The following is a 72,089-nucleotide window of genomic DNA, read 5'->3' on the forward strand; positions in this document are numbered from 1 at the left end:
AATGAGGGTGGTTTGCAGTGCTGACACGTACACCCGTTCGTCACACTCTAACCACACGGGCCACCCTTTACCTTACGCCGAGGGGGCGAGATGGAAAGAGAGAGAGAGAGGGGGGGCAGAACGCGATGCTCACCCCCGCCGAATTGCCGGACGCCCGAAATTGAACCGCAGCATCGATGATAATGGCGATGCATACTTTAGATGCAGCAGTCGAAAAGAGGCCACCTCGAGATCCTCGCCGTGTGATCTAACCGGTTCCGAGACGTGAGCGGCTTGAAAGTTTCCGACAGAGAGGCATCGCAACTTGGGGAGTTGCGCCGGTCTCGTTAAAAATGTACGTAACCAGTGCGCCCTAAAACTCGCCTTTTCGTTAGGAGCGCGAGCGCGCACGCGTCTCAAAACTCGCGTCTAAGAGATGAAAGAATGTTGCGTGGCTTTTTATTTCTGCTCTTTGCTCGTGCTGACGGAAACGGTCTGAAATATTTAACGCGACGGAAGACGCCAACGGCGCACCGGGGATTTCGAGAGCTCCCACGCGATTTTGTAATTTCGCTCGATATACGCCAACGTATTTCCGCTCGATTAATATCATTATCTTTCCTTCATATCTTTAGGTCGATCATATTTCTTTCATAAGCAAGAGACGAAGAATAATCTCACGTGGATTTACCCGAGTTATATTTCTATTTCAATGCGACACAATATACATATTTGATTGGATTTAGATTTGCAGAAGAGATACGAGAGATAATTAAAAGTAAAAATTGAAAAAGTTAATTGACAATTGAAACCACGAACTCTATGCAAATCTGCAATCGTAATTTGACATTATCAAAATGCACAATATATTTTTCAAGAAATTTAAAACTTTAACCATTTTTATTAAAGTAACATTCATTGGGTTATATCGTTTCCGTAAAAACTGTTTATCAAAGTTTAAGGTTTACAGATTTATTATTAAAAAAAAGAGAGAATACGTTTTACGCAACAGATAATAAAGATGTCTCTCGTAAAATGCATTATCAAATTGAAGGATTAAGCTAATTTACAATCTTGCATAATAGCGGTATAAATAATGGAGAGGATAACGGGTAATAATGCAGCTCGCATTGCACATAGTACTGGACGGCGATGTTACTCTTAAACCAGCAAATTGCATTTTACAAGTTTGCGAGTTCGGACGCGTCTCGAATTTAAGGTGAGCCGAGCGATATTCACGGTTCGAGAGCCGAGACAATGGCACCGGAAATTTAATCTCAAGTTTGTGACTAGCGCGTTAAACGAAATACGTCAAATGTAATTTAATTTGTGAAATGCTTCTGGCCCATAATAACAAATTCGTTTCTGGCACGGAAGAGATACTCGCAGTATTATAATACGACTACTTTTATGGTAGCCCCACATTAATGAAAGTACTAGATAGAACAATAAATACCTACTCGACATAAAATAAATTTTAAAAATAAAAAAAACGGAAAAATAATTTTGGCGATATATTGAAATAGAAAAAATTTTAATAAAAATGTATCTATTATAGCGTCAATATAAAAACGGTGTTATATATAATATATAAATATTTCAGCTAGCTGAAAGATAAAATCTCGTTTGGAAAAATTGGCGTTTGAACTTAATAAGAAAGTGTACACGAAATCGTGATTAATAAAAACGGAATGATAATTTATATTAGCGGTATATTGGAAGAAAAGATTTTAATAAATTGTGTCTATTATAGCGTCAATAAAAACGTTGTTATAAACGCTTGAGCTGAGAACTATTTCATAAAGTTAAGACTAAAAATATAATAAAATTAGAAATAGATCAATATCTCCAAATTTGCGGAAGTTAGAGCAACTATGGACATTTTTAAAAAAATTCAAAATTTAAGTTTAAAAAAGAACCCCTTGATTATTGATTATTAGCAATTTTTATTAATTCTATTATATTCTTCAGTTTTTTCTACCCCTATTTCATATATATATAATTCGTTAAGATTTGGTTGATTATATACTTCTGGAGTTATAGAAATTTCGGTAAATTTGGCACATACATACACACATACATACATACATACATTACATACATTTTTTTTAATGCAATATTTCGACGTTTTAAAACACTCTGAACATATTGACATCAACTCAAAAAACAATCTTTTCTTTGGTTTCTTCTACCCCTATTTTATATATAATTCTTTTAAATTTGGTTGATTAGAACCAACTTTATATACGCAATCAAATGTTCACGTACAAATTTACGAAAACAAAGCTTTCTCTATGAGGAAGCAAAATGTGATAATATAGAAAATAAAATAATAGAGAAAGATGACGGGAATCGGCTTTGATTTACGATACTTTCCATGCATTATCGTCGATGAGAGCACCGTCTCTCGTAAATGGCAACCTGTCCCTAACGCCTCGCGAAAGATCGGAAGCTGAAGCGAACGGCGAACTTCGAAGTTGTCGAGGTTTCCGAATTTAGTAGCCGCGTGTCTGTCGCGATATTACGTACGGAATTATGTGCGGAGGTATAGTACATGCCCCCGCAAAGCAGCGGAGCGTTATCGACCGCTAACGGTGTATCGGACATTCGGCTGAAACGACATGTCCGAGTTGGTTTTCTTCCGCGAAAGCTCTCGGCAACTTTAGCGGCCACCTAATATCTGACGCATGGCCAACTTGAAACCGATAGTATCCCATATCTCGCCGTGGGTACCGCGAGGAAGCCGGCTCGCGGGTAATGTTGCGAGAGCGTGAGGGGTAAAATCGCGTTCCCGCGCGCCCCCGTCGTTACCACATTTTGTACTTAACTGTATCTAGAGCCGAGCGGCCCCGATTCTAAGCTCGTGCGACGAGCTTCGGAGTAGCGGCGGCAGGCAGGTAGAGCTCGCTTTCGTGTTTCAACGGTGTTCCAGAAAAGGAGGGAAAAAAAAAGAGGGGAAAGAGGTTGAAACGCGGAAAGAAGATAAAGTCCACGCTAATCGATTTGTGGCACTTAAGCCGTGGCCCTTGGCCACATAAATAAGGCGTCTCTCGCGCGTCCGCCTTTCTCTCACCCTCTCGCCGGCGCGACGCAATATTATCTGGAAGTTACTTCGGTCTTTTCGGGGGGGGGGGGGCGCCGGTGCCACCGCATGCGTGTACCCGCGGTGGAAAAAGATTGCGGCCCGTAAACGGAACTTCATATCCGACAATATCAATTTCGAAGTTTGCAAACTTCGTCCCCGTGCACCTCGCGGCGCGAGACGCCCGCCGCCGCCGCCGCCGCGCGCGGGATCGCGAGATTCGCGAGTTTGCTCGGGTTAAAACTGGATAGCTTCATATCCCATCGGCGCGGTGGCGGCGTGCGGATGCGATAAGGGGACTGGCAAAAGGGTCGCGGCGGTGGTCGCCGCCGTCGCTTTTGAACGTCTCGCACGCTCGATATTAATGCGCCCGTTTCCACGACTGCGGCGTTATACCCGCCGGCGAGATCGCCATAATTTCGCAAAATTGGTCGCCGCGGGACGTTTATAATGCGAAGCGGCACGTAACCCGAGCCACCCCGTGTATCTTCACGTTACGTACCGCGGCGCGATAAAGTTATAATGATTAAAAGGTGACGACTTGATAGCGCGCGCCCTCGGCATAATGCCCCGCTTGCCCGCGAATAAATTACGGAATCTGCGTATACGCGTTTTCTCATGTACGCTCGTGCATCACGATCTTACTTTATTTTTATCCTCGTTTATTCAATCGTGATTTTCTCATGCAGCAATATGTGAGCGTGCTATTGGCGAATATTCACAGATTATTGTATACGTTGCATGCATAAAGGATATATTAACGGTTATACGCGATATGGTTACGTGGATATAAGGTGCTTCTTCGCAACACTATGCCACGCGCATTGACAACGATGTCGATATCTGATTCCTAAGGTAATGTTCAATTAAAAGTCATATATCTCAGACCTAATTTTGAATACTTACATAGTTAATTATTATTGTGCATTTATTATTATATAATATGTATATTATATAAGTTATAGATTTTGTAATTTAATTACATGTATATGAGTTTATAATATGTAAAATCGCAAAACTTTAACCGTTAGTAGGTATACTTTTTATCCAACCGTTTTTGGATTTATGTATTTCTACAAAAGTCTTTATAATTTTTAAAATAAATTTAGAAGTAACAATATAAAATTTCTTGAGATTTTCGTATCTTTAAGCAAAATAAATATACTAGTGTATCCTTCTTTATTTTCTTCTATTTAAAATTTATGGAAATGTACTCCAGAGCAACACAAATCACACTTAAAATATATTTTATGTAAGATACTCGAGTTACAATAAATTATACTTAATTCTTATTAAGTATAACAAGAAATTATGCAAACTCTGTGGCTAAAAGAGCACGATTATATGATTTCTTTAAAATAATTTATACAACTTTTATATCGATCTTTATAAAATTAACTTAACTGGATTTGTACAATTATGGAATTTACGTTATACTTTATACTTTCTTATTAAATTCCAACTCTAGGGTTAACCGCACAGTTATTTCCGTAAGTATAACCAACGCGCAACGAGGGAATTACCTCTGGTGCTACAATAAACGTTGCGTATATTTTTCTATCGGGAGAAAAAAGAAAAGAAGTCTACGCTGACCGATACATCATGTTTCGCTCGAGGTAATACGTCTGGTATATTTTCTTACATCGCAAACTCGAAAGTCACTTTTAAATATCGCTCTCGACCTTCTAACGCTTTTTAGCGTGGCCTGCACGGCGCTATTATCAGCGCTAACAGCGGAGTTATGAATACGGACCTCGGTTTCTAAGTGCATTAAGTATGCAGCTCTGATAAGGGCACAAAAGAGATTAAGGGGGTATACAGAGAGCCGTAGGGATGTGATACCGCGTTTTATGGGCCGACACTAACGATTTTAAATGAAGCGAAATACACGAGAAGACCACGTGTAAGTAGAAGCGTATACGATGCACGCGCAATATTGTCTCTCGCGAGTGTATACACGGCGGATTAAACGGTACATACCCCTACCGTGGAAACTTCTAATTTATGAAGCATATGACGCAGGAAACACTATTGCCTATAGCATATAGAAAGAGTCACGTACGCAAGACGTTACTTCACCGGATTATGTCGCCGGGAGAAACATCGCTTTATTACGGACAACGACAGCGTTCATTGAAGCGAAATGTTTTTAGGAGATGTGTGGATGAAACGTCGTTAATAAAAATTGATGCAAAGAGAAAAAATAAATTGACTCATCGCGAGACTTCGTTCTTTCTCAGCGACAACGAGGTCCAATCAACTCGATAATCCGCACGTTCACCCTTTTATCGATCGTTCCTTGGGAAGATAGACGCCACTTGCAATTATAATCGACGGGAATACTTCTTATTGTCATCACGCAGAATATCCGTGACAACGATGAAATAGAGAATTAGAATGCAAAACAAATGTACACTTTCTTCAAGAAAAATTATTCGTATACATTTAGTAATTATTATTTTCAATAAAATAAACGTTGTTCTCTTCTCGCATAAAAATGTATAGCTCTATTTCTATACGATATCTTTAAATTTGTATATTGTTATCTAATAAACAAATTAAAATTAATCTGTGTTATTTTTTATTACAATTTTAAGAAACTGTGTTTCTCTGAAAAGATTAATACAATCATAGTAAAGGAGTTGAAAACAAATTCCTTGCACGAGCGCGATTGCTTGTTCACGGCGAAAAAACACATAAATATCCGTCAACGACTTATTCGCGTGACGAATATTTAAGCGAGATACTTTTCTGAACTTTCCGTTTTCGCAGTGCCGGAAGCGGAGGTTTCCGCCATACTGCGATGATGAAACGAACCACCCCTTCCGGGGAAAGTTACGGTGGTGTCGGCGAAAAGTAAAAGTAGCAAATTGGCCGTTTGATTCTCGATCAATCAGGCAGCGGCGCTATTTGCGGCAATAACCAACGTCAATGTTCCTTATTCCTATCACGCACCACGAGCGCTACAACGACGAAATGGAAATCCGTGTGCTGAATTCGCACGGGATCACGTCAGAAACTAAAAGCTGAGGCAGCGGCAGCGATATTACTATGCGTAGCGTAGACGGATTGTTGCCAAGATGTTTGAGAATTGATCGAGTACATTTTCGCCGATATGCCTCGAATCAACATTTGATTCCTAGAGTTACATCTTGCCTTTAGTAACTAATGTACATATTTTTACTAACAGACAGTATAATTGTTTTCATTAGAAGCTAGGTAACTATTATAAAAGTAAATGTAAAAAATATATAAAGCTCTGGTTAAAATCTTTTTAGTTAAAATAACTCAATATTGGCGTGCATAAAATAGCTGCTTGTTTGTTGATTTACCGATTTGCCTGGAATGTTGAAAAAATTTGATAAAACTAATTAAGCTGTGTAAAATTTTATTAAGTAAAATTATGTTGGGAAAATTATCTCTCCGTCATTAAACGGAATACATTTTTAATCTTTAGTTTTTTATTCTAAAAGATGTTCCTCGAGGTATTTTTATAGACATGGAGAGGGGCCTTTGAAAAGACTGAAAGGGTTAAACACACAAAAAAAATTTAATACAATCCACCGATTCAATAACTTTCATCTTGCTTCAGACGGCGCAACGTCTGGTTAACCAAAACGACCTCAAAAGACCAAAGAGGGTGAGAAAAATCGCGGAATCTTACGACGAGAGCTTTTTGGAAAAACCAGAGTCAGCATGTAGGACACTTTTGTCTGGTCGGGGAAGTCCTTGAACCGCCTAGTGTCCACAGGAGTCGTAAAGTGCCGCGCGCGCTTCTCGAGAATGCGGAGAAGTTAAGATGGTACAACGTAGAGATAAAACATGTACTTCTGACCGTCGTCCGACATGTCTTTTGATCTCGACGGGCTACAGTCACCGTCAAAGAACCTCGTTCCGCTTGCCAAATGATTCTTTCACGTGAATATATTCTACTACATGCTCTCCGTTCCCGATACCAAAGCATCGCCTATGTAATTAAATTTATTGATTTGCGGCATCCTTTAACCATCCTCTCATATATTTCGCGTGGTTGCTTTAGACCCTTTCGGCAATTAGACTTAAAAGAGAGAGAGAGAGAGAGAGAGAGAGAGAGAGAAAGAAAGAAAAAAAAATAAATGCGTATATCTCTAATAATAAAATTGAACCATGCAATCGGTTTGAATTTTGCATCATAAACACTTTTTTGTGCACTAATAAAGTTATTTTCTATTTAACTTTACGTTGGTACGTAAAACATACTACGTAAAACGATATGTTATTCATCGCGTTCATATACCTGTTAAATTAATACTGTTAGATTTTTGTGGAAAATGCATTTAATATCAGATCATGATTCTTCTTTCAGCGAGCATATTTAAATGCATATGTCGTTTAGCGATATCGAATGAACACAAATGATTACGAATACGAGATTCGCATTGCGTCTACGCGAATAAATCCATTTCGTAAATTGCATAAACGCGAAACTGTGGAAACTCGCATTAGCAGAGCGCATATTCGATCGTTAGCGAACGAAACTTTGAGGCCATATAATCGCAGACGTATCTCTACGCGTATCTGTACGTTTATCTCTACGTGTATCTCTACGTTGACTCTCGCTCGCCGAAGGCGCTAATTTCAAGACGCGTTCCTCCCGCACGCGGCTGCTGATGTGAAGAAGACGTCACGAAGCGGGTTCGCGCGCGAGGAGAGCGTGTGCCGCGAAGGCTCTTATTCTGCGCACGCGTCGCATCACAATGGATGGAGAAACGAGGAAATCCTCGTTGCTTTAGAGGCCACCGCGCCGCGCCGGGGCGCAACGGCGAGAGAGAATAAAGAAGGGGCTCGCGCTCCAGCGCGGCGGCCGCGGGCCGCGGGCCGCGGACCCCGGTCGTTAAAGACTCTAAAGCGTTTACGGCGCCGTGTTTCACCGGGCAGCGATGTGAAACAGTTACACAATTATCGAAAAACCATTACGCCGACGTCGGCCGAGCGCTAACGGTATGTATGTACCGCGCGCGGGCGAGCGTGCGCGGGGCCATCGGTCCACGTACACGTTCCGCTCCGTGCGACCGTGTACGTAATACGTATACGCGCACGTCCGTGTCCGTCCCGGGCCGGACTCGGGACTCGCGTAAGCAGACGAACCCGTGATTTATAACTCCCGCTCCTCGTAAATATACGCGCGACAATATATCTCCCGGACCTGTCGTGGAGAGAGAGAGAGCAGGCGCACTCTTTTCGCGCGAACGAGAGTTCCTTTTCCTTTCTCCCGCGCCACTTCACTCTCAAACTCCCCCGTTCTTTCCTGCTATTATACTGTTCTTTTTTTTTCCCCTTTACTCTCCCCTTTTCTCTCCTTCTTTATTTCCTCGCCGCCGAGCGATCGCGAGCGAAGTGACGAACGGAGCGCGAGCGGGTTCATCGACGAACGAGTCGGCCATCGGCGAGAGGACCGATCGAGTTTACGATCCTCGTAAAATAAATCAATAAGCGCTGTTTTAAGGGCCTACCGAACGTTATGGTGCCCGGCCTCGGCCTCTGCCTCTGATGCCTTTGCCTGCCTCTGCGCTGCCTACCTAGCCTACCTACCTACCTATACCAACCTCGGAAAATTATTTCTTTTTCTGCCCTTGCGGCGTCGATGCCTCCGCGGGGACACCCGATTTTTAAGAAGGCGAATCGTAACTTGTTTCCTATACTGTCGCCGGTACGTCGTAACGATATCCTCTTGGACGTATATAACATCCTACGCCGCGGATTTCGCCTTGATCGTGAAATCCGCCGCCAGCGAGGTGGAATTTTTACAGCCGTCGTTATGATTACGATTGCGTAGAATGTTTCATGTGACGGAACGGGAGTTTAATTAAGTATACGCGGGCTCGCGAGGGCCCCTTATTTCCGTGCGTGGTTCGAACGCGCGATGGACCAGCGGGGGCCTCATTACATCGGAATTCGCGCAAGGAATTAAAATGGACAGCTAAGTGACCGGCTTATTTACAGCGCACGGCCGTAAATCGAGACACGCCTGCAACGCGCACCGAGCGCACCGAGTAAATAAAACACTCGAGATGCTCGCGCGCGCTACGTATAACTCCTCGATAAATATTTATAACCGCGTAAGAGCCAACAAGGTATATTATGTTTAGTCGCGAGTCGCGAGTCGAAAAAAGGCGCCCACCTCGAAGCCGCCTCCTCCCGACCTTAGTTACATACATATTTTGAGCGCGACGGCAATGCCCCGTGCTACAATGGTTATACAACTGCGGCTGTAAATCTTAATTCTCGTTGCATTTCTCGGGCGTACGTCATCTCTAGAGATCCCTTTCGACTTATCTTTACTGCCGTGGCGTAAAGAGCGTAAAGAGTTTCTACGAAGGTGTTCCCTTTAGGTAGAAGCGAGCCCTTCGAACTTTAACTAGGTTTCCCTTTGTCACCATCCTCTTTTTTCCGATCTCGGGACAATAATTCATCCGAACGTACCTACGCCTGCAGTCGCAGGTACATAAATTCTACATAAATTCTTGTGACGAGGCCTTTTCAATGTAAATACAAAATGTAACCGAGAACATATTTGGAAGAACATAAATTCTTCTTAATAAAGAGAAAAACTCCGGGCAGTGGCATTTAACGGGCAGTGGTTTTACACACCTTGATTATTAATTTCAGAACGTAATAGTTATTATACAGGACCTCGATTATGACCAATGTTCTTGTATTAATGTTCGTGTTCTCTGTGAATCTCTATTTCTCTGTAGAGCCAACTGTGTAACAATCAGTGTTTTGAATCGCATCTGAAGCGCAACTGTCGCTCGCGTTAAGGAAATCTATCTCGCGGAGCTCGCATCCTGTCAGACGCAATTTACAACGGCGCGCACCACCGCCACGGTAAAATAACAGCATCCAATTATAGCACCTCGTTTGAGACAAGTGTTAACGCTTGCATAAAATATGCGAGACTGATAACCGCGGCCCGGTAACGGGGAAGAGTTATAGCGACGGAGACGAGCGGCGGTGCTAAGGACTTCGCCACTCGGGAACAAAGCGATCCCTTGTCTTGTCGGGCAACAACGTATATGTAATGATCCGAGGGCTCTGCGCGCATTGCACGCTCATCTATCTGTATAAAACGATAATCGACCGGTACTTGTTGCGCTAATATTTTAAGAACCCGCGAATTAAACCCGATACTACAAGCGTTAAAGACGACTGTGACAGATTTTTAGGAAACGCGCCTACTCCCCGTCTCGGAGAAACGAGTTGCCGCTCGACCGCGTCATTTTATATCCGTTCTATTAACACATCTCGAGCAACGGCTGCGCAAGTCGTGCTAATTTATGCCGTGTCTCCTTGGCGCGCTACTGCAACGTAGAAATTTAATTAAAAGTGCAAAACGTAATTAATAGAGCGAAACCATATTTATGATACGCCCTCTCGCGCGCACTACCTTTGCAACGCAACGCTGTTATTAATTAATATTACATTCGATACGTTCAATTTTAATACTTTTGATTCAATCATAACTGTAATATTATAAGAATATTCGTGGCCATGTGCTCATAGCGCATTAAATTCAAAATTAATATCCTTATACGGGATACGTAAACATCTGATTGATTAGGATTTAATTATTTTGACACAGTGGTCTCAAAGTCCTACGAAAGACTGAAAGAAGATTAATGATATCAAAATCGATACCAGCCTTCGAATCTTAAAACATATATATATATATATTATATTAAAAAATATAAAAGAAATAAAAATTTCAAATTTAAATTAAACTTGTTTTTTTTTGGCAAAATCGAGCGGCGCTTGCTTGATAAAAATTTCAATTTCTCAATTATCAAAATATTTGAATGATTAATGCAACGCATAGTTAAATATATTTGTAAGAAATGTTCTTACAAATTTGTAAGAAATTTGTAAGAAACGCATTATCAAACGTTGATTTGCCAAACAGAGACTATTTATTATTATAACTTATATAGCATTTATAACAATATTTATTTAATATTTATCATATTAAAATAATTAATTTTGTCAATATTATATGAATAAACGTAACTATGCATATTTAATGAAATAACCTATCACATTTCAATGGTATAAACGTTAAATACTAAAATATATTTCGGAATATAACAGTATTTTAGTGACAATATTTTTGATCAATTTGGAATAAAATGTAAAAAAAATTTTCTAAAATTTTAAAAATACAAATAAATAACAAGCAATTAAATATGAGTAGAGTTTTTCGCGAATTAAGCGTAAAAGTCGCACTTAGATAACTTTATTCTCCATGTAATTCCAAGTAGACGAGATTATGGCATAAATATTTAATTTAAAAGTCGCTAAGAGGACATTCCTATCTTGAAAATTAGTAAGTTGTGATGAATAATATTATTTTATAAAACTGCACTAACAAAAGAAAAAGTTAATTAAAGTTGATCATATATAATCTGTCATTAATACTTTATTTCAGTATACTCTATATATTTCTGTCCATTTTTTTAAATACAATCTAAAGCCATGTTAAATTATTGATTTTTTGTTACTCGACATGCCCCCACTTAAATTTTATCATTCATATCTTATCCGCTTGAAAATAATATAACTGTCTTATGTCACTTTAATCGTCACGACGCCCCTATCGCCAGACCTTGCCGTCGAGATCGCCCCCAGAGCTCTTAATCGACCGACCAAAAAAGTAGCGGGCAGATATGACGGGAGAGCCGACGAGGGAACGCTAATATGAACCATCCACACGACCGGCGCGGCGGTTTCGTCGCATTATCGACGCGACGTTATATTTTTCGCCGCGTCGTTAACCTTGAAGATCAGGGGCTCGCAGGCTTTCAACTTCGATAGTAGGTGACTGCTTACGTATCTTATACCGTTTTGTCACGGAACGAGATAATAGCGTATGGCGTGAAGAGAATGGACGAGGCGGTATCGAGCACATATGCAACGAAGCAGGGGCTCTCAGCTAAAATTTCGGAGGAGCCTGACGCAATTGTTGATTGTTGGCAATTGTAAGTTTATTGTGATCACTTCGTGAATGATTTTTTATTGCGTTTTTAGTCATATCAGCCGTTTTAGCCGTTTTTTAAATGTATAATTAGTACAGTTTTTAGAGATTGAAGTCTTGCGATACCGGCCGTGAAGTTCTGCAAACCAGTATAACTTTCAATTTTATTTATACTCCTGTAGAAATATACAATCATATTTTTTTTAAATAATGTTTTTATATATATTTTATATCTCTCTTGACGCATTTTTACACATGCAAGAAAAAAAAAGATTTTGAATAATTGCATAACAGTTTAATAGAATTCTTTGGATATGAGATAGACCTATAGATATATAAATTCGACAATAATATTGTAATATTATTCAAACGATGGAAAACGAAGACTTTTGATGAAACTCGAGAGTTTGAAGCGTTTCGATGCGAAACAGATTTTTAGACGTTTCCGGCTACTGCATGACGAATACGAAGATTAACTTAATGAAACCGGAATTAATAACGTCCATTCTGATAATCGGCGGGTTAAAGATCATTTCCGTCTATCGCGGCGTTAAAAATTCGCTTTGTCGGGATCAAGTCCGATCAGAGTCAGAGATGAGAGATGCATGCAAACGCAGGGGTATCCGTACTCCTGGCAGGGTGGGCTGTGAGTGCGACGACGGGTCGGAACGAGGTGCTCGGGGATGCGAGCAAGAAAAAAAGGTTATTTGCTGCAAGCCGCCCGGTGCAACGCGACCTCCGCGATATTAAACCCGCCTGTGATTTACAAACGTGAAATTTGATTCGGCCTGCGAGGGAAACAACGACCGATAATCAATTTCTTTTAGCGACGAAAGATATGGCGTTTCGTTACGAATTGTTGAGACACATAAAACAGCGACAGTTATGTGAAACAATATTCGGATCTAATAGGAAAGCCTCACATCGTCTTGCGCACGCCGTCGAGCAGTCGAGTTGCGTAGCGCTTTCAGCTTAGCTACGCTTCATGAATGTTCAGCTCGATTTAACCCTTAATTGGTTTGATTAGTGAAGGTTTAGCAAACCTCGAAGAGCAAACAATCGCGTGTATAAACGTCATTTAGTAAGCACGCATACGTGTGACATGTAGCAAGTCTCTATGGCAAAATTCGTGCTCAATAAGATATGGATACCTTATATGAGACACATGTTATTATATAGGATTATAATTGTATATTAAAAAACAACTTTATTTTAGCTATATCTTTGACAAGTTTGAGATCGCGCTATAATTATAAGAATTATTCATTATACGAACTTATGTATGGAATTAACGACGGTGAGAAATTGAAGGCTACAAAACTTTGCGACGCAATTATTCTCGCACGAACATTTTAAAACAAGGCAAAAACTTCCGTAAAAATTCTAAACTAAACCTGCAGTTGGTATATAAGTATCGCTATTCAGTTAATTGTGAAAACTTTTTGCGAAAATGAAGCTATTCGCGCTGTACATGTGAACTCATCTCGTACGTTCGCATATAAAAGAAAAAGGCAATCTATTGAATAAAATGCAACTTTAAAACTAACGTAGAACAAATAAAAGGAATCGTTACTGGATTCAGTAAATTTTTGGATTTTAAAAGTTGTAAAAATCATATATATACAAATCGGAAAATACATTCAGATAAATTCAGATTGTTGAACAGAGTGGCAGAGTTTCATCTTTCGCATGAAATTAAACGAAAATGTGTCGGAGACTGAATTTGCGTTACATTAGCTCGCCTTTAAACGATTTATCGTCGTCTCGCCGTTGCGCGAAAACGTCCAATGAGTTTAGTTAACTACCGACACTGCTAATTATTGCGCAAGCCATAATTAGGATCTAGATCGTACGCTTGATAGAGCGCGATCGATCGTTCGTGATTTTTGCACTTGCATGTCCTGCGTAAGCCCATTTGTATTTATAGCGGCTGGCACGCTCCGGTGAACATTATTGTCGCGAACAATGAAACCAGTTCGGATAGACGTTGGAAAGGAACATAAATGCCTTTCTACGGATAACAATATCTTTAGCTGATATACCTAAATAACCTAAAAGAGATTTCGGAGAGAAAAGTAAGGAAACTTGCGTCCACACAAGTATTTTAGAATATCAATAAACTGAAAAAAAAAATCGTCGTGACGATCGATACGCATCATGGAATATATAATCGATGTATTATATTCACGCAACAGTCACGTATGGTATTATAATTGGTGGAATAGGCACCTGACAAATGGTTTTTAATATACGTATTTGTGTACCGTAATTTATGTATTCTCGTTATGCGGAACGACGCTCGCTGCAACGCGAGCTAATAGAATGAGCTGAAAAAATATTATACTTTTCGCTCGGCACGATTGCCATAATTTATTCCGCACCGCCGTGAGGGCCATAAATTTAAATTTAAATGCACGGCATCATCCTAATGCTGATTCGCACAGACTTCTAATCGTCGCATTTAAATCACGACAAATCGTTTATGGAGAGGAATTGAGAGATAAGCTGAATACATAATACTCGCATCGCATGCGCAAATATAATGCTAAACTGTAATTATAATATATATCATTTCTAACTTAAAAATTCTACTATTATACTCTATTATATTTTATTTTAATATATCTACAAGAATTGTAGCAATTGTTTCGAGTATTTTCTTAGAAAATTCATGGATTTCTTGTAAGTAGAAAAAAGATCATACTAGAAACAATATCCCAGTAATTATTATTTCTATAAACATTATTACCTCTGAGAAATGTAATGGCTTAAATGCTTCGTTTCATCTCATAGGTACTGTGATTTTAAAAAGTTGAGAAAGGACAACTGTTCCGTAACCCCGATGGATGAGTCGGCGTGTTAAAAGAACCGGGCAGGCTCAATGAACGGTTGACGATTTTCAACAGCTCTCCGAATGCGAGTGTCAGAATCACTCTCTACCAAATGCTCGCCGCGAGCAACAGGGGAACGGGTGCTGACTGCGCGTTTGATACGATGAATGTAGTCATTGTTGTTCTCTGCCATTCACGATACAGATACGCGAGAGCTTGCTCGTTCGGGGAACCGTGTTTCTCTGTTCGGCAAATCAACGTCCGATAACGCGTTAATTGCGCGCCGATGACGATTATTGCCAGATTCACGACGACGCTTCGTTATAATCAACATTACTTCAGAGAAGTACGTATCATAATTCAGATTTTAGTATCGTTAATAACTAAGTAACTACTTTAATACAAGATTTTTTTATGTTTATGTAATTGAACTGATTAATTTGCGTGCTTTTTCTTTGTGATTAACACAAAAAGACAAATGGCAATTTACTATTTATAGTTCTGCCGTACAAACTAATTCTGGAATCTATAATATATATATATATATATGTAATTATCAAAATGCTTCGACCATTCAATCAGAATTTTAATCTTGAAAATTACAAAAGTTTACAAAAAATTCGATTTCTTGCATGTGTTATCTCTTTATAGAAAAAATAATATATTTAAAAATATACTCAAAAACACACACACACACACACACACACACACACACATAATTAAAAATTAAATTTAATTAAAGCAGATAAAAACCATATATTTTAAAAACTTATATTTTCAGAATAAAAAAAATAATATACTTTTCCTTTACCTTTACCTTTCTTTATCAATTAGTATTGAAAATTAATATTAATATCAAAAGTTAAAATTCAAAAATATATGATCATATACATGTGTTATTTTATATTTATCAGTAATACATATTATCTTTCTTTTTACTTATAATAAATGTGGATAAAATAAACACTGATAATTATTACAGTAAATATAAGATCAATATTAGAGATCTGTTGTAATTCCAAAGATTGAACGTTGATCCGAAAGTACATTCTTGTTGTATCTTTACGTGCAGGGTTACAGAGATGTCATGCTATAATTAGAATTGCAGTGCTTTTCACGAGTGATAATTGCGCTTCCGACGGAAATAACGTGCCTTCGCGTAATTTCACGGATGCAATTTTCCGAGATTAACGTCGATCTGACGCGGCGCGACGCTAAATATCGTAAGCGGCTCGAGATATCGCTTAATGTCCCAATAACGACGATCGTCCAACTAAACACGCCATCCATCTCCATTGGACCATTACTCAAACCCTTATTAATATTCCAATTTCCACATACACACGCAATCCTCATTACTCGTTAGCGTATCTCGCGCGTCTATCCCGTTACGCAATCGCGATGTATCCTTGGCACGACGAGACGGGTCTGACTGATGATCCTCGCGACCTCGATCGACAAACGAAATCGGCAAGCAAAACACGGTTTACCTCACAACGATCACACGGGTGGCACCGGCAATCGCGGGCGGATAATTGCGCGCAAATTGCCTTTTACGATCTCTCGCGCCGATCCGTCGCGATAATCGGCCGTGGCGACCGACGCGGACGGCGGCTATAATAAAACGACGATTTTAATGCCGGTCGATAAATCGCGAATCGTAATTGATAGCGGACGGGTTTATAGTACCTGGCGACAATGCTTACGGAAAGCAGTCGCCACTCGCCGGTCGAAAGGCCCGCGTACGGGATGGCGCACATTCAGCCGCACGCAGGAAGTCTGCATTGATGCAAGGACGCGGAAACACAAGGATGTAGTTTCCAGGACTGTTCCGCGAGCGGCCAACAATAGCCATATGTACGCCGCCGTCTGCAACAATGCCTCTGCCTCAACGGAGCCACTTCGGTTAATTAATTGCCCGGCTCTCTTTGTTGACGAGCGTGTGTTGGCCGCGGATCCCCATATTCGGCTTTCTGCCTGAATTAATTAATGGCGATCCGGCCGCGAGAGATCGGTGCGCGAAAAATCTCTAATTTCGACGTGCAGATGAGAGAAACGATATAAAAGGCGCGTCGAACTATAATGATTAAATTTAAAATATCATATATATATATATATATAGAATATACACGCCTCTGTAATTTGATCATCCTTTCGTTTTAAACGTTGAGATTTTTTAAAAGAACCCAAACATAAATTCTTGAAATACGCCACGCTGAGTAATGAACGAACAAATCGTGATGTACGATATAATTGCGGCAGTACGGGTCGCGCTTGCGATGAAAAGTTAAAATATGTAATGCGTTTGTTTGTTTTCCGCAGCGATGCGTAACTGCATCGGCATCGAATTGCGTTATGACCGCATCGCGATGATACGAGCGAACTTTGCGAGCAAAAAATGGCTATTACGAGCAACGATATAATGCTTCGCGATGTCGTTTATCTGGGAAAATCCAGAATAATAACACTTAAATATACATGTCATCAAAAAGTTTGTCGCGTCCGGAAGGTAGAATTTTTCCGCGGCCAATCCGCGCGCACGTTACTCTTCGGACGTGTCCATTTTCCGCGAAGGCGATTCCAAACGGTGCGTTCACTCGGCAAATACTCATCGTCGCATCGAGAGACAAGCGTTGCGAACGTGTGGACAGACGTACGTTGACGTGACAAAATGTAATTGTATGCGACAACGCAGTTAAGCGCGTGTCGAATGCCGCGCATTTTGGATTTGTTGAATATTTGATGAGCGAACGAACGCACCGTTGCGTTGTCTGGTGCCGGTTTTTAGTCACGGCACAATACCGAGCAGCCGTTTGCCCAGACTTTATAAACAATGCTCGTCCACTCCTTCAAATTGCATAGCGGAAAGTGCATCCCTCGAGCGAGCAAGAATATGGAAACTCAGTTTCGTAACTGCCTTGGGGTTAACTTCGAACATGCTCTTATCCTCGAAGAGAACTAGAGTACAGTCAAAATCAAATTGCGTGAGAAATAGTACTGTTTATTGCCTTGACTAGCACAAACATTTTCCTCCCAGTTACTTTGGTGGACTATATGATAGACCCTGTATATATGTATATATAAATATGAGCTATTGTAATTCGTTACAGAAATAGTTTACGTTAATGTAATGTTTCGTACGTTAGTTTTTTACGTTATATACACTGCCTGGGGCATGCACATGTGTTAACAGAAAAAGTTTACATCAGAGAATATTCCTGATATTTATATCATATTACAGAATTGTTTTGAGATATGTGTAATCCAATAACGTATTTCCGATAAATGGCTTTTTAATAAAGTTATTGCAAAAGAATTAAAATATAACTAGAAAACAAGTATAGATTATATACGTCTACCAATATTTTCATTCCGAAAAATCATACATATCATATATTCATACAATTACTATAAAACAAATACGAAATTATTGATAAAAGATAAAGCCATTTATTTAATATTTGACAAATAGAGTATGGTGTGTGCGACGGACCGACAGCTTTAATATTTTATACGAGACTATAAAAAGAGAAGTACAAAGTATAAGATATGTTACGGGCAGCCCATGAAAATGAATGAAAATCCATGAAACGTCAACCAAATTGTAGAATAAGCCAAATGTATCGATATTTTTTCCGTTCTCCGCATTCCCAGATTTAGCTCGGACTCCAGTTGCGTGTTCGCGATTGGACAATAAATAATTTCACACCGTTCGTATTGTATACAATAAATAATGGTGTGTATAGTAGCACATCGAAATCCGCGCCTGTGGCAGAAACGCGTAGGTATCTAAAAAATATAAAGTTCGCGCCATTAATAATCTGAGAACTGAATGTATTGTATACAGCGGATTTATGGATTCTGCTGTCATAAATATCGGTAAAAAAAAATGTATTCCGCATAACCAAGCGTTTGTTGTAATGATTACACTCGATTAATATATTAATGGATTAGATTCATTATAGATAATATGATTGCCAATTTTAGTTCTCGCCTATTTATCGTCGAATACTGTCAAGAAAATAATATTTTTTTGTACACGATATTTAAACAGATTTTCTTTTTTAATTAAATTTTTAAAACAGTATAAAATTATTTAAAAATAAAAAATTATGTGATAAAATTAATAATCATTATCCAAAAGTATTTTTAAAAACTGCCTTTATACCTATAGTATAAAAAGAATAATTTACTCAAGAATCTTTATATATATATCTACTAAATAATAATACATAAATTAATTTTATATGACACGTATATCTGACCGTTTGATGGAGAAGAATGTCTATCGAAACAGCAAGTCAATGTGTTATTGCTAATATGACAGATATTTTCATGATGACTATTATTGTTGTATATTTTTGTGCCTCTTTTACAACATGACTGCCAAGTTATAAGAATGGCGAAAGAATTGGTGAAAGAATTTAATACCGTGGCCGATATATAAGCGCAATCAACGTGAATGGATCCGTGCCAGAACAAAGATCGCATTCATGGAATTAGAAAAGGCTTCTTTTGCATGCCAAATGATATACAAAAGTCTGAAGAAAGATACGTGATGCTATTTTGCTTTAATTACGTATTTTGTTGCGCTATCTATGACTACAATACACTGATCGGAGCATTGAAACGCAAAAGATCGTTCTTCTTCTTTTCTCGCAGAGTAATTACGAGCCACTTAATGATTACAAAACAGACTGTATGCTAATTTCATTGATCGCATTCACGAGATACACTAAGATAACATCTTAGAAACTACGAGACTACTACAATCAAACTACAAATAAATGAAACAAAATGTCATATAATGATGTAATTATGTGAGATATAATTAATGCCTAATACGTATATATTTTCAAGTGAAAACATCCCAGGATAGAAGCCGTAATTTATTTATCTTTCATATCAGAAAAGGAGGAGTTCGGCGAGGAACTTTGAAAAGTAACTTTGAACCAACTTCTATAATACATAGAAATAGGTATATCAAATAATGCGTATCTTTTTTAATTACAGATGCCTGGCAAATTTAAAGTTGATTTTTCGTTAGCGTAAAACATTTAATCTTTTTCCCAACTTTTTAATTTTTATTAAACATTGAAGAATCTCGTGCAAAATCTGAAATTAAAAATCTGTATCTTTAAAATTCAACACTTTTCAACTTGAATAATTTCATGTTTTTCAACGTCTACCAACGAGAATGATGCAAAATTCCTATTCCTATAGTAATTAAGAGCAAGCGTGCGTTTTTTTTATGTGTGTGCGTCCCGTATACATAAAATTTTCAGCTTCCCTTAACGGTGGATTAGAAGGGAAACATGAGATGTGAAGAGCGACAATCTGAATGCACATAGATACCTAACGTCAGCAATTTAATCAGCGATATTGTACAACCTCTCGACAACGTGTAGCACGAATACGGATCCGACGAATTACGCCGACGGGATAATTTGAAAAGTCCATCGAATCTCCAAAAGCAAATGTGAAAAAAGCAGACTCGAGGGGAAGAGCCCTCGGTAGCTCTCAAGAAATTCACCCTCCCGTTCGATCAAGCGCGCGCGCGAACACTGGCCGGGCAAAAAGTTTCGAGCGCGCGAAAGAAAAGCTCGAAATCGAAATGGAAAATTCGGAATTCGAATGAGACGGAATAACGCTCGGAAGGAACGATTCTCCTCTCATCCGTTCGCCTTTTTTCCATCGAAATGAGATCTCGCTAATGCAACCGGCGAGAAACGCGCACGCCTGCCAAGAGAGAGAGACGACGAGTGCGCGGGGGCGTGAGAAGGTGGGCGGGGGTGAAAAAAATGTAATTACAGCGGGGAATGATAATGAAGTTTACATTTTAATAACCCGCCGTGTCGCCAGATGGTCCCGAATGCAATATTAATACCTCCCCTCGCTGCGTTTACAGCTACTCTGAAGGCCCGTCCGGCGCGAGAGAGCACGAAAAGCGCGCGAGAGCGTGCAGGTGCGTGCATACTTACACAAGCTTTCGCGAAGGAAACGAAGGAGCGAGCATTACAACGGGCACAGAGGGACAGAGGAGAACAGAAAGAGGGACGAGGAGGTGTTATTGCGTTTCGCAAAGAATGCAGACCGCGGCGTCATAATATATATTTGCCGGGCCGCGCGCGGACCCCAGGCTATACGTCGACACGTCGACTCACAGGCGCGCGCTTCCCGCCGACGACATGAATCTAATTTATAAGTTATGAGTCTGTCCGGGGCCGACGATTGTCCCTCCGCATTTTTTTTTCCTGCCTCCCGACCCGTCGGGAGGGTCGCTGGCCAACATTCTCTCTCTGCTCTCTTTCTCTCTCTCGGCCGAGTTTCAATTTGCAACTGTATCCTGCGCTACGAGTCGTTGCCTCGTAGTAACGAGGCAGCCGACAGGCCAAGCTCGCCCGTTCCTCGCGCCAATCAGTTTTCAAGCCTTCCAGGTATTGCGCTATCTACCTTAACAAAATTATTATATCACAAAATTATGTTACCTTATATATATATTCTCTTTGCAATTGGCGCAATTTGAAGATTTTACATCTTTTTGTGAAATACATGTCACTTTGTTTTGACATTATATTGTTTATCTAGGACTTCTCTAACTTTTCACTGTTGCTGACTTTATGGATTATATTTCTTAGAGACACAAAACGGAAGGCTCTTGGTTCGTGCAATCTTTATGCCGAGAATTGAATAAAAATGGCACAAAATTTGATTTGTTAACCCTACTAACATTCGTCTGTCGACGAGTTGCGCATGATTATGAGTCAACAAGTTTAGACTAAATCTGATATTTTCTTTCAGCTTTAAAGATCAACTTTGTAATATTGAAAAACTACGGACGTTCATATTTGTAACCTTTTGTATATTGAAATATATTGGAAAGAAAATTTTGATTCGACTTACTATTAACGGTATGACAGCCGCAGATGAAATAAAAGAGTACTGCGAGATATTATTATAATGACGAATGTCTGCATGGTATATCCAACAAGTATACTCTGTGGAATTTCTTCACGGCGGACAAATGTCCAAGCTCAGCGGAAAAACCAAAAATATTTTTCATTCAAGCAAGAATTAAATGACAACGGAACCAGATATGATATGTTGACTTTATTAACAATGGTAGTCCAACGCGTGGTCATTGATTATGAGGCAAACATACCACCTAAGAACATTTTTCGACACAAACAAATTCCTTACGTAACATTTACGCTAACGCAAATACTCCAATTTACACAAAATGCTGGAGAAAACTTGTACGATTTTTAAACAATCATATAGGCAAAGCAATAAGAATTTATTGCGTATAATTTGTGAAGAATGGAATAAGTTGCGCTCCTTCGAAATCGTATATGACTTATTGTTAGTACACATTATATCGCATATCTTATCATAGCCCGGGAGGTAGCGACACAAAAGTGTCAGCGATTTGATTAGTCTTGAAACAAAGTAATTTCTCTTGTTTTAATAGTGTTGTTGATGAAATGCAGAGTCTGGCTGCGCTGTCTCGCTGGAATGGGCGTTGCGGCGCCTTTGATCTTGTCGAAAAAACACTTATGTTGGAAGAATTTGATTAGTGCTGAGCTTTTATATATTTATTGTTTTTTGTATAAAAAAATGTTTTAGAAGAGTCTGGCATGCAACTGACACTGGAAAATGAGTCTGGCATCCTCCCAAAGTCGTTGTAAAAAGTCGATTTGTAGAATCATTTGATTAGAGCTGTAACTTGTCAAGATGGTAGTTTAAATATATAAAATTATAAAAAAATAAGTCTGGCTACTTGTACTGGCTGGAAAATTGGTCTGGCACCTCCTTTAAAGTCGTCTGCACGAGCGCGCCGCGCGCCGGTAGCTCGTTGCCCGCATATCTTTGGATATTATTTAACACTTTATTCATGAAAAATAAATTTGTTAGAGCTAAAATATAATAAGATAGCAGTTTCAATGCACAAAATTATAAATGCATTAGTGTGACTGTTGATCGGAAAAGCAATTTGGCAGTCTCCTTAAATATTGTCTACCTGAGTACACCGGCTGTTTGTAGCCCGCCGAAAAACAGAGAAAGTTTTACTCTCTCTGTTTTTCTGCCTCTCTCTCTCTCTCTCTCTCTCTCTTTCTGTCTGTTTTTCTATTTCTTTCCTTGCTTACATTTTGTTTTTCGAAGTTTCCTGTGAGATGTATCGATCAGTAGAGACTGAGTACTGTATCGTGTAATACGCCGTGTTATTATTTGCGAATAATGGCTTCAGTTAACAAGTTTTGCGTGATTTGCAAGTCAGCAAAAGGTAAAATCAATGTGTTTACGGATGCAACGTTGACAAAATGCAAGGAAATTTTGGATATTCGGAAAGCAAACAAATTGAAGTTTGCAGATGTTGTATTACCAACGATCGTCACGGACATTCATTGCTATCATTTGCAATGCTACAGAAATTTTACTGCTTTAATGAGCAAGTACAGAGAAAAGACATCTACATCACAGCCAAGTCCATGTACATCTATGGACATAGTAAGTATAGACTGAGTATTAAGGAGTGGAGGTATAAGTGCACGTAGAAAATAGAAAAGAGACACTCTTTTTCGAGACCGTTCGTTCTCTCTCTTTCCACGGAAACGTTTCTCTCTATTGCGTGCGAACGAGAGAGAAGGAACGGTCACGCGACTTCTACGTGAACCTATACCCCCACTCCTCAAATAAAGGCATACGCTCGATCTAAATATATTATGTCTATGTGTACATTACAGACACCAGAAACAAGTGAATCTGTAAAATCTATAAAATTATATATAATCTATAAAAAATGATAATATTAAAATCTGGATTGAACTTGGTGTGTCAAATACGCAAAGATTTATAAATGTAACTGAATTATATAAGTCACTTGGTAAAAACATTTGTAAAGCTCTGCCTGGATTCCATGCATTCACTGGGTGTGACTACAATCCTGCTTTCTTTAGAAAAGGAAAAAAGCGTCCTTTAAGTTTTTTATGCAGCTCTGATATATATCAAAAAGCCTTTGCTAATTTAGGAGATCTTGAAAACAACGATTCAACAAGTGTATTTAAAATTTTAGAAGAATTCACTTGCAGAGTTTACGGAATGAACAAAATCAACACCGTTAATGAATCGAGATACACAATGTTTATCAAAGCTTATTCATGTAAAGATTCAAATGAAGTATTGAAAATCTGCACCAAAAACTTTGATGCGTCAACTATACCTCCATGTCAATCCGAATTAAAGCAACAACTTTTGAGAGCGTCATACATCGCAACCATTTGGAGAAATGCTTATTTGCAGCATATGACAAATTTGTCTCCTATTGAGAATGGCTGGAAAGAGGTTGACGAAAAGTACGAGTTTACTTGGTTCGAAGGAATGCAACTGCCCCCGTTCGTGAGCGATATATTACTTGAATCAAATGAGGAAGAAAATGAAGGTATATTTCATAAAATTATTTTATTTTAAAAATAAATGCAAAATTAATTTTGAATAAATAAACTAATAATAAAGTTATAATAATGAGATGCAACAAATAATTTGAAATTAATAAAGATACTTATTATTATATTAACTAATTATTCATTTATAATATTATAATATTTTAATTTATAAAAATATAAACAATTTTGGTTTAAATACTGTTAATAAATCTTTAATCACGACTTTAGAAATATGATTTTAAGATAATAATTATTTTTTTGCAAATAAAACGAGTTAATTAGTTTAGTTCGTAAAAGTTTGTTTTTATCGCAGCTTATTAAAATCGTGTAATTTTAATATTATAATAAATTCAACTGAATCATTTTCAGATCATGAATGTACTCAATCAAAGGAAATCGAAGAAGAATCCAATGACGATACCGACAACACCGAGCTCACCAATGACAATGAAAGTTCATCAGAAATTGAAAGTTTAATTACCGATTATCCATGAATAAATTAATAATTTTAATAAATAAAATTAATTATTTTTTTATACTTGCATAATGTTGACTACTTTAAAATATAGTTTTATTTTTAAATTACTTTATTTCTGATTATTACATAATTAATTACACATCATTCCACTACTAATAAGCATGAAATCGTTTACGTTTTTCCTTTTGAACAAGTAAAATTTTTTTCAATGAGTAATGCGTTAATAATATTTAGAGATATGGCGGGCAACGAGCTACCGGCGCACGGCGCGCTCGTGCAGACGACTTTAAAGGGGGTGCCAGACCAATTTTCCAGCCAGTACAAGTAGCCAGACTTATTTTTTTATAATTTTATATATTTAAACTACCATCTTGACAAGTTACAGCTCTAATCAAATGATTCTACAAATCGACTTTTTACAACGACTTTGGGAGGATGCCAGACTCATTTTCCAGTGTCAGTTGCATGCCAGACTCTTCTAAAACATTTTTTTATACAAAAAACAATAAATATATAAAAGCTCAGCACTAATCAAATTCTTCCAACATAAGTGTTTTTTCGACAAGATCAAAGGCGCCGCAACGCCCATTCCAGCGAGACAGCGCAGCCAGACTCTGCATTTCATCAACAACACTATTAAAACAAGAGAAATTACTTTGTTCCAAGACTAATCAAATCGCTGACACTTTTGTGTCGCTACCTCCCGGGCTATCAGTCGTTATGCAAGGAGTTAAACAACAATGGAACACGATTTGATATGTTGACTATATTAACAATAGTAGCCCAACGCGTGGCCATTAATTATGAGACAAATCCAATTAAAAACATTTATCGCAATAAACAAATACCTTATATAACATTTACGCTAACGCGAATACTACGATTTACTGAGCTAGTAATTTGTTTGCTGAATACCATGCAGACTTAATGAAAAGGTCGTTCATGAATTATGAAATAATGTTGCATTTTGCCGAAGAATGAATGACTTCCATCGGCGCAGTATTGAAATACAGTAAATATAAGTATCACAATTAAATTGTGACATTTTAAATTTACCAAAACTCCCAAGCTCCCCAAGCTTGACAACCAATTTCAAATTTAATTTCTCCTACAAAAAATAGAAATATCCTAAAAATCGTTGGGGTGGTGTACTTAAAATAGAATTGCCAGAATTAGGATAATCAAGCTCCTCACAAGCTTGACGACGAATTTCAAATTTAATGTCTCCTACGAAAGATAGCCCAGTTTCTCCGCACGAGCCCCACTCGTGCGGGGGGTGCAGTTTGGAATATAAAAATTCCTGTAATCAGGTGGACTCGAACCCGGTTCCTCGGAGTTACGAGTCTGGCGCTTTACCACAAGACCACACTGCCAAATCGCAGAAAACCCGCAAATGCACCAAAAAAATTTGGAATTTCAAAAAACGCTCTATAAAAATTTAAAGAAATAAAATAAGTATAGTTCTTCGCGTTTTTACGATAATTCGAAAAATCCACTGCTAAATCAGTTTCATCTGCTTCCTCACCCCAAAAAGATCTTTTTTGTTTTATTTCAGGAAAACAAAAATAAAAAATTCAAATATAACCAATACAAATAAACCGCAAAGCCCGCGGTTAAGCCCCAATAGAATCCCTATAAAGGAGAATAACTGAATTTATATTTATAAACTCAAGAATAACTCATAACTGATTAAATATTTATTAGGGTATAACTGATGAAAGAGGAAAAACTAAAAAATTCAAATAACACTTTGACTAACACGAGACTAACAGACTCGAAGACGACAACAAAGATCACGAGCAAAGAGTCCGGAAGTACGACATCTTCCATCACCACTCTTGGATCCAGAAGGCTTAGACGGGCTTAGAAGCCTAGGTACGGCTGCTGATGATGAGAGACTAGCCACAACTCTTACAAATCTTGGTTTCCAAGTCGAAGTATTTCGTGATTCGACTTATGAAAGAATAAAAGAAATATTGAGTATAGGTAAAATATAATTGAAATATGTGTAACAAACAGATGCAGATTATTACTTTCAGCTGCCAAAACTGATCACTCACACCACGATTGCTTGGTCGTAGCGGTATTGACTCACGGCAACCTGGGGCGGCTCGCGGCTTCTGACACGGAATATCCAACAGATACTCTCTGGAATTATTTTACGGCGGACAAATGTCCGACCTTGACTAACAAACCCAAAATAATTTTTATCCAATTGCGAGATAGCCTGTCAAGGCTATAAATCTGAGCTTGATTTCAACCTGGAGTGCACAGAACCAGATTCATGCTCAGTTGAACCTGAAACAGCGGATCCCGATTTATGCGGACTTTGTAATTTGTTATTGTTTTTGCATGCGCGAGAGAGACGATACGTCGGATGCTTGTAATTTAGTTCGTTCCCGAGGTGCGACTTCACCTCACGTTGGTAGTGGGCCTTTTTTTTCTCAGAGATGTGTTGACTCGAGCTTAGAATTAACAATTTATTGAAATTGTTGATAAGATAATTTAATATTTCATACACATTATATATACCTCTATTAATTCCGTTTTCGCGACAGTGAGAAAGTTGTAATTAACACAAATATGTGTTAACACAAAATCACTAAATAACAATACGTAAACATAATATTCTTTCCTAAAAGTAATGTTATATTGAACTTACTCGAACTGATATAAACAATTTTCTGAATTGTTGATAAAACTGGTATAAAATAATAAATCTTTTATAGAAACATAGAGTACATCTTTCAATGTGATATAATCTCCTATCGTTTATAGAAAGATTGCGCAATAAAATAACCGCGCAAATTATTTTTATAACTTCTTTCTTTCCAAGAAAAATATTAGGTTAAACCCGATCGCAATATTCTGGGCTTAATTGGAGGGTACAAAGAGGCAATAGAAGGGAAGAATATAGAATGGAACCAATTAAAGCCTCCTTTTAAAAGAAAATTTATTCTACCTAATTATCGTTCTTTCAGTTATTATTTAATATTAATTATATTTACATTTTAAATCGATATAATGCCAACGTGTACATTGTAATTTCCACTTCCTCTCTCGGGAAACGAATATTTTTTATAATATTTCAGCGAATCTCTTCTTATTGCTATACGATATAATATTATCGACAAATGTTAATTCGCAAAGATCCTAAAGTATTAAGTACTCAGGATTCAGAGGTTGCGTCGAAGAATAATGTAATATTAAAGGGCATTAACTTTTTAAATAACCCTCGGTCAGCGTCCTCTCTTCGAGCGAATGATATCGGCCCGAAACCTCGACCAAGTCGAAACGTACGCGGATTTGCAAATCCTCTTTTAAAACCGCTCGCGATCGCCACTCAGCGTCGAGTCCACAGCGGCATTAGAGATCTCTTCGAGATCAACCCTATCGTAACAAGCACGCGGGGAGAGAGGAAAGGGAAACGATCGGTGGTAGGTCGGGTGCTGAGCTGGAAAAAGGCAGCTGCACGCGATCCAGATGCATCGAAGCGGAGGTGTTCTCCACGTTGGTGTTCCCTCGCTCGGATTTTCCCGTAATTATCGAATCTCGTCAGTGGACCGGGAGAAAAAGGATCGGTGGCGGACTGGCGAGGGGAATGAGGAACGGCAAGAAGCGCTAGTTGCGAAAGTAAATGACTGACGGCAAGAAGTAAGTGCCCGGAATGATTAGAGAGCCCGAGTGGAAGATACCGTTCATTAAGTCATTTTGCACAGTCGAACCTCCGCCCACTCCGGGGCGGAGGGTCGCCGTGCCGAGGCCGCGGAGGTAGGCGAGCAAAGCAAACTGGCTGCCAACTCCCTTTAGTAAAAAAGCAACATTAGCCTCGTCGGGCCTAGCCCGACTCGGGGGTATGGAGACTCCTCGCGTGCACTCCGCCCTCGTCGCCCTCCGTACCCGGCACGGCCCCCGTGGGGCCCATAGAAGAAAAAATATCTCCGTATCGCGTAGACTATCTAGGAAAGAGCGAAACACGGCGCGTATCGCGTGTGAGCCTTTAAATCACACTACGTCAACAAGCCAAAGCTGCATGGTGGAGTTATGCGTTATAGCATCTGCTGCTGGATATCCAGTATTTAAATTATTTCGCAAATAATAGAACTTGTGTATGACCAGAGAATAAAAAATAATTTTTTTGAGAGAATTTATGGCACGTATATTTATTAGAGTGCATTCAGATAATTAGAACAATATGTTTATAACATAAATATTTACACAAAGAAAACTACGAGAATAAAACCTTGTGCGTACGATGCTAGAAATCGCTCCAAGAACTCGGACGGAGGAAGAATTGACCAATCGCATTTAAACAATTCGGCCAATTGACCAATGCAATTGGTTAAGTCTTTCTCCGTCCGAGATCTCGGAGTGATTTCTAGCATCGTGGACACAAGACTTAACAGTGAAGATAAACATAAATGTATTAATACAGTAATAACGTTAATTACTGAAAATGTTTATTTTTGCGCTGATGTGGCGTAGAAAATTAAATTATTTTATGTTCTAATTATATGATGAAAGAGATTAATATATAGAGACCTAAACCACAAAAGTATATGTGAGCAAGAGTAATGTATGTGTGAGTTCCTGAAATAATTGATTGCCACAATTATGCGTCATAACAATTATGATCATAAAATGCGACACTGTTTATCGCAAAATGCAAAGGGAAGAAATGCCGCAAATCGTTCTATTCCTCTTCCTCTTTCTCTGTGCTTTTACCTCGCTTTTTACGTAGATGAGACAATATACGACCAGAGCCCGAAATTCTCTATGGTTTTCATTTTATTTATATAGTTCGTATAAAGGACCCCGGAGACCTTAAAATATATTTTTTGTTATGGTCTATTTTTATTGTTTTATATCAGGAAAACAAAAATCAACAAGTAAAATATAAGGGATACAAAAATTATAGCCCCAAAGACATAAGACGGGCTCTTAAATCAGTAAAAAAAATCGCAGAAAACCCGCAGATGCGGCAAAAAAATTTGGAATTTTATATAAAACGCTTTATAAGAATTTAAAGAAATAAAATAAGTAGAGTTCTTCGCGTTTTTACGATAATTCGAAAAATCCACGGCTAAATCAGTTTCATCTGCTTCCTCACCAAGGAGATGGCCCTCCACCTCGTCAAATAGCCCCGAAAACCTGAGACGGGCAAAGAAAGCAGTAAAAAAAGAATCCATCTATCACCCGCAGATGCGGCAAGCGAATTTAAAATACCACCTTCAACGCTGTATAAGCATTTAAATACATAAGGTAAGTATACGAATTCCTTGATCAATTTAAAATCGATTTTTCTATAACAGAAATTTGATTAAAGAATGTTTTTGACGCCACTTTACAATCTCTTTTTTATCTGCAAAAATTTTTGTAAATAATTCTTGAACTGTTAAAATTAAATTCCATTTGAGATTAAATAAAAGGTTTATAATATTTTATTTATTAGCGCAATTTTAAAAACTTTTTACTTGCAAACTCCATATTTTAAATTTTAAATTGTTTATAATTCAGAAAATATTAATGCCATTCTCTTTTTGGATACTTGCAACATTTAATATAAAAGTTACTCTCTTTATGCAAGAAGAATTCATGTATGAAAAAAATATGGGAATATTTGGGACCACCATATATTTTCGCTTCGTTTACATTTGCTGCTCACTCCGCTTTTTCCACTCCAAGTCACATAAAACCTATTTTAGATCTTACGAAGAACCCTTTCTATCGGTGAACCATATTGACGTTAATTAAACGGGCACTCAAAAGTTGACTAACCGTCAATTGCAGCTCAGCGTATTGAGAGCGACTCCCCTTTGCGATTTCTGGCTAAATGCGGATTAACATCGTTCAGAGTTTATAACTAACATTTGAAATAAAAACGGCACCACGCATTAGTATATCAAAGGTCTTAAATTTTTATAATTCTGCGATCAGTATGGAGGGCTTTTCAGATTAAAGATCAAAGCTTAATTTTTACAAAGTGAAAATAAAAATTTATAACTTTGTAAAATGATAAAAACTAGATGATTTAACGTAAATTTCGAATAAAAAAAGATACAAATGTTTGTATGAGGATGTTTAAAATTCATATTCTGGGAAATCCTGTACAGTGGTGAAAGGGTTAAGGAGCCATAATTTATGCGTTAAGTGACATATGTCTTCGAAGAAATCCGCATGCGAATCAAAGAGTGAGATGCTGCCACATGTGCTGCTAAATTTACTTAATGCCTCTGCGAAAGTATAGGGTAAGAGAAAGTAAATTGGGAAAGAGAATTGCTGGGTAGACGGTTTATAAAAATCCCATTAAAAAATCATTACTACTGTATCTTAACTTGTTTTTGGGTTCACAAATAACGTAAGAAACATGAAGAAAGATGCAAGTATTCCGACACAAATAATAATCCATTTCAAGATATCAATTTATATAACTGTATACATCATAAATATAAAAAAAAAGTTGAAAAAATATTGCCCCTATAATGCTTAACGCACGGTATCTTCAAAAATCATTCTTATGGAAATATAAGATAATATGAAATTATTTATTCATGTACAATCAGAAAATATTTTTAAGCCAAGAAATTAAAAAAAAATTACAAATAAACCACTAATTGTGAGCAAAATCAGGATAGCCAGCATTACACGGGTTCACACATGTAATATCCACTCTAATTTCTACTAATATCTTTATCTTGTACGCCGAAACTTCCGAGCGGTGAATCTCTTTCGGGGCAGAGTGTACCTTTGCATATTAGGATGCAACCGAGGCACGCAGGGAAGGAGACATTCGGCAATTTCGCAAAGTTGATAGCCATTATCATATTCCGCACATATCATATCAAATTTATGGCTAATAAAGGCCGATCGGGTAACAGGCCCCTGGGCGTGCCATGAGCCCGCAGGTAGACCCGGGATCTCTTTTCCTCATTCCCTTCCTCGTTCGATCCCGTAGCGTTCGCCACAATCGACGTAGCTGGTTTGGCTTTATAGTCATGGCAGTTGGCAGTAGTAGCAATTGATATGCGTGCCATTGATATATGGGAGCATATTTCACAAGGTTGGCAGATCTTCGAGGTCTCCGGGTTTGTTATCTGACGCCGCTCTCTCTCTCTCCTTCGTTTTCTCTCTCCTTCTTTTCTTTCCCTCTCGTCCGAACCTCTTTTCTCTTCTACCGACTATTTCTTTCCTTCTCCCTCTCTTCTTCCTTCTCTCGCTCTTCTTCCTTTCTCTCGTTCTTCTCTCGACCAGCCCGGAGATCGGGCTACCAATATGAGCGGTGAATTATGCTTACCCTTTGTTAAAATACTTGACGTGTCTTTGATTGGAACGAGCGGGAGCAGCCACGCTCAACGGGGAAAAAAAGTCGCCAGGCGTGCAAGAAGATACGGGGAACCTTTGACCACGGCACCCAACCCTCACGGCATAATGACTACGGCTGGACAAAATTTACTTTCTAAGCGGTCGTAAGCCGTGAGCAGTGGCGCGGACTCTGGCGTATGATACATTGAGACTTTATCGGTTTGTTAGTTCAGCGTCGACGTGCCTCTACCGCCGCGTCATCGTATAACCGGAAGAGTTACGGCACCGGGGCCTCGGAATATCTGTTTGCATTGTTTTCCGCAGCGACAGCTGAGGCTCGGGGCGAGAGAGTGAGAGCTACCTTGACCTCTGACCCGTGTAAATAGATCTCAACTTTCTCGGACGTATAATAATCTGGAGAGAGAAAAAGAAAGAGAGAGTTTAAAACGTCCATCGTGTATACGAACTTCTTCTTATGTAACCATGACACAAAAGCGGTGCGAACCGTGATACGCCCAGCGTCAGCTCTCTGCTGGACCGGCTTCGTTCTCTTTTATCTCTTTCATCACGGGGCACGTTTATATATTTACCACGCTTATGTAAGTTTCTACACGAAAGCCACAAACAAGCTGAGTATACGATGAGGGTATTATTGCGCAATAATTTATACTGTTGATACATTTTATAAATTTGAAGAAAATTACTGAAAAATAATTTGGAAAAAACTCATTAATAAATCTGAACAATTTCTTAACGAATTTCTTTTTCGCTAACTATAAGTTTCAAGATTAATCAAAGTAAAATCAAGGTAGTAAGTAACATTAATTATTTACATTTTCAAAACAATTCGAAACAAAACATTTATTTTTAATATGGGATTATCTTCATAATTATAAGTTCATAATTATTCTCTAAATTATTATCAAAAATATATTTACGAGAAGTCTGTATCTGAAATATTGTATTCGTAGATTCTGTATTGTGCTAATGATATTTACCGTGCATTTACGCGCTGTTCAAGAGAGATAGAAAAATTTTGACTGTCAATACGTACAATATTGGAGAAATTTCTGTACACGCGAGAGACACCGACGCGATTATTTTAAATTGGGAACAGCACACGGCCTCGTTCGCAATGTCGCCGAATGATTCCGCGTGCCTGATATATCACCGCGTTTCAATGCGGAGAAGATAATTCGATCAAAATGAGATACGGGAAACGTTTTATCGGAATTGCTAACCTACCGAAATGTCGCTGCGCGCTCGCGCGGACCACGTTGAATAAATTCATGAGTTATACACAACCGCCGATAAATTATGTTTTCACTTCGTTGAAGCCTGTGACGTATGTTTGAGCAAAACGGCCGAAAGGTGTCCATTGTTTGATGAAAAATTACCGATCGCGATTTTATCGACGGCTCACATTGCGACCGCCGATGGTAGTTCGATTTAAAACGGACAATAGAGATGGTTCGGCTAAAAACGTCTATTATATAACGCCCAGTCAGCGGCTGACATTTATTTTCTTTTCCAACTGTAATTTTCACAGATGCCGACAACGAAGTGAAACCTTCAATCGCGTGATAGATCAAATAGCGAACCGATATTAATAGCTAAATTTACTAATTAGACGTCGGGGGCTATCTCATATCATTCGACGCAAAACCGGCGGTTCCCTATCGCCTCACACGAATTCGTGGAAAGCATATTCGAGATCTTTTTCGTGCCACATTGCGTCCGCTAACGGTCGCGTCCGTGTACACGGGTAAAATGTCAACAACTATATCGAGCGTGTCACGCATTCACGGAAGGCTTATCACTAGTCCCGACTTAATTGTAATTGCCATTCTGTGTTTGCAGAAGCCATGATAACACATTCCCGTATTCCATATCGCCGGTAAACGCGAGCCAAGCTTAGATAACTCCATGGAAAAAAAACGTATTATTCTAGCTGGATGTAAAGTTGTAAAGTTTGGTGTGTGAAGTTGGCACACCTACTTTAAAATTCGATAGTTTTAATTAGAGTTCCAGCTTCTTTTCGAAGAGTATAAGAGTATTTTTATGTTTATAAAAAGAGTTCCGGCGATTAACATTATGAAAAAGATAATTAAAAAATGGGGTGCTAACTTCACACCCAACTTCAAGACCGAATAGCTCATCTGGAAGCATTTTGACAAATACTAGAGTTTCTGATAAAAAAAATTTTCTTAATTTTTTCAAAAAAAAAAAACAAAAACAAAAACAAAAACAAAAAATAGAAAAGTTCGATTTAAAGTCAGAATAGTTCTAAGTAGCTCATTTGATTCCTTTCAAAAAATTCTAGATTTCCTAATAAGTAAAAAATTGCAAAATCTTAGAATTGTTTTTAAAAATCATCAAAACGCAAATAACATTCACGGCAAACCTTCGAAGTCGAATATCTTCTTAAAACTCCCATCAAAACGCCTGCAACTCCACCACTAACTAGTGGCGATCCACTATAATAGTTAAGAAGATATTCGAAGATGCAACGGATGACATTCGACTAAGCCCCGTTTCACACGTAACCGACACTGGACTACTGACGCCGGGTATCCGATCGCGAAATGTATGGAATTAATATGGAAGCATTTACACGTTTGTCCGATAGCCGATTTGTGAAAACAAACAAAATCGATCGGATACCCGGCATCGGTAGTCCAGTGCCGGATACCTACGTGTGACACGAGTCTAAATCTTTCTCTGTCCGTAAACGGTACGGGCACGGTACGGTTATGTCTAAATCGATCTTAAATCGGAAATATATTCACGGAGGAAATTCGTTATACGAGTAAGGGCCAAAGCACATATGACAGTCGTAGTCGCGGACGTAAGTAACGCACAAGCTTTGGCGTATCCTGATTTGTCAGGTCGAGAACTACGACCGTCATATATCGCTACGCCATGTTATGTGCTTTGGGCCTAATATTGATATAAATCTCGCAGCATCGATATATACGCGTATAATCGATTAAAGATCCAACGATAAAATTATCGTAAACAATATCAACGAGTAAAACGCATAATTTAATGCATCGAGTAGACATTCATGGCGTATTAAAAAATTGAAAAAAGTTACGTGCAACGCGTGCGTAACTTTCTTTCATTTAAAAAAGAAATGTATAATTTTATAAAATAATGACAAATTCTTTTTCTATACGGCTAATTCACTGCAAATCCAAGTGTGTTATTTTAACTAAAGCTCTTCTTACACATTTCTTGTCGTTTTGAATGATGCCATTTAACACGGTTGAACATATTAATACGATTAAACGTGTTGATTTAACAAGCAATAAAACATGTAAAACGAGCTTCAGTCAAATGTTCCATTTTTAAACGTTTATACGTGTAGAAATAACACACTTGGATTTGCAGTGTATGATAAAACGGCTTGCAGTTACGATTAATTACTAAATATTCTATACATATATAATCATTAGTCTATAAACTCTATATAAATAAAAAATAGTATAGTTACTATAATTGTCCCTGCTCCGCTATTAAATATCAAAAGATAAAATTTAAACCAATACCTTGAGTTAAATAACATTTTGTTCTTTTAATACCATGTGTCGAAATTTATTATTTTAACAGAAATAATGTTATTTTAACTCCAATGACTAATCAAATTAATAATTAAATTAACATTGTTTTAGTTAAATTAACCCTTTAGAAGCCACACATCGATCCCGTTGGAGTAAAATGTTATAATTTATAAGATAGTCTTAAAAGACGTCCCTGATGAAAGTTTTTTAATTTTTTTGTTTTTTTTTGTTTTTTTTTTGTTTTTTTTCTTTTTGTTCTTATTTTTTTATTTATTTATTTATTTATTTATTTACATAATTATGTACACAGGCCCCTAAGGGGTTAACGACATATTGAGTAGCAGAGATGGTCTTACTTCGCGTGGCCCTAATACTAGAAGCAAGTTCACGCCGGCGAAACTGGAAACGATCAGTTAAATTACGTGATCGGAGGCACTGTTGGCCGTGTACCAAACCCGCGGCCAACCGACCGGTCGTTCACAGAATCCGCGTTAAGTACGCGATCGCGTATACACGTACTCGTTCTCTCGGACCTACTATCACGCTGGCCACGGCGGCCTCGCTCCCGTCCGCGTTGCGAACAACGACAAGACTACTACCTTTTGTAAATTGTGGCAGAAAGGAACGCGAAAAAAGTGGCGAATCCGTGTTAGAATCCAAAAATTCAAGTGGCCTGAAAACTACGGTGGTGCGAGCACTGTCGTTTTGTATCGGAGGAGTCAGGCTGTTCTTAAGCCATTGACTCTCTGCACGAGTCTCATTGGGCCTGGAGTCAGAGTCAGTTTCTGGTCTGGTGATCCGAATATATAGCCTCTCCCAGTCAAGTCATGCGCTGCAACACCTCCCAGTGGTCTCGCTGAACCGCTGCAATGGGACTGTTCCGATGCAGTATGGCTCGGTCGCAAGATCTGATGTCGGCTGGCCAACGCGTTCTGCAGTAACCAAGTAGCGTCAATGGCGATCTGACTGCGCCTCTAAGAGCCTGTAGTGATACGGGCCCAAGTATCGCTGGTGAGTTGCGGAGCCAAGGAGAAGCACGGTTATCTGGGAATCTCTCGGCTGTCAATCCGTTTGCTCCACAACACGCAGTAAATATGAAGAAATTAAGAATGAATCTTCACGCCCGGGTTCTCGGATGGCCCGGGACTGCACGCACGATGCGAGATTGATGACTCGGTTAGTGCGGAGACACCCAGTGACTCCGTAGCTGACTCCTCGAGAGTATAATAGGCACTAGTTATCGGGTATAAAAACGATTACGCCTCTTGACGCACGAGACTCATGCCACGAGTAGCCGTGGCCCCCAATAGCCTTCTTCTTCTTTGTAAATTTTATGGCACCTAATCCTTCTCAAGATCACATAACGGCCAAGAACAAGTCGAACATAATAAATACAGACTCGAAAGATTCAATCCAAACTCGGCGCTAATTGGTTCAGCAATCTTCAAAAATTATTTAAGACAAAACACGTCCGAACATGTCCACGGCCTCGACGAGACTTGCCCCCGGTAGCCGTGTGTCAAGTTAAAATAGAAATAAATAGTAATAAGTTATTTCGTGAATGGATATCCATCTGTGTCAAACGCAGTGCACGGACACTGCGTTTCAAGCACGCCCGGCGCCGGGGATCGACTCGCAGCGGTGGCGGGATTCGCGTCCGCTTCTCCCACGTTGCAAGGTCGGCCAACTTCGACTCCCCGGCGAAGAGTGGCAATGCCAGTTGCATATTCAGTTCCAAGAGCATCAGTGCATTGTTTGGATCTTGAAGAAACATCTCCGATGATCGACGTTTCTTCTCCGATACCGTCGGTGTAAGGTATAAGGCAAACACGGAAATGGCCAGAACAAATGTCCAAATCACGTGCAGTTGTAGAATGGAACTGATTGTGAGACAACCGGTTCTAGCCTACCAGTGACCTACCACAAAACGAGATCAGTGCAATCCGCCGAAACTAGGCGAACTATATGTGTCGTCGTCGTTCGGCGCCAACACATGAGACAACTGTGCCCATAAACCCTTTCTCCTTTCTGCCGCGATTTACAAAAGGTAATATATAAAATAACGTTCACATGATAAGTTTAAATGCCATAATCACACTAATCTACTGAGCCAGTTAAAATAAATATTAACTCATTACGCGTTGTTAATCTATTTGTCGTAACTTTCTCTTTCTTTAATCCTTTAGGGGCCACACATCAATCCCGTTGGAGTAAAATGTTATAATTTATAAGATAGTCTTAAAAGACGTCCCTAATGAAAGGTTTTTTTTTTTTTTTTTTTTAGGTACATAATTATGTACACAGGCCCCTAAAGAATTAAAAATGTTCAGATACTGTCTGTTCCTTTTCCGAGTAATCTCAGTAGAAACATCCTGCACTTCTTCAAGCTTCTCATATATTTTACATATTATACATATTATACATATTTGCCTTTCCGCTAAATCTCAATCAGTCGAACTCAAGATATTAAGATTCTTTAATAATTCGATAATATTCCAACAACGTTCGGACGAAGAAATTATTAGATTAATGTGTGTACAAATGGCAACGACTGGTTTCTTTTATGTACATTTTATATTAGTGATATATATTAGCGATATTTAGACCCTGATAAAAATATGTGCACGGAAAGAAAGGTTTTGCTAAAGTATCCAAAAATTTAGCTAAATATACATCTATCTAAAAATAATTTTGTTACACCATTAAAATAATTATAGTAAGTCGCTAAAATACGATTCTGTAAAAAAAATTGACATTTTAGCAATCAGTTTAAGTTCTACAATTATTTTGATGGACCAACAAAATTATTTTTAGCGCTGTATCTAGCTAAGTTTTTAGATACTACGGGTACAAAATTCGGTTTTGTGAAGCGCAAACGAAAGCCAGAGACTTGCAGAGTTTCTTATTCACGCATCATGGAAATGCACGCCTTTAATCTACACACACGGAAAGAACGGTTTTCTGTTTAAAAATAATTTTGTTGCACCATTAAAATAATTATAGTAGGTCGCTGAAGTATGATGATAATGCTATAAAAATTTTGATATTTTAGTAATCAGTTTGATTGTTTTACACAATTATTTTGATGATGCAACAAAATTATTTTCAGATCTGTATCTAACTAAGTTTTTTGATACTTCAGCAAAACCATTCTTTCCGTGCACCATTCTTCTGTATACTCTTTACAAATATAGAAAGAGAATATCGAAAAATAAAAATGCGTTAAGTCATTACAATGTTAAATTTACGTAAAAATCCATGTATACGGAGAATCTCGAGATTTTTCTCTTTTTTCTCTCTCTCTCTCTCTCTCTCTCTCTCTCTCTCTCTCTCTCTCTGCGGTAACAAAATCTCACGTTTTCACGCCAAATCGCGTGTTACAATATCGTATTAAAACTTATAATAAACGACTGTTTCGGCCGAACTTCAACCGATGACATAATGTGCGCCTTTATAAATATAAAAAATAAATACATAATTATACTCAATGTATACAAAATAGAAAACAATAGACGTTTAGCTTGTACACGTAAGTGAATCTCGCGTATCATTAATGTATATATTATATACTTGGCGCCTTTTTTTGCCTTTTTTTTTTAAATTATATTTACGTGGTATCATTAACAAAACGATATTTTCACAAGTTCGGACTATTCAGTATATCCGTTGTAATCTACTTTTCATTAAAAAGTACTCTTTTTTGACCTATTCATCATCATATACTGTAGGTACCAATATAAATTCTAGATTTAGTAAAAACACAAGATAAATGAAAAACATTTATCAAAACTCATTTAACCGATAAACTTAAAGATGCAATTATTTATATGGATTTAATTTTAATTGTCATATACAAATTATCGAATTCTTTAATAAAAATTCGAACAAATTTAGATTTTGTATTAGACATAATGATTAAATGTCTAATACAAAATCTAAATTTGTAGAATATAAAGTTTATCTTTATTTTGCATATAATAAAAAAAAAATATCTTATTAATTATTTCGGCTCGTGTGGAGGAAAATTACTACGGACACTTATAAGAGTAGGTAAATGTACCAATGCCTGGACACGTATCTATGTCTAGATACCTTTAAAAAAATATAAATTTATGGAAATAAACGTTTGGATACCATAACTGAAGTTTCAAACTACAAAAAAAATTTTTTTATCTTTGATTTTAATTCGCGTTATACTTATAAATAATAAAGGTGTCCAGATGTACACATGTCCAGGTATTGGTACTTTTAACTTAATTTCTAAATGTTGAGCAAGGCATAATAGTTGATTTCCACTTACATCAAAATTCAGATAATTCTCACCTTTGATGTCATTCTGTCTTTATTATTCATTAATTGCCAAAAAGGATAGAACGACGTCACAAGTGAGAATTATCTGAGTTTTGATGTAAATGGAAAGCACCTAATATATTAACTTATTAATGGCTGGTTAAAAAGATATTCGACTTCGAGGATGCAACGCGTAAAATTCGACTAAGTCCGCATAAAAATTATTTTAGAAGTTCTAGACGTTCTGATAAGAGTTCCGTTTTTTAGTAGAACTCTAAGAATTCTGAAAGGAATTTCTAGGATCGATAACGATCCAGTCACTAGTTAAGAAGATATTCGACTTCGAAGATCTGCCGTAAACGTCATTTGCGTAAGTTTTGATGGTGATTTTTTAAAACAATTCTAAGGTTTTGGAATTTTTACTTATCAAGAACTCTAGAACTTTTCGAAAAGAATCAAATGAGCTACTTAGATAACTATTCTGGCTTAAAATCAAACTTTCATTCTTTTATTTTTTGAAAAAAATCAAAAAATGTTTACTTTTATCAGAAACTCTAGTCGTCAAAATTCTTCAGATAAGTTATTCAGAAGTATTCGGTCTTGAGGTTGCAATGGGTATGAAGTTAGCACCCCATTTTTTAATTACCTTTTTCATAGTGTTAATCGCCGGAACTCTTTTTATAAACATAAAAATACTCCTATACTCTTCGAAAAGAAGCTGGAACACTCTAATCAAAACTATCGAATAAGTAGGGATGCCAACTTCACACACTCGTAAATAAGTTTCGCGTTTCATTTTACTTCCCTACACACATGCATAAACTCCCACATATGTGTGTATGTCAATCGATAATTGTGCGCTCATAAGGGACGTCGTACAAAATAATGAGGCACATATATTTTCTCGGAAATTTAACTAATAAAAAAGGTCAGAGTATATGCGCGCGATGATAAAATGTAAATTTGTTAAAAATCAGTGAAATCTATGATTTTGTTGTCACGTGCAATTTGAAGTGCTTTTATACCACAATTGCTTTCACGTAGAAAAATAATACTGCCAAAAAATTCTTGTATCTGTGCGACAGTTTAAAAAATAATTATTAAATGGATAAATTGTTATTTTATAATATCTCTTTGTATTTTTATCAGTTTAACGCAATACTTTTTGAACTGTTTCATATAGGAGTAAATTCGTAATTAAAATATATTTTGTAATAAAAATGCGCTTCAAAGTTATGTAAAAAAATATAATTATTATATAAAATTTATATTTATTTTAATATTGTAGTTTATTATCTGTATTTTTGGCGTTAATAATTTCCTTCTTCAGGAAAACAATTCTCCTATTTACTAGAATTGTGTTTACAAAATTTTTTAATAAATAAGTAATCAAAAACAAATCCGAAAAGACCGTAGTAATACGCAAAAATTTATATTAATTACGGATTAAGATTTCAATACCTTGCATACTACAGCTAATTATTCGCAGTTATTCGAAGTTATAACAAACAGCCTCAACAATCACGGAGTTGAAGAGTGTCTTGATAAAAGAATTTACGAGTCCGTAACTCATGATTCGAGTAATCGAGATAACAATGTGCAATGCAGTAGCATAGGAACCACACGGAGGTCGGCCGCGGTAGTGGCATGTGCAAAGATATCTCGGCCTCGGCGCCTCACTTAAAACTTTGACGTGGTTTTCGAGAGAGAAACGAGCTCTTATGAGGACCGGCAGCGGAGCGATAGCACTCGTGCGGGAACGTTAGCGCGCGCGTAAGGGTCATTTATGGGATGAAGTCAGTTCGAAGTTAGCGAAGGGAAGAGGATCGGGAGAAAGCGGAAGGAAGGGCGGTTTGATGTGGCGTTTAAACCGCGGCACCGGAGGTGCACCCATTAAATCAATGGACGGCCCCTCCGGCACCCTTCGTAGCGAAGAAACTTCAAAAGACGCTTTTTGCCGTTCGCGCGATACACGAGATACTCGAGAAATGTTCTATTCGTATCGATTGCTCTTTATGAATCGAAATCACTCGCACCGTCTACGAATCCGGCTGCCTCATTCGGTGATTGCCTTCCACGATTTAAGAGTAAACGCGGAAAAGAGAACGCGAAAGGTCTGAGGAAGAAACCGGAGCGCTGCGCGGAAAAAGGGACATGGATGAAGGTAGACAGCGGTCGCGCACTCGAACGGGTCGACATTGCGGAAAGCCGGCACGAAGAACCAGGAACGGAGAGAGATGAGAGAGAAAGAGACGGAAAGAGGATCGAGAGCGAAAGCAGCGGCCGTGCGGAAACCTGTTAGTTCCGCTCTCCCATCGGATGAGATTGTCGGAAACAGAGATTTCCCGGTGTGTCGACGCGTCACGGACTGTCGATTCGAAGTAGTCAGTCGCCTCCCACGGAAAATCGGTCAACGAGCGCAGAGGAACGAGATGGGAGGACAGCAACGACAACGACGATAACAAAACGACGAGACCTCTCCTCTCATCGCGGAGATCCCTCTCATTCAAATTGATTAATTCGGCTGTTATTACGCGCGTACTGATCGTGCCTCGCGACGATCGCGGCGCACGGGTGGTTGCGCGATGCTTGATAAATCATCCGAACGAGTTGCTGCCAGGGCCCGGCAATTTGCCACCAAGACTGTCATTACATCCGCCGCATGAAAGTATGAATCACTCGCGCGCAACTCTCTTTCTCTCTTTCCTTCTTCTTCTCTGTCCGCGCGGTACGCAACTCTGTACGAATGTGTATCGGCTTGTCACGCAGCCGACAAAAAAGGAAGAAATGACGGGGGGGGGGAGGGAAAGAAGAACAGATGAGAAAAGAGGGAAACGAAAGAAAGAGGAAGATTTAAAGTTTTGCCGAGCGGCGGTGGGTCGGTCGATCAGCTGAGCAACAATTTGTCGTGACGTGGGCGGTTGGAATCTTACATATCCCTCGAATGCCGGCTATCCCTGTGCCGCGCGAACATTGGCCGGCGACGAGACGCGTGCGAATACAGCTACGTGCACGAGAGTGCGTGTGCTGGCGTGTCTCGTGTGCGTGCGACACGAGACACGAATACAAACTATGAGGCGAGCACGAATACCGAGAACGCGAATGGACGACGTCGCATACAGTCCGATTTGTCTGGTGGCATCAGGGGAGAAAACGAAGTGGCTGTCTGGCGCTGGCTTTTCGCCATACGCCCACGCACTCTCCCCCCGTCGCCCAAACCGTGTCCCGAACGTAGAACAACGTCGCCACACTAATCCCCCACGGATATCCAGGCAGACGCGCCGGGGAGTGATTCTTTCCTTCGCTTTTCGCCGTTTCCTCTCTGTGTCCCCCCCCCCCTATTTCCTGCACGCCTGCTTCTTCCCGCCGTACATAACGTAGATTAAAAGGCGTCGAAAAGGGACCGTTGTTTTCTTGGAAGCGCGTTTTATATGTATATCGTTTTGCGCAGAACTCTCTATGCATATATTTAGCGAGAAATGCGTTAAATCAATAAAGCAATACAGACTAGTGACAGATTAATTGCTCTCGTGATATCATTCAACGTTTACAAAAATAAATCACATTATCGTTTTCTTTTTATAACAACTAAACATGTAAAAATAAAGAAATAAATAAATATCACAATATTAATAGAAATAAAACCTGATAAAGTGTCAAGTAAATTTACAAGCAAGCTGGCAGTATTAGAAATCTGATTTAAAAAAACATAAAAAGTAACAAATTAAGTTAAATTAATGCAGCTTAAACTAATAATTTTTTGAATTACGATAATAACAGTCTATTTTGTTTTCTGACACGATGAAAATCATGGATAAGAGTTACAATAAACTCTTACATCTAAACATGGAAAGCAGTGAATCAGCTTCTAAATGTTTCAGCTACCATGATTTAAGAAGATTAAAATAATCTCTCTCAACGAAACAGCAGAATGCTTTATGACTTCCAGTTCACTAAATATAATGGGGTAAGTTACGTGTATTTCCGTCAGACTTGCGCAGGTCGTATGAGAGCTAAAATTACAAGGGGCGATGAAAGGAAATATAATTTCTTCTTTTTTTTATAAATCTCGCACCGTATTTTATCAGAATAAAAACTTGTCGAGGGCATGAGTTCCCACTTTTTTATACGAATATTTATTCACTTTTTCCGCTCATGTCAAAGAAAATAGTTGTTCGTTCCTCGATTTGTCAAACTGAATAGAACAAAGCTGCTGCACGCCGGGGAACGTTTTATCGCGATGCCCAACGAATTCGAGAAATTCATTGGGAACGAAGAACAACGTCGCCATGCTAATCTCGGATCTCAAGAAGTGCGCGCCAGCAGGATGATTTTTTATGGTTTAACGCGAGCGTTCTTACTGGGTGGATTAAGGAGTGGTAATTTATGCCATAGAGAAGAGAGAAAGAGGCCGCGAATATACGGTTCGGAAGCGAGCAACTGGCGCGTGGAGATAATCCATAGAGCTTAAGACGGCTGCCTCGCTGCCTGGGAAGAGGAGAAGACGTTTTATGACTCTTGCGTCAACTTTGACACGGCTGACGCACTTATGAACACGGTCTGCGTTATATTTGTTATTCTCTAAAGGTTTATTTTTTCTTTTAACAGCCTGCCCGAATATTCTCGAGGCTCGAATTAGTCGTGAGGAATAGCGATTCAAGGACGCAACATGATAAATGAACACGGTATAGATCCGTTCACATTTTCCAAACGATTACACAATTATCTCTGCACTGATAATTGCGAGGGAGAGCGAGACGTCATAAATAAGGTCTTCCTCTGTGTAATTGTGCTGCGTGTGCAAAGGGGGTGTTTCCGAAGCCCCCTTAAAAATCATATAGTTTATCGCTATAATCATAGATCGTTTTAACGGCTGAGAATTAAAGCGAGAACTGAACGCGCATCTGGCTTACGATACTTGACATTTTTCATCTATTATAAATGTCTTAATAGGTATAAGGTGTACATTCATCACTTAGTAAATTTTTATAGTAAATTTTTACGGTATACATATCTCTTATCCTAATAACAAATTTAAATTAATAAATTTATTAATTTTTAAATTTGATTATATAAATAATTTATATAATCTTAAATTTAATTAAAACATTGGAAAGTGCGTAAAGGGAGAGAAGAAAAAAGTCTCTCAAGAGTCTCTTAACAATAATTCTTCAAATCGAGAAGCCTAATTTACAATTCTTTCGCGACCGACGTCAAAGACGACGTCTTTTTAAGTAAATTTTACTCTAATCCCGTAAGGGCGGCTCGCTCTAAGAGAAAATAAAACAGAAAAATGGCAAGGTGCGTTTCGACATCAAAAGCATACCATAAGTAATGGCGGGGAGAAGAAACGGATGAGAATTCGCGTATTTCTGTGGCCTAGTATGTCGTAGGGTGTCCTCTCGCGGGTGTCCGGATGACGGCACGTTGGCTTGCACCCCGTGAATTACAACCCCGAGCGACGCGTCAGCGCCTCGTTAAAGCGCGCGTCCGTGCAACGCCGCGCGTTAACGTGACGCTGCTTCGACCGGACGATCAACGTCGTCCACGCACGAAAAGAGCGACCTACATACGTGCCGTTCGTTCTTAGAGAACGGCAGGACCGGAAGAGAAAAATAAAAAAGAGAACGAAGAGGAGAATATTGAGCGCTCGGCTCGCACGATAAACGATCGCGACGTATACTCGACGCCGACACGTTTCGATTCCTTAACTCGCGACAGTATATTGAATTAAGCGGTCCTAGAGACAGCCAACATCTTAGTCATCCCACGAATCTTAATTAGTAAAACACAACAATTCAATTTCACTTTTGTATTCGTGCATTTTGTTATTTTGTTCTCTATAAAACGTTCATTATACCTCTACAAATGATTGTACATAATTATTGATGTAATTACTTATATTAAATATACATCAACGAATTGAATTTGTTAAATAAAACATACTTATTACTAGAGATTGAATATATTATAGATCAAGTTGAGAGTAATGGTTTTTCGTGTGTGTTATTAAGCAACTGATTTGTTACAAAAATATTTCAATTAGTGCAATTTTAGTACAGTCATCTATTCCTTTTTCTAACTCATATAAATTTATATTTACCATGAAAATTGAGTAAATAATGAGTCTGGTTGGAACACGCAGTAATTCCTTCAAAATTATTGCAATCAAGTCGTATTCTTTGCATCCTATTTTTCAACAGTCTTCAACACTAATATAAAGCCAGTATTAGCACAAACCGATAATTTCCTCATTTAAACTGTCGACATTGTAATCCGCCAGTTTTTTTATATTCCGTGAGGCACGAAACCAACGAAATGGGCGAACGGGAACCGAAATATTATCCTATTTTGCTAATGGGTTACACGGGCCCTGGATAAGGTTCGAGCTAGCCAACTGCTGAAAAGAGTAAGGAGGAATGGAACGGAGAAGGATGAAGAATAAGGGGCGCGGATGAAAATGCAGGAGAATCTTAATTTGATTTAATGTAATCGACTCAGTGCGCGGTCGATTCGAGAGAAGGCTTTTAAGAAATAATTTAGTCGTTCGTTCATATTCATTCCCGGAGTAATGGTTTATTTTAATATCGTCTTGGCTAGCGTCGGTCCATAAATTCGGAGAAATAGCTTGCATTAAAATTATTGCGAGATTAAACGTTTCGATGAGTGTGCCTACTTCGATGAGAACGGCCAAATAAAAATTACTCAGCGAACGCATTCTCTTTTTTTTTACACGTATATAACCAAAATGTACCACAACGTATTTTTATCATAGCTATATTTATGCTGGCAAAACTTTCAAGCAGAGGCAACACAGTGGCCTGGGAACAATCTCGTAAAAATTTCATGACCAAGAGATAAACGGTTTCCCGCAATTTCGGCGTTGCACCGAGTCACATAAAACGATAGACATCCGCAAGTAATTGAGTCTTGTTACTTCCACCATATCGCGTTCATATTACTCGCTATTTTGTAGGAAGGTCGGAACTTAATGTTTACCTACTCGTGACTTGCCGACGAATATATTCCGGCAATGCACAGCGGACCTATTTATATCTAGACATAAGTGAATTCGCCTGAAACGTTTAAGATCCAATTTTTTATGCTAACGCTGCCCGAATCCTCGTTAGTTCGCCGCGTATAAATCACGAAATTATTTTCGAGTGAGATCTTTCGGAAAAGTCGCGCACGCGCGCTTTCAGGAATCTCATTTTCGTTCTATTTCACGTTCGAGCTCTCGGATACTCGCGGAGTGCACTTTTCTATAACAGCCACACCGAAGGCAAGAGTTGCTCCCAAGCCTCCTGATTCGCTCGCGAATGATCCATCGCGGGCATTATAGGGGAGAGGCACACAGACGGAACAATGCAAATAAGCCAATTACGTCAATCCTGAGAAATCGTCGAGCGAGGCAGCGAAGGGGCAGCGAGGGGGTGCGAGAGGGACGCGGGAAGGAAGGGTTTTACTCCCGGCGGAGGAGAGAAAGAGGAAGGGGACGAACGGGGAGCATATCGTGAGGCCGAGAGCAGCCACGGGCAGCGGGCAGCGGGCACGGGCAACATGCAGCACGAATGCATGCGCGGTGCATTAGGTAATGATATCGGCATTATGGCCGAGCACGGAACGAACGAAATGACGAACGGGCCGACGGATTGGAACCGGGGCCTCGAGATCGGGGCCCCATCGAAGGAGGGCCACGGGGTAATTATACAAGCAAACAAGGGGCGGTCCCACCAAGATTATAGGGTTCCTTGCGCTGCGCCCCACCCCGTCGCCCCTGGCCCTCTCCTTCTCTGCCTCCGCTTCCCCCCTGTTTGTCCGTAATTACAGGGCCAAACTGCTTTCCGTGGCATCCCCTTCTATCTCCCGGGCCTCTCCCGTTCGAGGAGATGCCACCCGCTAGTCTCCTTTACGTTTCCTTCGTCTCCTTTTACGATAGCGCTCCACCTTTTAAATTTTAATGTTATACGATTTGCATTATCCTGTCGAGAAATATTTTAGAAATAGATCCTTTCATCAATTTAAAGTCGATTATTTTATATTTTTCGCATATGGATTCATATATCATGTGTAGCAGACAAGAATTCATTCGCGATAAAAACAAATTTTACGAGATGAAATACGAAATTAACATGTTGTCCAGTATAACGGAGGGCCGAAGATGATGATAAAAACGTGTGGAATTATTTGCCAATGTAAAAGTAATTACCACCGGCTGTAACACACGGGCATACAACTTTGTCACGCGGCCAATCCGGTTTTCATAATCGCAGCACGCTTCCTCGTAAATTTACCGGCACTATATCATCAGAAAATATCGCTCCCTTGCTACGTTGTGTTCGGCCAGAGTGGATACTTTTTTAAATTTTACGAGGGAGTAACGTCGGGTACGATCGACACGCGTCGAGAGGCAAAGGAAATCAAGCGCCAAGGAGAAAATACGAAAACCTATGGGAGACGACCGGAAAGAAAAACAAGACCCGGTAAAAAGCCATCAAAAGTTTCACTTTGCAATTACCGGACGCGAAAAGCAAGCGAAATCACGGATGGTTCGTGAACTGCATTTTCCGTGGACTTACTTTTTTTTATTGCTTAATATAACATTCGCATGAAAATGGGATTATGATTATCGTCCTCGCGGTCCGTCGATTCGTCAAAATTTGTGATACAATCTTGGCTGTAAGAGCGCGCACGATAAATGCAAATAGAATCGTTAAGCGGTAATGACAATAATATTACATCCAGCAGGTGAAATTCATCCGTCTTGATTACTTCGCGGTATACTGAGTTTATCTTTCCATAATTTGAACGGAGTCAAATAAGAGTAGTGAAAAAAGAAAAGGTAATACTGAGAAAAGACCGGAAGAGTACCGTGAAGAATCTCATAACGAGAGAAATCTGAGATGCGAAAAGGTTCCTCTGTAATTTTATTACCGAGTAAATAAATTATGATTCTTTACATTGGTGCATCCTATATAATAGTAATTTTAATCGCGTGCGGATTAATCTTGCGTGACAAATCGGGGTAACGCAAGTATGGATTATTAAAACTGGAAAGTTAGCTAGATTATGTGTAAGTGAGTGCTATACGGTGTCTTAGAACCGTCAACTTCAATTTTAATAATAATTTCTTTAACGAATATGGAAGTAATTTTTGCTTAATTAAAATTTTCAGGCTTAATCTTTCTCAATTAAAAATGAAGATTTATCGTAAGCTAAGTTTCTAGCACACAATTGTCCATATACGACCACGAATAATCCATATACGAAAAATATAAAATAATCGACTTTAAATTGATGAAAGGACCTATTCCTAAAATATTTCTCGACAGGATAATGCAAATCGTATAACATTAAAATTTAAAAATGATCAGTTTTTGCTGACCTGCGTCTCATAATTTCGTAATTAAAATAAATTGAACAGAACAAGTCGCAGATCAAGGTATTATACCCACGGAATTATGTGCCTAATGCAAACAATATATATCGGCTGGCATGCAATATCAATGTCAACTATAACTGAAATTTAACGAAACGAGTAGGACAAACTTCGTTGGAGCCCTACATCATCTTGACGGTTTCTGTTAAGACTTCCACCTCGTTCACTTTGCGGTCTACTTCGACCTACTTTCAACAGTAGTTCTTACTTGAGTGCCACGATAGTCACGAAACCGATGGCGAAATTTTAATATTTTATATGCTAACCAAACGTACTTAAGAAATGCGTTGATTCGACAAACTCGGGCTATTTGCTAGAGTGCTCAAGAAAAATACTAATTATATCCGAGAGAAAATAATAGAAACGTAAAGTAATGCGAACTTTTCAAAAAAAGCTCCGCGTTATAATACTATACCTAACTTACTAAATATCTTGGCAGTTTGCTTTGAATATTTCGCTTGGCACAGTTAGCTGGCAAGTAACTAAGCCAGGGGACGTTTATTTTTGCACTTCATAGTGCAATAACTCACGGCCAGCATAGCGCCACGGTGCAATTTAACCCGCATAAGCGCAAACGGCGCCGGAATCACTGTTGCGATCTTCCTTGCTCGCGGAATAAATCGTAACGCGCTTATCCGTTTCGAGCCGAAAACGAACCTAACGAACGAAAAAGCGCGATTTATTCGCGAAACTGCAATACCGCGCGCCGTCCGTTGTCTAGTCGACGCTCTCTCACGCTGAGAAAATCAATCCCGCGGGAGGAATAGTACCGGGGACTGAGAAATTAAAAATTTATATGCCCAGAGAACATCCGAGAGTTTTTCGTTAAAGAAAAATTCGCATCTACGATGAGAAAATGGGGCACTAAATTCACGTAGGTGCGGCGCGTGAGATTAGACGCGGATGGCAATGACAAGAAGTGAAGAGATATTGCAAACTTCTAGTTGAAAATATTAACAATCAAAATTAAACATTAATTTTACAAAAAATATCATAAAACACTTTTTACAATATGTTTTAATAATAATACAACAATAAGCCACATTTTTCAATTCAAATGTCTATTAATATTCGGTTCGGAAGCAACCACAGAATTTTCCTTAATTCACAAAAAGAGGTCGACATAAAATACCTTTCTAAATTCTGTAAATTTTTTACTAAAGAAAATTTAAGTTGTTAATTCAATTTATAAGTCCTTCAAAAGATCTATCCCTAAAAACGTTTGAATTTAACAGTATGTTTCCAATATTTGTGAACGTTAAAGACAATATTTGGCCAAGATATTTAAATATTGTAACATATAGAAAGTACAATTAATTTTCAGGGAAGACTTATTTATGATTTCTCGATCGTAACAGAGCGGATGAGCAAAAAGAGCCGAGTTCTAGGATAGAATTCCTGGACGCATAACACGAAACGTCATGCATGCGACTACACACATGTGCGCGGCGAGTCAGGCGGTGAATTGCCGAATTACATGTCTCTCATTTGAATAAACATAGCGCGCGACAGAGGGTCGTGGAGGAAAAAAATAACGCCGACGTAACCGGCTGACAGCTAGAGGGAGGTGCTAGACGTTGTAAAAGGTTACGCATAAACAAAAAAGCGTACGTACGCACGCGCGTACCAGAGATATACGAACGATAAATAATGCATGTATAATATCGTGAAAGCGGGTAAGAACGCTTGTTGCAAAGCTACAAATCTTGATTAAAAATATTAATTATTGGAGGTACCATATGATACTATTAAAATATCTGCTTACACAGAAAAAAAATATTCTTGATTTAAAAATAAGAAGAACGCCATGTTTACCAAAAATAGCTTTAGTTTCAACGTGAAAATCTTGAAAAGCGTTAAATGAAGAAAATTGCTTGAATGAAGTCATTTTATATAGTTCAACCAAGAAAAAAAGTTGAAATTACAGATTGTTTTATGTAATATACAAGTATAAGTTTTGATTTCACACTTCTTTTTTTCTGTGTAGGCTGAATAATAAATTATACCTGTGAAAAGTACTTGAGTTTATTATACGTACTCAGTATAACTAATACTTAACATTGCTTGCTTTGTTTTGCTTTTTGATACTGAATATCTTTAGTAGTTTTCGATATTAAGTGACAGACATTGCCAGGTGTTTGTAGCTTTGAAGGAACCGCGACAATTGGTATCAGATAAGTATCGGTATCCTATCAAATTTAAGCATTCCTTCGCGCGACGATAGCGATGACGAAACAGCGAACCGAACCCGCGTCAAGTACGTACTTGAGTGAGACGGACGGACGAACCGCGAATACTTTCGTCGCTGGTGGCACGTGAAAAGCACTGTTGTTCCGGCATTGCCGGCAAACGTCGACGGTGTAATAAACCGCGTATAGGCGAAATGCACGGCGGCCGGCAAGGGGGGGGGGAGAAACGTCTTCCGCAACATAAGACTCCGGCTCCGACGCTGGTGTCAATTCGTGTAAAGTCGTCGATATCCGGCCCCGGACTGGTTTGATGTTCTCGCATAAACCCAGCCACGGTCGTATGGCTCCGGTATATGGCAGACGCGGGACAGACTCGAGGGGAAAAACCGGAAGACATCGATCTCTTTCCTATACGGCCGTGCCTCAAAGATGGAAGAAAACTTTGCGTTTATCCCCCACCGGCACGTTCGGTCGCCCCTTGAATAATCTAGTCATTCGTAAATTTGAAAATGACTCGAAACGTATGGCGGTTTCCGGTTTCCAAGCATGCAGAAAAAGATATTATCATATATAAAATATGATTTATTATTATCTAATCTGCACAGAATCTTCCTCAGTCTCTCTCTCAATACATAATAATATCAAAAAAATAAAGTTATAAATATTAAAATAAATAAAAATAAATAACGGTGAAACTGTTAGTCCTCACCATACAAAAGAGAAATAAAATATAATACATGGGTATATCTTAAGGGGACTAGGCAAGGTTAAAATTTTGAAAAAATCGATTTTCGGTTTTTTGCATATTCCGATACTGTGATTCTTTAGAAATATCTTCCCGTTTGTTTTGTTGAAAAATTCGCAAAATTGAGGTCAGGAGAGCGTAAAACGTAATGTGGCGCGCGGCCGGCCGAACGCAGATATTCGCGCGGTCGGTCCCGACCGAACGGTCTGAGCATTATTCTAATTTCTAACGTTCTCTATGCAATATATAGAATTAAGTTTTAATTTGTAACGACACATTAAAGACGACCTAATAATAAAGTCGAAACGTTTCTGTTTCTAATTGTATATATTGCGGTTGACACAAAGAATAATAAACACGCACATCTAGCTCGGCTTACATGCTCTATTCTGTTTATTATTTTGTTTTTAATTTTTACCTCGTTTAAAGTTTATACATAATCGACTCCCAGAGAGGTTGTGCTAATGTATTGAAAGTTTGTCGTATTACAATCGCTTTATTACAAAAATGTCTTCGTCAGAGAGCGGAAAAAAGAAATCGGCGCCGTATGTCCGTCCAGGGCGACCGCGTAAAAAACGCTTCCAAGGCAATCAGATAGTGAATAAAAATTACGAGAAATTGGACGATAATCCGGGGCCATTCACTGCGTCGAAGAGAAAATTTTTGAACCGCGTGAGTACGACCGTTCTAACATAAATATTGTACCGAAACTTTGAATGCGATTTTCTCGAAACTACATTTTTTGATGATTTTACCACGATATCTCGAGAACCGATAGAGATATCAACTTGAAATTTATACAGGAATTGTAAAACACTATGACGCATGAATTATACCTAAAATCAGATTGAAAAAAAAATATTGCTACAATTTTATAATAACAAATAACTCGAATTTTTACAAATTTTTTGTTTTTTGGACGCCATTTTGTTAATTTTATTTTTATTTTTAATTTTTTAGGTATAATCGATAGAGGGAAGCCTAAGGAGAAGAAATATTCTTAGAATTTGCCAAAATCTTTATTCGTTCGACTGGAATCGTGGTAAAACCGTGGATTCGACAGTTTTCCTTATTACATTGGGACGCCGATATTATTGATCTGGGAACGACTTTCCATGGATTTTTTTATTTTATAATGTTATAATTAATACCCTAAACAATAAAAAAGTTTTATATTTATTCGCGGCCTTGTTATAAACCATTAAACACGAGCCAATTTTTGCATTTTCAACCTTGCCTAGTCCCCTTAATATATAAAACAAAGTCGGGTCGGTTACACCACTTATAACTCAAGAACGGCTAGACCGAATTTTTATCACAAGTATATGAAATAATTTTCCGGAATAGCAGAATAACTATTAAGAAAAACGTTTTCACGTAAAAAAAAATTAATTCTAGAAAGATATCCAAACACATACAAAAAATATCCTGTGCGCGTGGACAATAATGAGTGAAGACCTAATATGGGATTATTACGAAGACGTCCGCGACAATCTCGCGAAGTGCCGAACGTGCGAAAAAAATATTGAGACGGAAAGCCAATTAAAGGTTGATTCACACTATACGGCACGGACCGTCACGTTCCGACAACGACACGTACCGGCACCGGCACGACAAAACATTAAACAATGCATTTTAACGAGACTGTCCACACTAACCGGCACCGACCTGCACGTTCCGTCAACGGAACGTACCGACATTGACAGACATTATCGCAAAGAATGTTTTGATGGTCCGTGTCGGAACGTGACGGTCCGTGCCGTATAGTGTGAATCAACCTAACACGGAAAAAACCCTCAGCCGCCTGCCGAATTATATCACACTAGGCCGTATAATGTATCACGTCCTTTATCATCAATATCATTTATATCATCATCACCATCGTCACCGTCAATGTCAACTATACCAGCATCTCCTTCATCTTTAAGAGCTCCAACTTCATCGCCATCATATTACGATATGTCAATTCCAATGCCACATCTCAGTGAACAAACAGATTATACACAGAAAATGTAAATTTAATAACAAATGTTTACCTTAAACAAACTGCAAGTTTTTCTGTCGGTGAAATTGCCTCACGAAACGACGTATTTTCTTTTTGTATCGCAGGCTCAATTAATTTTAATAATTCAAAAAACTTGCATTGCGGCATTCTAAAATATTGGTAAAATTTGTCTTCATATTTTAATAAATTTTGAAATAATGTCCAATGCTCTCCTTCAAGTTTTCTTTCTTTTAATATAGGATGTACCCATTTTCGATTCTTTTTCTTCATTTTTTTCACTTTGCCTTCATCTTCGTCTAAAAGTAAGGCCAGAAGGGCCAATTCATCATCGCTATAGATGATCTATCCATTTTGTGGTTATAAAACTGATGACGGTTATAAAACTGACGGTCGAGTGCCGAAGCAATCTGAATATACGTAAAATTTGTCGTGCCGGTGCCGGTACGTGTCGTTGCCGGAACGTGACGGTCCGTGCCGTATAGTGTGAATCAACCTTATAATGCTGCGAAAAATGCAGTCCCACTTAAGATCGGAACACCATACCAATATGTCTGCGTACCTGCGTATCTTATGAGGTACGCAGGTGTTATGAGGTCACAGGTCGCAGAAGATCACAAAATGCACGACGACGACGCGCAATCTGTCGATTGTGTGAAAAACGTCTTCAACATGAAAGTTATATATTGAAGAGACACATAACTCGACAACATCCCAATTGGAGGAATGAGTAAGTATTATGTACATATTTAAAAAAACGAGCCGAACGCGAGCCGAACCGAATGAGCACGCGTATGCTTTGGTGTGGACGGCATCTGAACGAACTCGCACGATATTTGCTCAAGGATCTATTCGGAAGTATTCGAGAGTGATCCAGACGTTCGGCAGGTAGTAAACATGGCGGACGAAGATTTGGAAGATGCATTTGTCAGTTTCGCTCTTCTAATGATTTTATTGAAACGGAAAAAAGAAAATTAAAAGTACAAAACAGGATGGAGTGATGTGGTCAGCAATGTCGCATCCTGCCTGGCCGATTAACTATCGGAAAATTTAAGATCTTATTACTCATTGGACATTGGACAGAGGTATTCTAGAAGCAGATTAGTTAGGAAAAAACTTGATTAACATACGTACAAATTGTGCAAATTAGAAATTTGCACATGGCTTCCTCATAGAGGAAGCTTTAACTTCCGCAAATTTTGAGATATTGATCCATTTCTAATTTTATTATATTTTTCAGTCTTTTTTTTCTACCCCTATTTCATATATAATTCTTTTAAATTCGGTTAATTATACTTAGCTTTATATGCCATGCGATCAAAATTATGGACCTTTGATCGCGTATAAAGCTGGATCTAATCAACTAAATCTTAAAAAATTATATGAAATATATATATATATATATATAGGGGTAGAAAAGATTAAAAAATATAATAAAATTAGAAATAGATCGATATCTCCAAATTTGCGAAAATTAAAGCATAAACAAACATTTCTGCAAAAATTCAAAATTTTATTAAAAAAGAACCCCTTGATTATTAGCAATTTTTATTAATTCTATTATATTCTTCAGTCTTTTCTACCCCTATTTCATATACACGTCGTTAAGATTTAGTTGATCAGTTCTGGAGTTATAGAAATTTCGGTAAATTTGGCACAGCATACACACATACACACATACATACACACATACCGACATTTTTTTAAAATAGCGATTTTTCGACGTTTTAGAACATTTTGAACACATTGGCAAAAGCAACTAAAAAAAATTTTTTTACGAAAACAAAGCTTCCTCTATGAGAAAGCAAAAAAGGGATAAAGATTACTGTTGATATGATTCGAGATTTTCTGGACAAAAATCCACGGATAAAAGCCAATAGAAACGAGGCCTCGATATCGACGTGGTGCTGGCGCACACGTCAAAAGCTGTACCCAGAACAGTCCTAGAAAACAAACGCGTTCTTCTATTCTAATATTGCCGGACAAACAGAAAAACAAACTCATTTTTGACCGAATAAGATGACTCATCATAAAATTTCAAACTTTTATGCCCTTTTTTTTCTTAATAAATATAGCGCATTAATGCAACATTTTAAATAAATCATATATAGAATTGGTTAAAATTACTATAAAATATTTTTCTCATGAAATAATATTATAAATATATGTATATACTTTTCTTATATATGCGTTATTTTTATAATATATATATTTTTGTATTACTATACATTAAGATTGTACTCGTATCTTTAAAGCTTTGTAACTTACGCACTTTTATAACAATATTAATATTTAGGAAACAATCATGATTGTATTACAATATAATTTAATACTCTTAATAACAGTCCTCTCATAGCACAAGTTAGTATCTTTGAGATATGTGTTACATTAGTCGGGTATACACAGTTTTAACGTGAGATCTGAGGAAATACAGATATATTTCAGCACATGAATTATTGCATCTGTTTTCACGTACCATATAATAGGTTGGCCAATAAGTCCGTGCGGTTTTTTACTTATAAATGTTACTTATAAATAACCGCACGGACTTATTGACCAACCCAAAACATATATACTAAATTTAATTTCATAAGAAAATCGGTGAGCTTTATATCGAGTTCATAAAAAATTTTGGAAAATATAACAAATGCAATGCGAATAGAATTCATTGAAGTGAAACAAATATGCGCTTTTGCACGCACACAGAACGATATAAGACATCAACATTTTATAAATGTTTTCTCATGTGACAGATTATATCATACGAGACATCAACTTTGTTAACCACAAAGTGCAACGTTAAAAAAAGGAAAATCACACATTCGTGGTTATTATTACACATAATTTGTACAATAAATTGTGCAAGCTTTGGCATTTACATTTTGTTTCCAAATTACAATTAAAGTTAATGTCAATATTTTAAAGAGTTTTAAGTTGTTATTTTATTACTGTACGCACATTAAAACACTAGAAAACATTTTTTATCACTTTTGCAAAAGATTGCTTTGTGTGTAATGTTATATCTTGTTATATCTTGTGTTATATCTTGTGGCACACAGTGATATGTAGATTGCAAATATAAGATTATTCTGAAAATATAAAACTCTTGATCTCGGACTAGATTAGATTACATCTATGCGACATTGAAAATATTGCTGTTTTGAATTTTATATATCTATAAATTTTTAGAATATAGATACACATCACCTCTAATAACACAATAATAAATCAATTTGTCAACGACAACATTGTTCTAACGATATTATAACACTATTATTTTCTCTATTAATTTTTTAATTGCTTAATGCACACCACTTGTAACCGTATGCAAACAGTTGCAAGCTAATATACTGAAGTCATTCATCCTATTATTATGATTGGTCAGCGATTAATATTTACGTCAGCATTGATTAATAATCGGCGAACGTGCCGATTATATACACTATTATTATGTTACAAAAGTTTTGTTTTAATGAGTATATATTTATTTTTTCGCCAGGACAATGATTTGTTTGAGAATTGAATGATTTGAGAGAAATGAATTGAATTTATTTTTGAGAATTTATATAACTGATTCCGCAAAGTAACGGGTGATCGATATTTTAATTATGGATAGAAAAAGTTTTTGCTAATAAAAACGTATAAAAAAAAGCCTCGAGCAAAATTGAACACAATCGACATGAAATAAAAAAATTTAAAGCTAAGGGTTGAAAGGGGAGCAAGAGAAGCGAGCTTTTATTAAATTAAAAACTATAGTATATATACTATTATAATTCTGTTCGTTGTTAAAAAAAACTTTAATTTGACCTGCAATTTTTTTAATTTTTTAAACAACGATTCATATTCACGAAATATGAAATGGCGACGAGGAAAGAAACAAACTACTGAAAAGATACGGCAGACATTAGCGGAATTTATGAGAGTGCAAGCTAGAAAAGCCGAAAAGAAGGAAACAGAAGAATCAGAAGAAATGCCGGGGTTCACACCATCGGTAACACCGGTTGACGCCATGACTCCGAATATAGGTAAACTAACCGAGTTCGACCCTGAAAAGCAAACATGGGAAGACTATATAGAACAGTTAGAATTCTACCTAGAGGCAAATAATATCAACACCGACTCAAAGAAACGAGCTGCTCTGTTAACGGCAATAAGTACGAAGAATTACGCAATCATAAAATCGCTCTGGTCGCCTACTGTTCCGAAAGATATTGCGTACCAAGACATCCTCGACAAATATAAATCATACGTCATCAGCGGAAATAATGTTAAAAAGAAAACTACGAACACCATTGGACGGCCTATCACCATGGCACAAACACCGCCCATCGACCATAAAGGAAATTCGTGTCATGCGAAATCTGGGGCACCTTGTATATACACATTCAATTATTATATGATGAATATGGAAATAGAAATAAAAATACAATCAATATGTATCAGCAATAAATATGCATTGAACAAAAATAATACACTTGATAACGAGTAATGTTATTTTTTTTTTTTTATTGAAAAACATTAAATATTTGTTTTTTATTAAGGTATGTTTTATTGCTTCTGGCTTTAACAATGACGTGAAATGTATACAGAAAAATCGCGTGGAGTTGCCAGGAATGCTTGGTTTAGAAAAAACTAGGAAATTGTCAAAAGACTAAACATTCTTCTTGTATCTTACACGCCACCGCCGTCGCGCATTTAATTGAAAAGTCGCGCGTTCCGCTAATTACGGATAATGTTCAATCGATCGTAACGTGCCCGGAGGTAGCCGGTTGAATCATGGTAGCGCCTTATGGCTTTCTCGCGGAAGAAACGCGGAAGACGACGGTAAACAGGAAAAACAGCCGATGATCAGGAAAACCGGTTGGTCGCAGTCAGCGCGGAGATAAAGAAACGGAGGAAAAGGAAGAGGAGGAAGAGGAGAAGGAGGAGGAGGAGGAGGAGGACGACGACGAGTGGGCGAGGGAGACTCGGAACGAGGTAAAAATTGATTCGGCAGGTGAAACCTCCGGCTCTGTTCTCTGTTGATTTAAGCAACGTACCGGCTGCCTCGTGCTCTATAATCATGGTGAGCAGTCCGTTATTACTCCGCCGCCAGTGCCTATCTCCTCTCGGTCCTTCTCCTCGGTTCGCCTTCTCTTCCTCTCCACTACCTCGCCGTCTCCTCATCCTCCGGCTCCGCCGTTCGTCTTATTGTTTTCTCTTTCTCTTTCGTCCTTCTACTCTCGCTTATCCCCCGTGCCCCACTGCTCCCTTCGTCCTTCTCCTTGTCTCTCCGGCGGACCAACTCCACCTTCCTTCTTTCTTCGCCGGTCCACTACGATGGCCCCGACGCCGCGGTATAACGAGGATAACGAGGATCGCCTCTAAGACCGCAAATAATAAATGCTTTTCTGCGCCCCGTAACATCGTAAAATTTCTCCCAACGCTGCCGATTTTACCGTGCGTCCGCGCGGTTTTCCCAGAGAGCCGTAAGCCGAACGTCCGAGAAAATTGGCGCGTTGTTCGCGTTTCTCAGTTGCGAGGACTCGCCGCGTAGTTGTAAGAAGCCGCGCGGTCGTGATTGACCGTTGGAATTCCGTCTGCGGAGAGTTCGACGAGGTAGAAACCATAACGAAAATAGTAAGAAGCCACTGCCGAGGCATCGATCGCCGTGGCACACCGAGATACTTGTTGAAACCGCCTTGAAAGTTTTCTCAGGGATGACTATATACAAAAAAAAGAAGATAACGATAGCTTTCTACGTTTAATATATTCAGCATAATTGGTACGTATCGGACACAGTTACTAGAACACTGCAGTTATATATTATAGAAACTATGTTACATAGCTTTATGTCAGAGTTTACTTCAGAATTTTAGTTATTTATCGAGATCTTTTAGATCTTTTAGATCTTTTAACAGTAAATGAATATCGGCATAAAGATATTTGTAGATATACGTATAGAAAGAAAAGCATCGAGCAACATTAAGATGAACTATAGAATTTCCATTACGAGATAATTAATTATCGATAAATGAGTGATTAGCATTCAAAATTTCAACTCAAAATGGTATGAAGCGGAGCACCAGATGCCATTAGATTCCGCAAATTCATCCCTCTTATCTCTCATCCCTCCTTCCCGGGTCAGAGTCGTGGATCTCGTAATTTCGCTCTTCTCTAGGCTCTCTCGGATTCGAATCCAATTCGATCGGCTTTGACGCGACTCTAGGGATACGGATGAATAGAATTTCCGAAATGGGTATTTTGAACTCGTGCTGTTTACGGCGAGATAAAAGCGAGAGGTTGATGCGTGTATACGAAACGAGCCATACCGCGCCCATTTACATTATCCCACGACAGAAATACGTTGGCTCGAGGACTAAATATTAATACATAATTACGAGTGTGACGACCGATATTGCGATACTGTAGTAAAATAAATATGGAAATGTAATAGGAATCAGAGAATTAAATCTATTCTTTTAAAGCACGGTTCCTCTTTTACGGCCACGGAGACGATACACATGAACAAATACTACGAATGCTTGTACGACACTGCGAATATACGATGATTCGCGATATGTCGATGCAGAAACGCCTCGCGCAGAAATCGCGCGAATGTACCGGGTAAAAATTTGTGCGCAAATGTCAGCGTTACACCGAAAATTCTGATAACGCAAATTTACGTAGGTATGAATTTTTACTATGTCGATTTTTATTTTATAAAAAGGGCTGTTTGCGCATTTGATATTGTTCCGATATTGAAATCGTAACAAAATATATTAACAGATAAATATTGAAGAATTTAATATTGTTTCCCATACAAATACGCAAGAATAAATCGATAATATTTTATGCATATCTATATATATATATAAAACAAAGTCGGGTTAGTTACACCACTTATAACTCAAGAACGGCTGGACAGATTTTAATGATCTATGATTTGTTGGATTCGTCTCCGCCCCGAATAGCATAATAACAAAAAAAATAATCTAGAAAGATATCCAAATACACATAGACAAATACCGGGGCCGGGGCGAAGCCCGGCGGGGCATGCTAGTTTTATCTAAAATATATATGGATATTATAAACGGCGATATTTTAAAAAGAATATACGCGCTAGAAATCTGCAGCATAATGGACACTGCATATCGCACTCATAATCCGCACTGTTGCATCGCCCCGAGATGATTCGCAAGCTCGATAGAATTCTCGAATGTAATAGCTCTGTAAACTCTACGAGCAAACGCAGCACGCAGATTCGCGTATCTAAATTTTGCTCACGAAAATCATCATTATACGGATTATGTACGCTCTATAAAGCAGAGAGCCAAATAGATTTCCACGGACATATTAGTACAAATAACATCAACGTGTCTCTCTTCGTATTCGCGTACCGTGTAACTCGATCAATTAACGACACATACGATGCATAAATACGCGACACGTGACTCAGACGAGAGAATATTCGCGGAGAGTCTCTCTCTCTCACAAAATAACAGGAAAATCCGCGAATCCCTCGGTTATCGGATACGCCGTGCCGATCGCGGTGCATTAAACGAACATTAGCTTCGGCGTTCCCTGCGTCGATGCTCGTCATCCTACGCGATATGCGGTGTGCGGCATGTCGTGCGAGCTTGCACATGCAAGCGATTCGATTCGGTTACAGCTGCTGATCCGTTTGACAGGCACGTGCGTCGAACGGCTTAAGTGATTAAAACGCGAGCCGCGAGTCTGTTCGGATTGGTGCCGCGAATTGATCCCCGTTACGAGCGACGCGTGACGCGCTGAACCTTACGAAAAATTCGTTTCCGCTATACGCTGCCGATATGACAATTAATTCGTTTTTCTTCTTTTGGTAATTGTATGCTATAAGTATTTATCTAAATTAATACGGACGATATGACAAAATTACCGTACCTCGTTACATCGAGGTTTTGGACAGGCTTCAACCAAGTATATCCGATATTAATTTCGCACAATTATTATAACTGAAACATTTATTTTCAGGACTAGGTACTATTTTTAGGTATTAGGTACTAGGTGCTATTAAATTAATGTAACGTTGAAAACATTATTAATTTTATTGAATGTGAATTATAGTATCAATATGTGAACGTATAGATTTAAGTTAAGTTTCGCAAATTAAACTTATGTCATTTTTTAAATATTAAAAACTAAGATCGCGATGTATATATATAACATTTTTATTCGTCACTTATTATTTGTATCCTTAAACTCTTTATTTTAAAAACTAAAGTTTATTTAAATCTACTGTTTAGCTTTATATCTATTGATAAAAATGTAATGCATTGTGTGCATGTTTGAGAGGACTAAAATTCTCATAATCAATAATCATCACTTTTTAATTGACATATTTGTGATGAAATAGAATAATAAAGATGAACATAATGTAACCTTTCTTTCAATTTTGGTTGTTTTTTTTTATTCCAAAATATTAAATTAATAGAATATAAAGATTTCCAAGAGAAGAGAGAGATTTATGTGCACTACACACCTTTCTACGTACATAAATTCTCACAGGTATACGAGAAGTCGTAGCCTTTGAAAATTTAAAGGTCGTATCTCTGTAAAACGCCACCGATACCTGCATATGACGATACCCGTAAACACACATGCACGTCGCGTCTCGCATTTCGAAAGAAAGTCGAAAACAGGTGGAACACGAAGCAAAAGTTCAACAGGACACGAGCGAGGTCGTTGAAGAACGGGCACGTGTACTGATTGTCATAAGAGAAAATCTCTCGGTAATCCAAGGACCCCCGGCGGGACCGGATGCGAGCACGAGCAGCCTTCTGGCGAGAAAAGATCAGCGTTCAGGAAAAGATCTCGAGGAGCGGCGCGTAAAAGCTTCGAGGGGAATAGGAGCGGCGCGAGAAGAGAGCGAGAGGTGAAACGTGCCGCGCAGAACGAGAGCCTCGTTTCCGAGGGAGAACCGACGCATGCATCCCGCCGCGAAACCGGCATTACGTATGCATCGCGCTACCCGGCCACGGGAGAATTCGAGCGGCGGACATTCGCTAATTCGCGTGGGATGCCCGCGATTTTCCTTTCGCGCGCGAAGAAAGCGGAATCGCGGAATCGTCGAGACGCGAGGTATACGAAACGCGCGTGGCATTATAAATTTCCGGTCATTTCGGCTCCCTCAGCCTCTCGGCTTGCTTCTTCCCTCTTATTGAAACGGGATAGGGGACCGCCGGAACGGGAAAGGGAGAGCGCAAATTAATCGCGAATGCCACAGGGACGAAGCTGCCAAATCGATTATCCCCAGGCAGAACAGGTCCCCTAATTAGTCGCGCGGGTGTTTCGACCCGCGGAGGACTTTGTTCCTTCAAGGAGGACCGTGCTAATAATGGCGATTGTGGCACGGTTTGGTAATTGGTGGCGTTGGGTAGCATTGGGATAATGCGGATTCCCCTCCGGCTACGCGAAATTCTTATCCTCAGAGATCGCGGGGTTTGCTTTGCCGAGCTCAAAGCTCAACGCGAGCACGCGACGGAGAAGTTATCCTCGCGTAAGTAAATCTTATATAATATATATCAATATGCACTAGAGTTGCGTGAGCTCTTTAATTAAGCTCTTTAATTAAGGATATTTACGGAAATATTTAGACGTGTTTGAATTATACCTGGATTACATTACACGTGCAGCGCGATGCATAGATCGTGTTACAATAACGTGCGCTATTAAACAGCATCAATCCGACAGACAGTAGTGGTAAGGGAGGTAGTTACGCGGATTTGTACGAGCAAGTACATTTATAGCAATTTGAACGTAACTAATAATTAAGCGGATTAAAGACCATTATGGTCACGCACGACCGTTTCAAATGTAATCAAGTCATGAGGTCAATATGACGATCGCCGAACGTAGCCTCGAAACCAATTCGAGTTAAATCGCGCATAATTGCTGGACGATGCAAATAAAATTTAGAGCTATTTTACGAGTGCTCGCACATTAAACGGAAAGAAAAAAACATTTAACAATAATAATTAGTGCGACTGTGGCAAAGTTGGCCAAGCTGCCGGAGTCTCGAATCCATCTTTCGAGTTTCGAGTAACTTTTATCGATCGCCCGGGGATCATTAATAGTAATTCGGCCAATTTCGCGCGCCTACGTAACCGGATTAATCGCCGGTAATCAAGTTGGAAGCCATTGCACCTGTACCGCTGGATTGTTCGCTGTAATTACTATCTCAGGTTAATGTAACGATACGACGACTCATACATGTCAGTTGGGGACAACCTCGATGCATACGCATTCGACGAAATCGAAGCCGATAAACAACATTCCAATCCCGCACACGCGCATGATATATGCAGGGACATGTATGCGCTATCGATTACTTTGAGAGTACATTGGAATCCCCTAATCCGATAGATGCATATTACGCGAGAATTTAGTCGCCATAACTCTCGTTACTGTTAATTTGCTTCTACGAAAATTACCCGTAATATCTTTAATTAATTGCCCTGTGTTATTTTTTAATACATATTTAGCAATTTGCTTCTTTTTTTATCCTCGCATCATCTTTCCCCGCGACGCTCACAAAAAATTATATTGTAAATTAATTTTCAAAGAAAATCTCAACTTTCTGAATGTTTATTAATAAAAAACGTTTTGGACGCCACCTAATTTTTAACATGAGTATATGTCATGTACTCGACGACGACGGCAACACCGCGCGTCGGCCGGCGAGTCGCCGATCAGGCAGTCGGCTGCCGGCTCCGAACCGGGCTGTGTCTCGCGTGCCGCTACCGATTCAAATAAAGACCAAAGCAGTTCTACCAAAATCCCAGTCGTTCGTTGATATCCTTCAGTATATGCATAAATTAATTAATCGACTTTTTAAAAAGAATCTGGATCATCTACTAAAATATTGTTCGATCGTCTCCGCGCGCGCAGCGGATCTTACCGCTTTTCCACAGCAAAATCACGACTAACCTTGGGTTATCCGCGCGAAGCAATGGTGCACGACGGGGTAGGTACGTTTTATACCTCGTCGGAATGCCGATGATTGAGAGAGATGCCATTATGTATCGTCCGCGAGTAGGTACCTATCTCGTAAAACGAGTCCGCGGGTTTGTTTAGCCGACCGCGGCTGGTACAGCCGCCCGGCGGTGTCAATTTTACGCGGCCACCCGCGGCGATGCAAACGCGATTGATAATTAGTTAGATTAGAAGTCATTAGTACGCATGGCCGTACGTTTCGGACTATAATCGGGGACCGCAAGGCCAATATAACGACGCGGGAGGACCGGCCGCCGGCCGTCCGGACGAGTGTGCGCGCGGTCGGCGTCAATCACGTTACATTTGTAATTGTTCGGCGATATCGGTCAAACTGCGGCCGAATACGAAATGCGCGCTGACAGATACCGCGGAGCCTCGCGAAACGGGCTTCATGGCAACGCGAAGTGAAATCAAACTAATTACGTGGTGTACGACATACACATACGCGCGCACATGTCGCTTGTAATCGCGAATAAAATCGAATATGTAACACCTGCCCGGACTCGGTGTACGCGCGAACACTTGTTCAACATCCTATAGAAAAATCTTTTGCGGTCGTAATCGTGGTTACTGTGCAAGCGCGATGAATCGTATCATATTTCAGGATACGAAATATTCCAGAATCTAGATGAATCAGGTAATTAAACGGCTAATTGCGCGAACCAAAGTTAAAATAACATTATCTTAAGCAAGAAGCGACATGGTCAAATAGCGTGGTATTGTTACTTCAAAATCATGCATGAGAATGAAATGTCCCCATAGTTTGACTGGTACATTATAGGATTAGCTGTGTGCAATATCATGTATTATGATAAAATAAAATGTTTTAGTTACGATATTCTTATAAATTAATTTCCTTTAACAGAAGAACAAATCGATCAAGAATCATTTAAATTGTTAGACATGGATACAATAAAGGTTCTTATTCCACCAGCCGATCCACGATTGAAGTTTGCAAAACTATTAGCTGAATACAAGTCATCACTAGAGAAAGTGTTATTCGACATGACAATACCTGTTTCTTCTGCTACCAGTGACAGTATTGATCTGACAAGAATATCTGACTCAACTTCATGTAGTTCATTTGCCTCATCTAATCATTCTCTTGCTCCGTTTGCACATACATCTTCTAATTTGGTTGATCTTGATTTAAGACAAATATTGCAAAAGAAGTATCCAACCATTTTATCCCTACTAATAGAAAAAAAAACAAATTGGTTGGTTGACAAGCAACAAATTAATCGATTATTCGTTTCGATATTTACTGATAAATATGGGCCTTTTCCGAGTACAGCACAAAAAGCCAGTTTGGCACAGCTAATCATACAAGAATTTCCACCTTTGACAGGTCACGAAAGAAGAGGCTATGTAAGCTAAATAAAACTTATGGATTTTTAATTTATTGTAGCCAACTGAATTAAAATTTGTATAGGAACAGTGGTTCTGTGAAGAGCGGAACGGAAATGCGTCATCTGGACTTATTGAAGATCGAATCAGAAACTGGAGAAAACGTCTCAGTCCCGGGGATAAAGCAGCGTTTAAAGTACAATCACGCAAGAAGAAACAGCTGCAGCTCCTGATTTTGATCAATGGTTCATTCCATATGATACTTGTGCATTCATGCACTTATATGGAGTGCGGAAACCCAGATTGAATGAGCCTATTAAACCTACTAGAATGATAGAAAGATTTCTCAAAAAAGATGAGTTTGAACTAAAAAAGAAAATCTTTGATATAAATAATAACCCCTCGTCAAAGACTGGCTCCAGGTATCACTCGCCGTACACAACGACCGGTACCCAATCATCGGCCTCCAACGAGCGCTTCACGTCAATCTCGCCGACGTCTGAGGCGTCGACGAATGTCCACCGCGGCGGTGGCTATCAATGGTCTCGAAGTCGGTTCAGAGCTACGATCGCTACTCGGTCGGCAGTCATAACGATCACCAATTCGGGCAAAACCGATACTTTGCCGCCGACGGTAGTGGCGACCGATTTCAGGCCACTTCCGGAGCATTGTCACGAATTGCCTGTCGAATGCTTGTGTAAGAGTTCACCTGAAGAGAGTCCGAATCTAGACCAAAACGTTGTGATTTTTTATGAATAAATATGTCAGTTATAGTCAATTTAAGTTTGTGATTCTATAAATAATAACTATTTTAATCCTTTTGATGCAACAGCTGTTTTATGTAGAAAAGAACAAGAACTTAAGGTCTCAAGAAGATTATTTGTTAAACAAACATATCTCCAGAGGCTTGTTCAAACGTCAATAGAACACAATATTGCCAAACAGGTAATAAAGTATATTCCAGAACAAACAATGACAGATGGTGAGATACAACAAATGAGACAATTAACCGATACAGCAAGGAAACAAGAAGAAAACAACTTAGAAATCTTTAACCTTAATTTGACCAAATAAAATCTAAAATTTAGACATGCACTTGTATACATGTTTGGAGCTATTATTGATGATCACTACTGGTTTTTAAATGCTAAAGCATTTCATAATTCAAGACTCTTTCCTCCTAACTATAAGTCAATTTGAACCTATAGAAGGGGAATTTTTTTATACAGGCCATCTAGGAGAAATGTGTAGAGAAAATGAGGCAAAAGTTATGGATAATTATAACAATAGCTCTAATTAAATATGCAGCTAAATTATGCAATTTAGCAATTGATATAATGTGTCAAAGGGACAATCAAGTTGTCATGATAAGATATAAGCCTTTACAACTCAAGAAGAAAAGGAAAATTAGAAAAAGAATTTTGGAGATATTGTCATTAATCCTCGGGAAAGTAAACCTACAATTAAAGCTAGAAGAAACTTGGTTCTCGATTAAACTGTGTAAATTTGGGAAAATTAGATACTATGATGGAGAGTCAATTAGTGCTGGAGTTAAAAAAATTTATCGTTTAATCCCAGATATTAACGATGGGGTATGCTCCATAATATCGTCTCCCTCCACCATTAACACAATAACAGAATCTCTTGCTAAATTTGATTACAATCCCGATACTGCTTTTATTATTAATCAGTTCCATATCCTAATTTACCTACATAGGAAAAAGATATTATTTCCAAGTGATACTGATACAGAATAGACTCAATATTTCTTTCATCCTTCAGACTTTGGCGGCATCACTCTTTCTACTTATCAATCCCATTTTGTAAGAGGAAATGATGATAAACTGCCAAATTGGTTGGGAATATTCATGACATTAAAAAGGATGATGCCGGAAATATATAACAGGGTCATCAGTATTAATCAATTTGACAAAAAACTTGGAGAACCTGACCTGAGAAAATTGATTGAAGATATATTTTCCTTAAATGTTGAGAATTTGCCAACAATTGAGAATCTTTTTAAGAATATGGCCCTAAGGCATATCACATCTGACCAAGTCACTAATCCTGAAATAAGGAGATTATTCGAAGGAACAGAAAGTTATTCAATTGATGATCTCGTTAATTTAATTAAAGGTATGCAACCCATGATATTATCTGTTGCCCATGAGATATTGTCGATATTGAGGAACTCAAATGCAGGAATATTAAACTCATAAGGACTAAATTTACTAATATACAGACCATCAATAAAATTACTCAAAAGGAAAATGCAAAAGACTTCCTTGATATGATAAAAGTTAATAATAAAAAATTAATCCGCATACTCAGGGGAAAAAAGAAATTCTCAGGAAAATTTCTTGCTAGAAAGTTATTTAAAAATTTCTCATGTCCAACACACCTAGCTAGATATTTAAGAAAATAACACTGGGGAATAGAAATGATCGGTGAAACAAGATCAAATCCTTGTCATCAATTTTATATAAAACCAGTAGATCTATGTGCAGAATTTAAATTGAAAAATGCAATTTTAATACAGTTGAGTGAGTCATATTCTTTAACCCAAAAAACTAACTACCTTAAAGACGGACCTTTTACTGCATACCTAGGATCAGCTACAAAAGAAAAAGTAAAGAAACCATCCCTCGACATATCTTCCAAGACTAGTTATGCAAAATTGTTGCAACAATTAGTACTTATGAGATCTTGGATGACGAGATTGGGAAGCAGAAACTTGGTTAAATTATTAGATAACTTGATTAAGGGATTATTACCCATGTCGAGGAAGAAGAATGGGAAGAAGAAGACTGGTGTGCACAGAACTATGGAGAACAATTATTCATAGATTTAGGTCTATAATTGAAAGGAGAACAGCTATAACAAATTTCTTGCCAATATCTGCCACACATTTTAAACAGTCAACTAACAATTCAGCAAAAATCACGGCAGGAGGAAGAGATTTTACAATTCATTTCCGATTGATTCTCTTAATGAATATAGCCAGGATTATGAAAATAAAAGAATTATTTTTATTTGCTACCCCCCAATATGCCTCTATTTTAGCACGCAACAAGTGTACAATTGAGATAACTGATATATTTTTTGACATACCAGACTTTACAAGTCTACCATCAACTCCAGTTAAAATTGATGAGAGTGAGTTAACTCAAGAATATATTCATATACTTTTATAGAATTAGTGAATTTCTTATCAGTGTTCTTAGGGAGATTATTCGGTAGAGAGCTGCAGACATAATATTTAATAAATCAAATATTGACAGTAGGACAGGAGTTTCTACAATTTCTATGCCAATGCTTTCAGATATCAGTATTAATGATTTTAGGTATATTAAATTAGAATATTTCCTGTCAGGAATATTACAATCAAGTAGACAACTCCGACTTATCACGCTTTCTCTCAGTCATCTTGAAATGTATCTGAAAAACATCATCTTCAATTCATCAAAGATGATCTATTAAATAGAGGATCTCCGGCGCCGTAGTATACCACAGAGTATATAAAGAATCTTATAGTTCAGCCGCTCGGGGGGCGGCCCATAAAAAAGGATTAAGAGTAAAGGACATATATTAGTAATTTGTGCAACAAGTGCTGTAAGATGAAAATTCCCGGGTGCGGAGTTGACGCACGAGCCGAAGGCGAGGCCTTCGGCTATTGTTTATTTCTTTGTACGCTTTGATGTCATCATAACATGCGGCGAGACAGCGACCGCGACAGTGTAACTCATTTACGTGGAATCGAATTATCGTAAGTTACTACAAATCCCCGTTTACGCGGAGGAATTTATCGTAAGTTACTACAGAAGTAACGCTCGCGTATAAATATTTGTCCCGTCACCCGAAAAAAAACGACCGCGACGAGCGTCTTCCAGGAAAACGGCGCCGACGGGAAACATGGCGGATGTATATCGCGCTTGCGACAAAAACCGCGCGAGCTTCTCGACGGGACGACATCGACATGGCGATCGCATTCGCGAGCGCAATTACTCGCGTCGAACGAATATGAATAAGCGTTGCGTACTTACAGGAGAGGCGTGGCACGGTACTCGGATGCCTCCGATGTGTACCTCGATGTAAAATTGTCTCGAACGCGCGGGCCTCGATCGCGGGTCGATATTCCCGCGAAGGCACCCGTCGTGCGCGAGAAAACGCAGGCTCCGCAAGCGTCGCGCACGCCACGCTGGACGACGATTAACCCGCATTTTTCGCGATAAGCGGCCGTGCCGGCTATTCTTATTGCGAGATCGTCGAACGTACTCGCGAACACCGTGTCCCCTCCGTACCTTCGTACCTTCACATCGCACACGTCGCGCTCGTTCGCGACCGAATATGATTACGTCGATTACGATCGAAGCTAATCGAAGGTTGAAAAGATCCACGCCGCGTCGCGACGTCGCAGACGTACCGCGCGGTATCCTGATGGGAACTGTCCCCCACCCCTTCCCTTACATTCCTTCGCGACGCGCAGCCGGGCGCGGGGCGCGGCGTACTTGCCGAAATTACTAAGCGCGCGATAACGAAAACACGCGATTGGCCCAAATAATGGGGTGATCCCTGGCGACGAACGCAAAACCGCTTTTCGAGAAAGATCTATGCGATCACACTAATATGAAATTTATCGACGAAGATGTGAATAATAATGATTGAAAGATCTCTTAGATGAGAAAGGAGAACACAATTCACAAAACATTAACAAAAATGAAAAACAAATAAATAATATGGTCGATAAGGAAAATAATTTATCTGACAGAGACTACAAAAATTGCAATGGTGATTTCACAGATTTAACCATTTGTTCCAAAATAAATACAGAAAATTGCGTAAGTAGTATTATAACCACTGAACAAAAAGATCCTCAATCCATCGAGCAGGAATGTAAATCACAAAATAATTATATTCGATTTACATTCAATAGAAGCAAACGGGCTATTGAAAGGATCACATTTTATACTTCCTCGAAATTTTTGGCAAGATTTTTGGGTACATGATAAAAACCGTTTAAAGAATCTGTGGACTGATAATTTTAATAAATATTTTGAAAAACATTACCCTTATCGTGTACTGAGTTTTTACTGGCATAAGTGCTAATGGCATGAGAGCTCATCTAAGATATCACCTAATAATTTATATTTTAATGCAGAAGCGAAATGTTTAAATTCTACATGTACGGCATTTAAGTTTGTAGTTCAGGAAAGAATTTGTGAACCATTTTCGGATTATCTTATTTATGTTTTACCAGCAACGTGAAATTAATCATTCTTCTAATGAAGTACATATAAGATTTATAAGGAAACCTGAAAGAAATCGATTAGGTGAAGAAATGCGAAAAGTTTCTTCAAAAATGCTGAAGTGGCAGATGCT

The sequence above is a fragment of the Temnothorax americanus genome, unplaced genomic scaffold (assembly GCF_048541705.1).
Source record: "Temnothorax americanus isolate GAGA-0224 unplaced genomic scaffold, ASM4854170v1 Scaffold8, whole genome shotgun sequence".
NCBI lineage: Eukaryota > Metazoa > Arthropoda > Insecta > Hymenoptera > Formicidae > Temnothorax > Temnothorax americanus.